We start from the raw sequence: 72,089 nt of genomic DNA on the forward strand, positions 1-72,089 counted from the left end.
GTCCTGCAGTGATAATCGGCTGCTGATAAAACAATGATTGTGTGGAAACTAAAGCATACAGCCTAATAAGTGACATATCCCTGGAATCAGGCTCTCTGCTCCTATATAATGCTGCTTTCAGATTAAATAGCAAAAGCCTGCTTCCAGATACTCTTTAATAATTTTCCATGAGGTGCATGTCAATACAGCCAGCGAGTGACAGATGTCGAAGAGTAGCAGCCATTACGCTAAAGCTATTACTGTGAATACTAATTATATATATATAGTGAGTATTCAAAGATATATATATATATATATACACGCACGCATGCTGTATATGTGGGTTTACATTTCTTTCACATACTTAATCAAATAGGCCTAAAGTGGAGGATGACATGACAGCTACCACCCGTAGTCTTTACTTGCTTTTCTCTTGCAGTGCTGGGGAGAGAAGCTACAAGGATTCTGATTTGTTTGAAGCTGTGCTGTATAAATTAATTTGTGCTGCTCATAAACAGCTGTATAATAAATGACTTGCTGATGATATAACTACATAATAAACAAGTGAAAATGAAAAACCTGAAGAGGAAAAGAGATCTGTTATGTTTATGGCACAAATATGACTTTCAGTAGTGAATGCTATATAAATGCCATGCGGCATTATTACATAAAATGTTATTATAACTTTATTTTTACAGTGTTATTTGTGCATTATAGCAAAACTGTACACATTCATCACGAAAGTTGTTCATCCTCCAAAATTTAGAATAATGGCAGCCAATGCAAGTATAACAAATAAAAGTGATATTTTAATAGAAAAGAACAGTTGGCATGTAACTAACAATTCAGATTAATAAAACAATTACCATAAAGAAAAGCTTATTATATTTATTGGCTCTTAGATAGCAGAGTCCTACAATTATAGTGCGGATAGGACCACCTGCTAAAAGCACCACTTATGTAGGAAACCAGTTATACCCCCCTTTGATTATTTGATGGAAATACATACTGAATATGTTAGTATTTTAAACATAATATTTACAAAAATATATAAAATATTTTTTTCCCTAAGATGGCGCTCCAACATGTTCTTTTACATCATGTAAAAATAAAGCTATGAACTATGGGGCAGGAGCAGATCTCAAGTTCTCTAACTTTTTGCCACGTTCCATAACACTTGCCGTTTCCCACAGCTTGCCAATGAAGAATTTGGTCCCTAAAACATAAAAAAAGCAAAAAATTGTCAGTGATGAAAAACACTAATGAACTGAGCTATCATTTCCCCTTTTTTTTTTCCTTAAAGGGGTTGTCTCATCTAAATCGATAAGTCTACAATCACTGTGTGGCTGTAGACCTCTGAATCCCCCAGCGCATGGACTTCTAAGCCTGGACCGGTATGGTATGTACGCGTTATACATACTCCTGGACAGGGCCCAGCTATAATGACACAGAGGGGATATACACAGCTCTGACGTCATTTTCTGTTGTCCAGCAGACGGCAGTGGTGAGAGGGGACGTGTCTACGACTTCTAAGAACTCTCTACATAGAAAAGTTCCAGACAGTCCACGACAGATGCCATAAAGTGTCATCCATCACCAAAAGAGCCCCATGAAAAAAATAACAGCAGCACTTACAGAATACAGTGACCTGGGGGTAGTGATCACCACCATGACAGGCGCTGCACTATTGTAATAGCATGGTGCGCCATTGTACACCATTTGTGTAGCATTACATATGTTCTTGTTTAGAAAATTTGAGTAGCATCAATTTGCAAAGCAACAGGGAAGTTGGCCATCTGGTATGGTCACCACCACGCTTGCGTCAACCGGAGGAGCAGATATGTGTGATGGCTGTCTCTGACCTAGGAGGTGACGGATAGATTTCTGTGGCCTCGTAGCTAGAGATGAGTGTGTGGGATCGGAATATCATGACTAGTGATGAGCGAGTATACTCGTTGCTTGGGATTTCCAGAGCACGCTCGGGTGTCCTCCGAGTATTTGTTAGTGTTTGGAGATTTAGTTTTCCTCGCCTCAGCTGAATGATTTACAGTTATTAGCCTTCTTGATTACATGTGGGGATTCCCTAGCAACCAGGCCACCCCCACATGTACTCAGCCTGGCTAGTAGCTGTAAATCATTCAGCTGAGGCAATGAAAACCAAATCTCCGAGCACTAAAAAATACTCGGAGATCACCTAAGCAACGAGTACACTCGCTCATCACTAATCATGACCTTTTAGCTTCAGTCGGTCGGCTACTGGTACATATCTATCCTGTCACAGAACTGATTCCCCGTACATCAAGTCAGCAGGCTCTTCTTTTTTTTTTTTTAACTCCAACATATAAGAATGGCCTCTCCGGGGACAAGCTTTACCTTTTTGTGTTCCAGGTACATTTGTTCAGCTGAGATGTACACAGAACTTATAAATTCTTACCTATTAGCGTCAGTGCCATCCCCATAGCAGCGATGGTTCCGGATATTCATTGCAGGTGGTTGGCAAGTCACACAGACAGTGTAGCCACCCCGGATGTACAGCATCCAGCGAGCATGTGGGCGATCCTCAGTCAAGCAGGCCGGAGAAAAGGATTCAATGCGGAACTCGACACAGTACCTGATGTGGAGATTAGAAGATGAGAATCTTCACCTAGGATTGTAGCCCTCCACCTTATTCATATATTAAAAGGTAGTGCAATGTGATCTGATAGAGTGCGCCATGAACCCTGTTATGACCCCAATGGCGAGGGTCTCAGAGGAACGTGGAAGTCTGCAAGATACAAAAATCCAGCTCATAGGGCAGTGGTAACTGGGTTGACCATATATCTACTCCTAACGCCAACACTAGAAGTAGCCGGGGGTCATACCTACGTTGATCCTAGATGACTCGCGCCAGCCGGAGAATCTAAATACCCCTAGTAGAGGAAAACAAAGACCTCTCTTGCCTCCAGAGAAAGGGACCCCAAAGCAGGATAGAAGCCCCCCACAAATAATAACGGTGAGGTAAGAGGAAATGACAAACACAGAAATGAACCAGGTTTAGCACAGAGAGGCCCGCTAACTAATAGCAGAATATAGAAAGGTAACTTATATGGTCAACAAAAAACCCTATCAAAAATCCACACTGGAAATTCAAGAACCCCCGAACCGTCTAACGGTCCGGGGGGAGAACACCAGCGCCCTAGAGCTTCCAGCAAAAGTCAGGATACAGATTAGGAACAAGCTGGACAAAAATACAAAACCAAAAACAAATAGCAAAAAGCAAAGTAAATGACTTAGCTGAATAACCGGACCAGGATCAGTAGACAAGAGCACAGCAGATTAGCTCTGATAACTACGTTGCCAGGCATAGAACTGAGTGTCCAGGGAGCTTATAAAGCAACGCCCCTAACTAACGACCCAGGTGCGGATAAAAGGAAAGACAGAAAAACCAGAGTCAAAAAACTAGTAACCACTAGAGGGAGCCAAAAAGCAAATTCACAACAGTACCCCCCCCTTAGTGAGGGGTCACCGAACCCTCACCACGACCACCAGGGCGATCAGGATGAGCGGCATGAAAGGCACGAACTAAATCGGCCGCATGAACATCAGAGGCGACCACCCAGGAATTATCCTCCTGACCATAGCCCTTCCACTTGACCAGGTACTGAAGTCTTCGCCTGGAGAGGCGAGAATCCAAGATCTTCTCCACCACGTACTCCAACTCGCCCTCAACCAACACCGGAGCAGGAGGCTCAGCAGAAGGAACTACAGGCACAACGTACCGCCGCAACAAGGACCTATGAAATACATTGTGAATAGCAAACGACACAGGAAGATCCAGACGAAAAGATACAGGATTAAGGATTTCCAATATCTTGTAAGGACCAATAAAACGAGGTTTAAATTTGGGAGAGGAGACCTTCATAGGAACAAAGCGGGAAGAAAGCCATACCAAATCCCCAACGCGTAGTCGGGGACCCACACCGCGGCGGCGGTTGGCAAAGCGCTGAGCCCTCTCCTGTGACAACTTCAAGTTGTCCACCACATGATTCCAGATCCGCTGCAACCTATCCACCACAGAATCCACCCCAGGACAGTCAGAAGACTCCACATGACCTGAAGAAAAGCGAGGATGGAAACCAGTGTTGCAGAAAAAAGGCGAAACCAAGGTGGCGGAACTAGCCCGATTATTAAGGGCAAACTCAGCCAACGGCAAGAATGTCACCCAATCGTCCTGATCAGCAGAGACAAAACACCTCAAATAAGCCTCCAAAGTCTGATTGGTTCGCTCCGTCTGTCCATTAGTCTGAGGATGGAAAGCAGAGGAAAACGACAAATCAATGCCCATCCTACTACAAAAGGATCGCCAGAACCTGGAAACGAACTGGGATCCTCTATCTGACACAATATTCTCAGGGATGCCGTGCAAACGAACCACGTTCTGGAAAAACACAGGAACCAGATCGGAAGAGGAAGGCAGCTTAGGCAAAGGAACCAAATGGACCATCTTGGAGAAGCGATCACATATCACCCAGATAACAGACATGCCCTGAGATAGCGGAAGATCAGAAATGAAATCCATGGAGATATGTGTCCAAGGTCTCTTCGGGACAGGCAAGGGCAAGAGCAACCCGCTGGCACGAGAACAGCAAGGCTTAGCTCTAGCACAAGTCCCACAGGACTGCACAAATGACCGCACATCCCTTGACAAAGAAGGCCACCAAAAGGACCTGGCCACCAGATCTCTGGTGCCAAAAATTCCCGGGTGACCTGCCAACACCGAGGAATGAACCTCGGAAATGACTCTGCTGGTCCACTTATCCGGAACAAACAGTCTGTCAGGTGGACAAGACTCAGGCCTATCAGCTTGAAATCTCTGCAACACACGTCGCAGATCCGGAGAAATAGCTGATAAGATAACTCCATCCTTAAGAATACCAACAGGATCAGCGACTCCAGGAGCATCAGGCACAAAGCTCCTAGAAAGAGCATCGGCCTTCACATTCTTTGAACCTGGTAAATACGAGACAACAAAATCAAAGCGGGAGAAAAACAATGACCAGCGGGCCTGTCTCGGATTAAGGCGTTTAGCAGACTCGAGATACATCAGATTTTTGTGATCAGTCAAGACCACCACACGATGCTTAGCACCCTCGAGCCAATGACGCCACTCCTCAAATGCCCACTTCATGGCCAACAACTCCCGATTGCCCACATCATAATTTCGCTCGGCAGGCGAAAACTTCCTAGAGAAAAAGGCACAAGGTTTCATAACAGAGCAACCAGGGCCTCTCTGCGACAAAACGGCCCCTGCTCCAATCTCCGAAGCATCCACCTCAACCTGAAAGGGAAGTGAGACATCGGGCTGGCACAAAACAGGCGCCGAAGTAAACCGGCGTTTCAACTCCTGGAAAGCCTCCACGGCAGCAGGAGCCCAGTTAGCTACATCGGAGCCCTTCTTGGTCATATCCGTCAAAGGTTTCACAACGCTAGAAAAATTAGCGATAAAACGACGGTAGAAGTTAGCGAAACCCAAGAACTTCTGAAGACTCTTAACTGACGAGGGCTGAGTCCAATCAAGAATAGCTCGGACCTTGACCGGGTCCATCTCCACAGCAGAAGGGGAAAAAATAAACCCCAAAAAGGGAACCTTCTGTACACCAAAGAGACACTTTGAGCCTTTGACAAACAAAGAATTTTCACGCAAAATTTTAAAGACCAACCTGACCTGCTCCACATGCGAGTCCCAATCATCAGAAAAAACCAAAATATCATCCAGATAAACGATCAAAAATTTATCCAGATACTTCCGGAAAATGTCATGCATAAAGGACTGAAAAACTGAAGGCGCATTGGAGAGCCCAAAAGGCATCACCAAGTACTCAAAATGACCTTCGGGCGTATTGAATGCGGTTTTCCATTCATCACCTTGCTTAATGCGCACAAGGTTGTACGCACCACGAAGGTCTATCTTGGTGAACCACTTGGCACCTTTAATTCGGGCAAACAAGTCAGACAACAGCGGCAGAGGATACTGAAATTTGACAGTGATCTTATTTAAAAGCCGATAATCAATACAAGGCCTCAAAGATCCGTCCTTTTTAGCCACAAAAAAGAATCCTGCACCAAGAGGGGAAGAAGACGGACGAATATGTCCTTTCTCCAAAGACTCCTTGATATACGAACGCATAGCGGTATGTTCAGGTACCGACAGATTAAAGAGTCTTCCCTTAGGAAATTTACTGCCTGGAATCAAATCTATAGCACAGTCACAGTCCCTATGAGGAGGCAATGCACTGGACCTGGACTCGCTAAAGACATCCTGATAATCAGACAAATACTCCGGAACTTCCGAAGGCGTAGAAGAAGCAATAGACACAGGCAGGATATCCCCATGAATACCACGACAGCCCCAACTAGAAACTGACATAGCCTTCCAGTCCAGGACGGGATTATGGGTCTGTAACCATGGCAGCCCTAAAACAACCAAATCATGCATTTTATGTAAAACAAGAAAACGTATCACCTCGCGGTGTTCAGGAGTCATGCACATGGTAACCTGTGTCCAATACTGCGGTTTATTTGCTGCCAATGGCGTAGCATCAATACCCCTAAGAGGAATAGGATTTTCTAATGGTTCAAGAGTAAAACCACAGCGCTTAGCAAATGACAGATCCATAAGACTCAGGGCAGCACCTGAATCTACAAACGCCATGACAGGATAAGACGACAGTGAGCAAATCAAAGTTACAGACAGAATAAATTTAGGTTGCAAATTTCCAGCGGTGACCGGACCAACAACCTTAGCTATACGTTTAGAGCATGCTGAGATAACATGTGTAGAATCACCACAGTAGTAGCACAAGCCATTCCGGCGTCTATGAATTTTCCGCTCATTTCTGGTCAGGATTCTATCACATTGCATTAAATCAGGTGTCTGTTCAGACAACACCATGAGGGAATTTGCGGTTTTTCTATCACATTGCACCGAATTAGGTGTCTGTTCAGACAACACCATGAGGGAATTTGCGGTCTTGCGCTCCCGCAATCGCCGGTCAATTTGAATAGCCAGTGCCATAGCATCATTCAGACCTGTGGGAATGGGAAAACCCACCATAACATCTTTAATGGCATCAGAAAGACCATTTCTAAAATTAGCGGCCAGTGCACAGTCGTTCCAATGTGTCAGCACGGACCATTTCCGAAATTTTTGGCAATACACTTCAGCCTCGTCCTGCCCCTGAGACATAGCCAGCAGGGCCTTTTCTGCCTGAATCTCAAGATTGGGTTCCTCATAAAGTAAACCGAGCGCCAGAAAAAACGCATCAATATCAGCCAATGCCGGATCTCCTGGCGCCAGCGAAAAAGCCCAATCTTGAGGGTCACCCCGTAAGAACGAAATAACAATTTTTACTTGCTGAGCGGAGTCTCCAGATGAACAGGGTCTCAGGGACAAAAACAATTTACAATTATTCTTGAAATTCCTAAACTTAAACCTGTCTCCGGAAAACAGTTCAGGAATCGGTATCTTAGGTTCTGACCCAGGACTTCTGATAACATAATCTTGTATGCCCTGCACACGAGTAGCCAGCTGGTCCACACTTGTAATCAAGGTCTGGACATTCATGTCTGCAGCAAGCATAAGCCACTCTGAGGTAAAGGGGATGAAGAAAAAAAAAAAAAAAAATGAGAGAGGAGAAAAAAAAAAACTCAGAATCTTCTTTCTTATAATCCCTCTTTTGCAATGCATTAAACATTTAATAAACGGCCTGGCAAACTGTTATGACCCCAATGGCGAGGGTCTCAGAGGAACGTGGAAGTCTGCAAGATACAAAAATCCAGCTCATAGGGCAGTGGTAACTGGGTTGACCATATATCTACTCCTAACGCCAACACTAGAAGTAGCCGGGGGTCATACCTACGTTGATCCTAGATGACTCGCGCCAGCCGGAGAATCTAAATACCCCTAGTAGAGGAAAACAAAGACCTCTCTTGCCTCCAGAGAAAGGGACCCCAAAGCAGGATAGAAGCCCCCCACAAATAATAACGGTGAGGTAAGAGGAAATGACAAACACAGAAATGAACCAGGTTTAGCACAGAGAGGCCCGCTAACTAATAGCAGAATATAGAAAGGTAACTTATATGGTCAACAAAAAACCCTATCAAAAATCCACACTGGAAATTCAAGAACCCCCGAACCGTCTAACGGTCCGGGGGGAGAACACCAGCGCCCTAGAGCTTCCAGCAAAAGTCAGGATACAGATTAGGAACAAGCTGGACAAAAATACAAAACCAAAAACAAATAGCAAAAAGCAAAGTAAATGACTTAGCTGAATAACCGGACCAGGATCAGTAGACAAGAGCACAGCAGATTAGCTCTGATAACTACGTTGCCAGGCATAGAACTGAGTGTCCAGGGAGCTTATAAAGCAACGCCCCTAACTAACGACCCAGGTGCGGATAAAAGGAAAGACAGAAAAACCAGAGTCAAAAAACTAGTAACCACTAGAGGGAGCCAAAAAGCAAATTCACAACAGAACCCCTTCCCGAATGGGCGATTTTCTTTTGCTATATTCTGAGAGCTGAAGCTGTGTGAGGGCTTGGTTTTTTGTGGCCCAAGCTGATGTTTTTATTGATATCACTACAGGGGTAGATATGATGTTTTGATCGCCTCTTACTACATTTTTTTTGTGTTGTTGCTGGGGCCAAAAAAAATTCTTTTAGATTCTTTAGTCATTTTGACGTTTACCGATCAAATTAATCTATTTTATGTTTGATAGATCAGATTTTTATGTACGCAGTGATACCAAATATGTTAATTTTTTATTTTCTTAATTTTTAATGAAGCAAAAGGGGATTTTTTTTTTCTTCATATTTTATAAAACTTATTTTTCATGAGTCCCCTTAGGGGACTTAAATCTCTGATCATCTGATAGCTTGTGCTATATACAGCAATACCACAGTACTGCTGTATTTTACTAAAATCACGGTCTACTATAAACACCAGCCACAGGCTATTTTTTATAGGAGTACCATCAGGACGGACACAAGGGTCTTCAGCAGACCCCTGGCCGTCATGACAACCCATTGACGCCCTGCGATTAAGTCATGGGCTTGTAGATGGGTGCATAGAATGACACAGAGGAATAACAAGGGGGTTCCATCATCCACTTAATTATGCAGAGTTAAACATGACTTTTAATGAGAAAAATTAAAATTATAAGAACAAAAACATGCCAAACTAAAATGGGCGAGAAGTGGAGGTAGACACGCGAGGAAAGAGGGTGGGAGATAAAAGGACACGGGTCTACGCGTTTCAAGCTGTAAAGCCCTTAGTCCTGACTCAAGCCTTATATGATAGAAACATTTATGCTGTTAATGGCTGATGCCTTTTGTATGGGTAGTTTCAACCACAGAGGTAACTGTAATATATGAGAATGAGGAGAATCTTATCTCATTTATTTATATACGTTGTGCTTTTTGTCGTAAAAGTGAATATATGAGAATATATAACATTAGATATCTCCATTCATCTGGTTTAATACTGTACCCAGAATCCTCTCTATGGGATCCCCAGTCTATGCTGATGACACACAGGTCTACCTCTCTGGACCAGATATCACCTCCCTACTAACTAAAATCCCACAATGTCTGTCCGCTATTTCATCCTTCTTCTCTGCTAGATTTCTAAAACTTAACATGGACAAAACAGAATTCATCATCTTTCCCCCATTTCACACGAATCTCCCATCAAACCTATCCATTAAAGTAAATGGCTGCTCACTCTTCCCAGTCCCACAAGCCCGCTGTCTCGGGGTAATCCTTGACTCTGATCTCTCCTTCAAACCACTTATCCAAGCCTCCCAGATCCGTACATTCCTCAACCAAGAATCTGCAAAAACCCTAGTCCATGCCCTCATCATCTCCCGTCTTGACTACTGCAACCTCCTGCTGTGTGGCCTCCCCTCTAACACTCTTGCGCCCAAGGCCGGACTGTCCATCTGGCAATTCTGGCAAACGCCAGAAATTCCCAAATTGCTGCCAAGGATGCAAGAAAGAAATTATAATGTTAAAAAAAAATGATAACATTTCTTGTGCTCATACAGACTAATTAATACATGTCACCATTTCACAAAACTAGTTGGTTACGGTACTTCATCTGTATTAAAAAACATACATCAAATAGCAATTTACACATATAAAATTGTTGTTTTAGTATGGTTATGTACAATGAACCAAATGAAACAGCTCCTATAATTCATTCAATATGCAGAATATAAATATATATATATATATATTTAATAAAAAATTATGAATAATGCCATATTATCCAAACAAATCTGTTATGATAGGCAATTCAGTATCACAATGGACATGGAGGTCAGAGCACATACAGTGATCTGACAATAACCCAAAATAATAGAACGAGCTCTGAGACGTGGGAACTCTGCAGACCGCAATCCCTGATCCTCTCCAAACACAACTAGAGGCAGCCGTGGATTGCGCCTAACGCTCCCTATGCAACTCGGCACAGCCTGAGAAACTAACTAGCCTGAAGATAGAAAAAACAAGCCTACCTTGCCTCAGAGAAATACCCCAAAGGAAAAGGCAGCCCCCCACATATAATGACTGTGAGTAAGATGAAAAGACAAACGTAGGGATGAAATAGATTCAGCAAAGTGAGGCCCGATATTCTAGACAGAACGAGGATAGGAAAGATAACTTTGCGGTGTACACAAAACTCTAAAGAAAACCACGCAAAGGGGCAAAAAGACCCTCCGTACCGAACTAACGGCACGGAGGTACACCCTTTGCGTCCCAGAGCTTCCAGCAAAACAAAATGGACAAGCTGGACAGAAAAAATAGCAACAAATAGCAAAGAAGCACTTAGCTATGCAGAACAGCAGGCCACAGGAATGATCCAGAGAAACACAAGTCCAACACTGGAACATTGACAGGAAGCATGAATCAAAGCATTAGGTGGGGTTAAGTAGAGAAGCACCTAACGACCTCACCAGATCACCTGAGGGAGGAAACTCAGAAGCAGCAGTACCAGTTTCCTCCACAAACGGAAGCTCCCAGAGAGAATCAGCCGAAGTACCACTTGTGACCACAGGAGGGAGCTCTGCCACAGAATTCACAACAGTACCCCCCCCCCCCTTGAGGAGGGGTCACCGAACCCTCACCAGAGCCCCCAGGCCGACCAGGATGAGCACATGAAAGGCATGAACAAGATCGGGAGCATGGACATCAGAGGCAAAAACCCAGGAATTATCCTCCTGAGCATAACCCTTCCATTTAACCAGATACTGGAGTTTCCGTCTTGAAACACGAGAATCCAAAATCTTCTCCACAATATACTCCAATTCCCCCTCCACCAAAACCGGGGCAGGAGGGTCAACAGATGGAACCATAGGTGCCACGTATCTCCGCAACAATGACCTATGGAAGACGTTATGTATGAAAAAAGAATCTGGGAGGGTCAGACGAAAAGACACAGGATTAATAACCTCAGAAATCCTATAAGGACCAATGAAACGAGGTTTAAACTTCGGAGAGGAAACCTTCATAGGAATATGACGAGAAGATAACCAAACCAGATCCCCAACACGAAGTCGGGGACCCACACGGCGTCTGCGATTAGCGAAACGTTGAGCCTTCTCCTGGGAAAAGGTCAAATTGTCCACTACATGAGTCCAAATCTGCTGCAACCTGTCCACCACAGTATCCACACCAGGACAGTCCGAAGACTCAACCTGTCCTGAAGAGAAACGAGGATGGAACCCAGAATTGCAGAAAAATGGCGAAACCAAGGTAGCCGAGCTGGCCCGATTATTAAGGGCGAACTCAGCCAAAGGCAAAAAGGACACCCAGTCATCCTGATCGGCAGAAACAAAGCATCTCAGATATGTTTCCAAGGTCTGATTGGTTCGTTCGGTCTGGCCATTAGTCTGAGGATGAAAAGCCGAGGAAAAAGACAAGTCAATGCCCATCCTACCACAAAAGGCTCGCCAAAACCTCGAAACAAACTGGGAACCTCTGTCAGAAACGATATTCTCTGGAATGCCATGCAAACGAACCACATGCTGGAAGAACAATGGCACCAAATCAGAGGAGGAAGGCAACTTGGACAAGAGTACCAGATGGACCATCTTAGAAAAGCGATCACAGACCACCCAAATGACTGACATCTTTTGAGAGACGGGAAGATCTGAAATAAAATCCATAGAGATATGTGTCCAAGGTCTCTTCGGGACCGGCAAGGGCAAAAGCAACCCACTGGCACGAGAACAGCAGGGCTTAGCCCGAGCACAAATCCCACAGGACTGCACAAAAGAACGCACATCCCGCGACAGAGATGGCCACCAAAAGGATCTAGCCACTAACTCTCTGGTACCAAAGATTCCAGGATGACCAGCCAACACCGAACAATGAACCTCAGAGATCACTTTATTTGTCCACCTATCCGGGACAAACAGTTTCTCCGCTGGACAACGATCAGGTTTATTAGCCTGAAATTTTTGCAGCACCCGCCGCAAATCAGGGGAGATGGCAGACACAATTACTCCTTCCTTGAGGATACCCGCCGGCTCAGATAAACCCGGAGAGTCGGGCACAAAACTCCTAGACAGAGCATCCGCCTTCACATTTTTAGAGCCCGGAAGGTACGAAATCACAAAGTCAAAACGGGCGAAAAACAGCGACCAACGAGCCTGTCTAGGATTCAAACGCTTAGCAGACTCGAGATAAGTCAAGTTCTTATGATCAGTCAATACCACCACGCGATGCTTAGCTCCTTCAAGCCAATGACGCCACTCCTCGAATGCCCACTTCATGGCCAGCAACTCTCGGTTGCCCACATCATAATTCCGCTCAGCAGGCGAAAACTTCCTGGAAAAAAAAGCGCATGGTTTCATCACTGAACAATCAGAACCTCTCTGCGACAAAACAGCCCCTGCTCCAATCTCAGAAGCATCAACCTCGACCTGAAACGGAAGAGAAACATCAGGTTGACACAACACAGGGGCAGAAGAAAAACGACGCTTCATAGTAACATAGTAACATAGTTAGTAAGGCCGAAAAAAGACATTTGTCCATCCAGTTCAGCCTATATTCCATCATAATAAATCCCCAGATCTACGTCCTTCTACAGAACCTAATAATTGTATGATACAATATTGTTCTGCTCCAGGAAGACATCCAGGCCTCTCTTGAACCCCTCGACTGAGTTCGCCATCACCACCTCCTCAGACAAGCAATTCCAGATTCTCACTGCCCTAACAGTAAAGAATCCTCTTCTAAGTTGGTGGAAAAACCTTCTCTCCTCCAGACGCAAAGAATGCCCCCTTGTGCCCGTCACCTTCCTTGGTATAAACAGATCCTCAGCAAGATATTTGTATTGTCCCCTTATATACTTATACATGGTTATTAGATCGCCCCTCAGTCGTCTTTTTTCTAGACTAAATAATCCTAATTTCGCTAATCTATCTGGGTATTGTAGTTCTCCCATCCCCTTTATTAATTTTGTTGCCCTCTTTTGTACTCTCTCTAGTTCCATTATATCCTTCCTGAGCACCGGTGCCCAAAACTGGACACAGAACTCCATGTGCGGTCTAACTAGGGATTTGTACAGAGGCAGTATAATGCTCTCATCATGTGTATCCAGACCTCTTTTAATGCACCCCATGATCCTGTTTGCCTTGGCAGCTGCTGCCTGGCACTGGCTGCTCCAGGTAAGTTTATTATTAACTAGGATCCCCAAGTCCTTCTCCCTGTCAGATTTACCCAGTGGTTTCCCGTTCAGTGTGTAATGGTGATATTGATTCCCTCTTCCCATGTGTATAACCTTACATTTATCATTGTTAAACCTCATCTGCCACCTTTCAGCCCAAGTTTCCAACTTATCCAGATCCATCTGTAGCAGAATACTATCTTCTCTTGTATTAACTGCTTTACATAGTTTTGTATCATCTGCAAATATCGATATTTGCTGCAACTCTTGAAAAGCTTCCACAGCAGCAGAAGACCAATTGACCAAATCAGCACCCTTCTTGGTCAAATCGGTCAATGGTTTGGCAATACTAGAAAAATTGCAGATGAAGCGACGATAAAAATTAGCAATGCCCAGGAACTTTTGCAGACTTTTCAGAGATGTCGGCTGAGTCCAATCATGGATGGCTTGGACCTTAACAGGATCCATCTCGATAGTAGAAGGGGAAAAGATGAACCCCAAAAATGAAACCTTCTGAACACCAAAGAGACACTTTGATCCCTTCACAAACAAAGAATTAGCACGCAGGACCTGAAAAACCGTTCTGACCTGTTTCACCTGAGACTCCCAATCATCCGAGAAGATCAAAATGTCATCCAAGTACACAATCAGGAATTTATCCAGGTACTCTCGGAAGATGTCATGCATAAAGGACTGAAACACTGATGGAGCATTGGCAAGTCCGAATGGCATCACTAGATACTCAAAATGACCCTCGGGCGTATTAAATGCAGTTTTCCATTCATCGCCTCGCCTGATTCGCACCAGATTATACGCACCACGAAGATCAATCTTGGTGAACCAACTAGCCCCCTTAATCCGAGCAAACAAATCAGATAACAAAGGCAAGGGGTACTGAAATTTAACAGTGATCTTATTAAGAAGGCGATAATCTATACAAGGTCTTAGCGAACCATCCTTTTTGGCTACAAAAAAGAACCCTGCTCCTAATGGCGATGATGACGGGCGAATATGCCCCTTCTCCAGGGATTCCTTCACATAACTGCGCATAGCGGTGTGCTCAGGCACGGATAAATTAAACAGTCGACCTTTTGGGAATTTACCACCAGGAATCAAATTGATAGCACAATCACAATCCCTATGCGGAGGTAGGGCATCGGACTTGGGCTCATCAAATACATCTCGGTAATCAGACAAGAACTCTGGGACCTCAGAAGAGGTGGATGACGAAATTGACAGAAATGGTACATCACCATGTACCCCCTGACAACCCCAGCTGGACACCGACATGGATTTCCAATCCAATACTGGATTATGGGCTTGTAGCCATGGCAACCCCAACACGACCACATCATGCAGATTATGCAACACCAGAAAGCGAATATCCTCCTGATGTGCAGGAGCCATGCACATGGTCAGCTGGGTCCAGTATTGAGGCTTATTCTTGGCCAACGGCGTAGCATCAATACCTCTCAATGGAATAGGACACTGCAAGGGCTCCAAGAAAAACCCACAACGCTTAGCATATTCCAAGTCCATCAAATTCAGAGCAGCGCCTGAATCCACAAACGCCATGACAGAATATGATGACAAAGAGCAGATCAAGGTAACGGACAGAAGAAATTTTGACTGTACCGTACCAATGGTGGCAGACCTAGCGAACCGCTTAGTGCGCTTAGGACAATCAGAGATAGCATGAGTGGAATCACCACAGTAGAAACACAGCCCATTCAGATGTCTGTGTTCTTGCCGTTCAACTCTGGTCAAAGTCCTATCGCACTGCATAGGCTCAGGTTTAAGCTCAGGTAATACCGCCAAATGGTGCACAGATTTACGCTCACGCAAGCGTCGACCGATCTGAATAGCCAAAGACATAGACTCATTCAAACCAGCAGGCATAGGAAATCCCACCATGACATCCTTAAGGGCTTCAGAGAGACCCTTTCTGAACATAGCTGCCAGCGCAGATTCATTCCATTGAGTGAGCACTGACCATTTTCTAAATTTCTGGCAATATACCTCTATCTCATCCTGACCCTGACAAAGAGCCAGCAAATTCTTTTCTGCCTGATCCACTGAATTAGGCTCATCGTACAGCAATCCGAGCGCCAGGAAAAACACATTGATATTACTTAATGCAGGATCTCCTGGCGCAAGAGAAAATGCCCAGTCCTGAGGGTCGCCGCGCAAAAAAGAAATAATAATCAAAACCTGTTGAACTGGATCACCAGAGGAACGAGGTTTCAAGGCCAGAAATAACTTACAATTATTTTTGAAACTCAGAAACTTAGTTCTATCTCCAAAAAACAAATCAGGAATAGGAATTCTTGGTTCTAACATAGATTTCTGATCAATAGTGTCTTGAATCTTTTGTACTCTTGCCGAGAGCTGATCCACAAATGAAGACAGACTTCTAATGTCCATCGCTACACCTGTGTACTGAACCACCCAAATGTCTAGGGGAAAAAAAAGACAAAACACAAAGCCAAGAAAAAAAAATGGTCTCAGAACTTCTTTTTTCCCTCTATTGAGAATCATTAGTACTTTTGGCTTCCTGCACTGTTATGATAGGCAATTCAGTATCACAATGGACATGGAGGTCAGAGCACATACAGTGATCTGACAATAACCCAAAATAATAGAACGAGCTCTGAGACGTGGGAACTCTGCAGACCGCAATCCCTGATCCTCTCCAAACACAACTAGAGGCAGCCGTGGATTGCGCCTAACGCTCCCTATGCAACTCGGCACAGCCTGAGAAACTAACTAGCCTGAAGATAGAAAAAACAAGCCTACCTTGCCTCAGAGAAATACCCCAAAGGAAAAGGCAGCCCCCCACATATAATGACTGTGAGTAAGATGAAAAGACAAACGTAGGGATGAAATAGATTCAGCAAAGTGAGGCCCGATATTCTAGACAGAACGAGGATAGGAAAGATAACTTTGCGGTCTACACAAAACCCTAAAGAAAACCACGCAAAGGGGCAAAAAGACCCTCCGTACCGAACTAACGGCACGGAGGTACACCCTTTGCGTCCCAGAGCTTCCAGCAAAACAAAATGGACAAGCTGGACAGAAAAAATAGCAACAAATAGCAAAGAAGAACTTAGCTATGCAGAGCAGCAGGCAACAGGAATGATCCAGAGAAACACAAGTCCAACACTGGAACATTGACAGGAAGCATGAATCAAAGCATTAGGTGGGGTTAAGTAGAGAAGCACCTAACGACCTCACCAGATCACCTGAGGGAGGAAACTCAGAAGCAGCAGTACCAGTTTCCTCTACAAACGGAAGCTCCCAGAGAGAATCAGCCGAAGTACCACTTGTGACCACAGGAGGGAGCTCTGCCACAGAATTCACAACACAAATCCTCACTGGAACATATTATCTTCCCAAAATATTAGTAGTAATAATAATATTAATAATAATAATAATAATAATAAAAACCGACAAGAATGTTCCCTTTCTAATAATACCAATATATTAAGATTAATGAAATACAAGCAATAAATTAATTTGTGCAAATCTCAGGAGGGGAAGTCAACCATACGAGACAAAATGGTTACTCCACCAGAATTTTTATAAATTCTCACAGCAAATCAATAAGGGTAATAATATTATCCCCCCAAAAAAAACATTAGCCCAAAGGATGCTGACACACCCACTCCCCCAAAGAGTTGTTGGTAAATAGGGAGGGTGTCATTACCAATGAGATAGACAACTCCCCAGAAACCTCAGATACGGAATTGGATCTATCATTTCTTATGGTACACGAATGCAGTCCTGGGGCCCTTGACAGTACCATTTTATCTGACGCATTGGACCCAGTAGACAACAGGAAGGAATCCCTGATGATCAGTGAAGGAAGTCAAATACTAATTCTTTGTCCGTTAGACCTAAAATAAATTCCAATAAGGTTACTCTTTTTTTCCCTGCTATCTACCGCCAATCCCAATCATCCTCGAAAAAGAATAAAACGTTATAGAGGCTGCAGGGGAGAGACTAGAAGCCAGGGGCGGATTATCAGAGGGTCAATATGGGCGGTAGCCCAGGGCCCAGTGGTCTGGGGGGGCCCTGGGCTACCGCACAGATTGACCCTCTGATAATCTGTGAATGCCGGCGGCCGCCGCCGGCATTTATGTGCCCCCCCCCGCCGTACCCGGTGGGCAGAGAGAGGGGGCCCGCATCGGGCCCCTTCTCATCTGCTCACCGGGCCCCTTCCGGCGCTGCGGCGGTTTCCAATTGACGTGCGGGCGCGCTCCCGCACGTCAATAGTTAACAACAGCCGCCAGCCAATTGGAGGCTGGCGGCTGATGTCGGCCGCAGGCGCACACGTCGCCGGCGTCTGACGTCATTGTCAGTCGCCGGCGAGTGTGCTCTGCTGCAGGGAGCTCGCCGCCTGGAGCGCGGACAGGTGAGGAGACTGCTTGTTTTTGGGTTTTTTTTTTGGTTTTTTTTTATAACGGTGGACGGACACACTGAGGGCAATGCTGGAGGACACTGGGGCAATGCTGGAGGACACTGGGGCAGATTGCTGGAGGACACTGGGGCAGATTGCTGGAGGACACTGGGGCAGATTGCTGGAGGACACTGGGGCAGATTGCTGGAGGACACTGGGGCAATGCTGGAGGACACTGGGACAGATGGCTGGAGGACACTGGGGCAGATGGCTGGAGGACACTGGGGCAGATAGCTGGAGGACACTGGGGCAGATGGCTGGAGGACACTGGGGCAGATGGCTGGAGGACACTGGAGCAGATTGCTGGAGGACACTGGAGCAGATTGCTGGAGGACACTGGGGTAGATTGCTGGAGGACACTGGGGCAGATTGCTGGAGGACACTGGGGCAGATGGCTGGAGGACACTGGGGCAGATGGCTGGAGGACACGGGCAGATGGCTGGAGGACACTGGGGCAGATTGCTGGAGGACACTGGAGCAATGCTGGAGGACACTGGGGCAATGCTGGAGGATACTGGGGCAATGCTGGAGGACACTGGGGCAGATGGCTGGAGGACACTGGGGCAGCTGGCTGGAGGACACTGGGGCAGATGGCTGGAGGACACTGGGGCAGATGGCTGGAGGACACTGGGGCAGATGGCTGGAGGACACTGGGGCAGATTGCTGGAGACACTGGGGCAATGCTGGAGACACTGGGGCAATGCTGGAGACACTGGGGGAAATGCTGGACATACTGGGGCAGATTGCTGGACACACGGTTGGTAATATTCTGGACACACTGGGGGCAATGCTGGACGCACTGGGGCAGATTGCTGGACACACTGTCTGGAGGCAATATGCTGGACACACTGGGGCACTATGCTGGACATACTGGGGCAGATTGCTGGACACACTGGGGGTAATATGCTGGACTCACTGGGGCAGATTGCTGGACACACTGGGGCAGATTGCTGGACACACTGTTTGGGGGTAATGCTGGACACACTGGGGGCAATATGCTGGAGACACTGGGGCAGATTGCTGGACACTGGGGCAATATGCTGGACATACTGGGGCAGATTGCTGGACACACTGGGGGCAGGACTGGAGGCATGGGCAGAATGTAGACACGGGGCATGATTGGAGACACGGGGCAGAATGAAAGACATGGGGCAGGATTGGATCATGGGGCAGGATGGATACGATGGAGACATATGGGGCAGGATGTGGAGATCATATGGGGTAGAATGGATACTCATGAGGGCAGGATGCGAGAACATATGGCTGGAGCCAGGAAGGAGACACACGGGGCCAGGATGTGGAATATTATTACCATAGGGGCTAATTAAGGGATATTATTACTGCAGTGATGTATTTATTTTATTTTTTGAGGATACTGTTTTAAATGGGGGTCGGTCCTGTTACTGTGCAGAGTGACACTATATCGCCTTTTTTTCTTCATGTGGTGTAATGTAGAAGTTGTGAAAAATTAAGTAATGTGTTCTACAAGCGGAACTCGAGATAACTGTGTTATTTCCTGCAGAAACGAGTCCTGGCTGGAAGAAATGATGGCGGTCTGTGCTGGATGAAAGATGAAGGACTTCACCTAGAGACGTCACTGGTGAGTCAGTGTTACCTATACACTGACACTATACACTGTATACTATATAGAGGTCCTGTGTATAATGTCACCAGTGATCTCTGTATTACCTCTACACAGACACTGCATACTAAGTACAGATCTCCTGTGAATACTGGCACTTATGGTGATAGTATTGTGTTGTTGTTTTTTACTGATCAGTATTGTAGTATTCAGTCACTATGTGGTGGTAATATGTGGTCTGGAAATGGTGTTGTGGTATTTGTCCCTTGTATGTGATATTTGGTCACCAAGTGGTGGTAATATGTGGTCTTGACATGGTGCGGTGGTATTTGTTCCTTGTATGTGATATTATTCGATCACTGTGGTTGTAATTTGTGGTCTGGTCATGTTGCGGTGGTATTTGTTCCTTGTATGTGATATTATTGGTCAAAATATACCTAAATTGTATTGCAGATTCTACCAAATATTTAATAGGTTACAGTAGAGTAGGGCCCGGCCATTTTTCTGGAATATTCTGGTTCGGGTATATCATGACCCCCGTCACATGACCCCCGTCACATGACCCCCGTCACATGACCCCCGTCACATGACCCGGGGAGGGGGGGGGCCCACAGTGTCTGAACAGCCCGGGGCCCTGGCTACCCTTAATCCACCCCTGCTAGAAGCAGATAAAAATCTCAGAGAAAATCACCCCTTGAACAAACAGAAAAAAACAGGAGTTAAGTATTTTTCATTGATTTGATCATCTCTTAAACCCAGATGAGATAAAACTACTCAACAAAGGCTTATCCTTTTGTCCCAATGTCAAGACAGACCAAGTCAATTTCTTCTTGGATCTTAATAATTTCATTAGGAAACGGACTCTCGATAGACATTTTGTACTAAAAGAAAAAAACAATAAGGTTCGCAATGCTGATATTCCAATCTGTCCACCCTCTGATCTTGGACCTACTCCCTGACATGTGGACGTTCAATCTAAATCCCAGTTTTACCAAGATCCGTCACCACTGTACTATAAAGATTATCTTAGTCCGCTCAATGGGGCTAATGAATCCAATCTTTTTAACAAGAAAGGTAATTTTTTTTTATTAAGTATTATCAATTACTGTTTTTATTTTCTCCCCAAAATTCACAAAAGTCTTACTAACCCTACTGGTCAGCTGTTGTGAATTCTGCTCCTGGGCTCCCTCCGGTGGTTATGAGTGGTAGTGCTGCTGTCTTTGGATCGCAGCATTTATCAGGTGTATCCACTTTTTATTATTTGGGCTGGGCTATTTAGTCCTGCTTTATCCTTTAGTCAGTGCCAGTTGTCCATTGTTTTTGGAGGATTCACATCCATACCTGGTCTCTCCTGTTTTGCTGTTCATTTCAACAAAGATAAGTTCTGGCTTTGTTTTTGCTGTCCACCTGCTGTGGACCTTATAGTTCTGTGCATTTTCATGTTTTGTCTTGTCCAGCTTTGTCTGTGAAGGATTTTTTTGCAGCCAAGCTGTGTCTCTGGAGATGCAGATATACCCTCCATGTCTTTAGTCAGATGTGGAGATTTGTATTTTCTGTGGTGGATATATTCTAGTGTTTTAATACTGACCGCATAGTACTCTGTCCTATTCTTTCTTTTTAGCTAGAATGGCCTCCTATTCTAAATCCTGATTTCATGTCTGCGTATGTTATTTCCCTCTCCTCTCACAGTCAATATTTGTGGGGGGCTGTCTATCCTTTGGGGATTTTCTCTGAGGCAAGATCATTTTCCCGTTTCTGTCTTTAGGGGAAGTTAGTTCTTAGGCTGTGTCGAGGGGTCTAGGGAGTGTTAGGTACTCCCCACGGCTACTTCTAGTTGCGGTGCTAAGTTCAGGGTTTGCGGCCAGTACAGGTACCACCTTCTCCAGAGTACGTCTCATGCTGCTCCTAGGCCACCAGATCATAACAGTCAGCCTACAGTATAATATGAGGGATCCACTCCATAACAGCCAACTTATCTCATGATATTGATTTATTTTTGCAACCTTATGTTAAGTTACCCTCTCACATTCCAAATTATTCTCATCTTATCACTAAATCAAAATGATTGGAACTACCACAAAACTATTCATTTTTCATAATGGAGGTTAAACACATTGGTATATCTAGGGGGGCAGCCAGGCCATGTGCCCCTGGCGCAGCTGGCAGGGGGCGCAGTCAGGCAGCCTAATGCAGCGGTCCACAGTGTCTCCCCGGTAGCTGCATTCTGCTGCCACTCGGACTGAAAGTCGGCTGTTCTCTGTGCCGATTGTCAAGCTGACAGCCGGCATAGAGAAGCTGCAGCGCGCCGGCTCTATCCTGCTTCCTGCCCACGCTTCCTCTCACACAAACAGCAGTGCCACTGGATAATGTAATCATTCAGTGGCCGGCTGTGCCAGAGCGATGAAGTTGCCGACAGTGATACTGCAGCAGAGCGGTGAGTGTGAATGTTAGTGTGTGTGTGTATAGAGCTGCGGGGAAATGTGCAGAGAGGTGAATGGTGCTGTGTGTGTCTGTGTGTAAGAGGAGGAGAGGGCAATGATGGGGCAGATGGGGAGAAGGCAATGATGGGGTGAGGAAATGATGGATGTGGTGGAAAGGTCAATGATGAGGATGATGGGGAGAAGGCAATGATGGAGGTGGGGGAGAAGGCAATGATGGTGGTAATGGAAAAGACAATGATGGGTGTAGTGGGGAAGGAGGCAATGAATGAGGGTGGTAGAGGAGAAGGCTGTGATAGAGGTGGTGGAAAGGGCAACAATTGGGGTGATGGAGAGGGCAATGATGGAGTGGTAGGAGAGAATTCTACGATGGTGGTGGTGGAAAGGACAATAATGGTGGTAGTGGAAACGGTAAACCAGGATGAATCATTGCCTGGCAACAAAGATAATTTTTTGTTGGATGGCATCAGATTTTTTGTTGAGCACAACATTTTTTTCATTTGAGGGTATGGCCTACCGGCAGGTGGGCGGCTACGCGGGTACACGATTCGCGCCCTGTGATGCCAACTTATTTATGAAGTCTGTTCATATTGCTCACTCCTCTCTGCTGGTGTGTAACATCTTCTTTAATAGAAGGTTTATAGACTACCATACCTATTTTTCATATGGGCTGGGACTCCTGAAGGCGCGATCCTTTGTTCACCAATTGAATAAAAATTCTTGGGGATTGGAATTTTATTTTTCCTTTTCCACAACAAGAGGTCAGTTTCTGGACTTGGCAATTTACAAAGTTGAGCAGGGTGCTATTCACACTTCGACCTTCGTCAAAAATGTCTATGTGAACAGCTACCTGGAGTTTTCAAGTGCGTACTATCCCAAGTGGATCACAAATATTCTATATGGCCAATATAGGCGGATCAGAAAAAATTGTTCCACAGATAAGGAGATAAGGAGACAAGCAGATACTAAAAAGGAGATTTAGGGACAGAAAATACCCAATAAAAATATGAAAAGATGCTTTTGAACGCACACAAAAAAACGGAACCAGACAGAGTACCTAAACATGGCAAGGATCTCCGTTTAAAGATAAGGAACATATTCTAGAAAAAGAGTTATTGAACAAAAAAAATAGTTTAAAGCTTTATAACAACATATAATCAGTCTCACAGTAACATCAGGGGTACGTTATCCAAACACTGGAACTTTAACAAATGACCCTGTTCTTTCAGGAAATATAATGAAAAAACTAACATAGTTTTTTCGTAATAACATGAATCTGAAGAATCCATGTTGCCCCTGGCAACATCAGATCAGATTCCCCATTGACTTCCCCTCCCCCATACAAGGACCCTCTAATAGAGGTTCCTATCAATGCAGGGCAATTAAATGTTTGAGCTGCAATATGATGAAACAAGGTTGTATAACATTTTCGTCTATGGTCACAGGGGAAGTCTTCCCTATAAATCATTTCTTAAACTGTTATGCCAACTATGTCATCTACCTGTTGCAATGTGACTGCAATCTTCAATACGTTGGCCACACAACGCCAGCAGTCCGCAACAGAATGAATAGTCACATATGACATACGGAATGGTGTTATTACACATAGTTTATCCAAACATTTCCTCACTTATTACAAAAAAGACCCCAAGTGTCTAAAACTCACCCTTTTAGAACAAATAACTCAAAACACATCCAATAGACTCCAGAAACTCGTCAACTGGGAGTCATATTGGATATTCAGACTATAAACCTTGATGCCTGAGGGCTGAAATTAATTCATAGATAATACGCTTCTACGTTGTGGTGACAATTTGTTTGGATACTATTGTAATATTGATGAAAATGTATTTAATTTAATTTTTTTAACAGTTCAAATAAAAATAATTTGTTTTTGTTTTGTTTTGCATATTGAATGAATTATAGGAAGTGTTTCATTTGGTAAATTGCTGTTGGATTTATGTTTTTAAATGCAGATGAAGTAATTAAATAATTTTGTGAGGACAACCAGTCAGTGAGATTGTGAGGTCACCGGGAATGGTATGAATGGTGACATGTATTAATCAGTCTGTATGAGCCTGATGAGGGGGCTGGACCGGCTCCGTAACGCAATAAATGTTAAACATTATAATCTCTTCCTTCCATCCTTGGCAGCACTTTAGGAAGCCCAATTTTGGTCTCTTTTTCCTATATTCTCTATCCGGATCTCACATGGAGGTTCAGATGGCGCAGCTGCGGCTGTGGATGATCATTTTTGCAATTTCCAGGGTTGTGCCTGCTGCTTCAATAAGATAACCGATCCAGGTGAGTAGAAGGCAATCGCCCTCTTTCAGAAATAGCTGTCGATCTTCTCAAGGAGTGCTTTCCATTTGTGTTTTTTATATCTTATTTTATATCTTATTTCCATGTACTATTACTACTTAATTACTGCAGGGTATTTGTTCATTGTGTCATCTGTTAAATGGCCACAGTGTGAATGTGCATCTTCACAATAAAGTTATATCAACACTAGATGGTGGCCCGATTCTAACGCATCGGGTATTCTAGAATATGCATGTCAACGTAGTATATTGCACAGCCCACATAGTATATTGCCCAGCCACGTAGTATATTGCCCAGCCACGTAGTATATTGCCCAGCCACGTAGTATATTGCCCAGTCACATAGTATATTGCCCAGTCACATAGTATATTGCCCAGTCACGTAGTATACCTCACAAGCCACGTAGTATATTGCCCAGCCACGTAGTATATTGCCCAGTCACGTAGTATACAGCACATACACGTAGTATATTGCCCAGTCACGTAGTATATTGCCCAGCCACGTAGTATATTGCCCAGTCACGTAGTATATTGCCCAGTCACGTAGTATATTGCCCAGTCACGTAGTATACCTCACAAGCCACGTAGTATATTGCCCAGCCACGTAGTATATTGCCCAGTCACGTAGTATACAGCACAGACACGTAGTATATTGCCCAGTCACGTAGTATATTGCCCAGTTATGTAGTATATTGCCCAGCCACATAGTATATTGCCCAGTCATGTAGTATACCGCACAGACACATAGTATATTGCCCAGTTACGTAGTATATTGCCCAGCCACATAGTATATTGCCCAGCCACATAGTATATTGCCCAGCCACATAGTGTACAGCACAGAGCCACGTAGTATACAGCACAGACACGTAGTATACTGCCCAGTCACGTAGTATATTGGCCAGTCACGTAGTATGCACCATATACCTGTTAAAAAAAAGAATTAAAATAAAAAATAGTTACATACTCACCATCCGGAGCCTCCGGGTCGGTAGTTGGTCTATTCTGGGATTTTTAAAAGTTGGTCACACAGGGTTAATAGCAGCGTTAACCGAGTGCCTTACACCGCGGTCAACGCTGCCATTAACCCTGTGTGAGCGCTGACCGGAGGGGAGTATGCGGACGCCGGGCACTGACTGCGGGGAGTAAGGAGCGGCCATTTTCTTCCGGACTGTGCCCGTCGCTGATTGGTCGTGACTTGGATTTCCATGACAGACAGAGGCCGCGACCAATGAATATCCGTGACAGACAGAAGGACAGACAGACAGACGGAAGTGACCCTTAGACAATTATATAGTAGATTTCTTTCATTTAGTTCGTTTTGCCTTTTCTAGAATACGTGAATATATTGGAGCATATAACACTGGATTTCTCCATTGATCGGGTTATTTCCGTACCCAGGATCCTCTGTATGGGATGCCCAGTCTGTCGGCACTGCGCGCCTCCTTCTCTCTTTGTTGTACTCGGATGTAGTAATAAATGCCGGGACTATGGGAAAACATAAGTACAATGTTATTCACATTTACTGTTTTTCGGAAGATTTCTAATCTCTCTCTTATTACTGTGTGGGAAAGGATAGAGAATGGAAAAGCAAGGTCTTATCTCTGTTCTCAGATAAGGGGTTAGTGCGCAGCCTCCTGGTGTTACCAATCTAAGCACTGGCCAGCGAACAGACAAGGCCGGGAAAGTGAACTGTCACAGGAAATACATGATGGCTAGCAATCACAAGAATATTACAATAATGAAATAATCTGTATAATAAAGAGCAATACATTGAGTACCGGGTATTATTAGGATAATAGTTGCCTTATTTTGCTTTCAGAACCTAAATAAAATCCTTCATATTTTTTTACCATGCAAGTGGCCACATTCAATGCCCTGATTTGTGAAATATTCCAGACATCCAGCCTTCTCCTCTAGGTTTGGGCAGGGCTCTCCTCCATTTTCGGGCTCCTGTAACACTTGACGCCGGCGCACCCTATATGTTGGGCTGCACTGGATCGCACAGCCACTCCAATGGCTCCATTCACTAACGACACATGAACGAGCTGGAAAAACACAAGCACAGATGTTTAGTTAAGTGTAATTAAGTCATTCTTTGTGCTTCCTTTATTTTCTGCTTTCGGTATTGTTTCTACATTATAACAGCAAGATGATACTACCTCCACATTGTTATCAAACCCCACATATGACATCTTTTTTTCTATTATGGCAAAGCTTACCTATTAATGATTATATGTTATTTTAATTGATAAAACACTATCTAACATCTATCACTATCTAACAAGCAGGCAGTCTCTGCATGTATTGTGGCTGTCTAACCTCCGCGAGACATGCAGCCACGGGGACACAAACATATTATTCGAGCACGCGGTAGACACTTGGATAGCACACGAGCATAGACACTCATCACTAATGTGCACCAGAGCGGCTGTGTGTTCATCACGTGACCTGTCACATGATTTCCCCAAAATATGTCACATGTCACGTGAAACATTGGGTGTTGGGGGGCCTATGCACCCTAAACTGCCCGGGACCCTGGCTATCCTTAATCTGCCCCTGTTGTACTGTATATTAAGTTTATAGTTCTATAAGTAGTATAGTAGTATAAGTTCTCCCAATAGGAATGAATGGACCCCGTAAAAAATATATTGCATCCATATTTGTTAAAAATAATACGGGAGAAATAATACAACAGAGATCTTATGGACAAAACACAGAACTGATATGGAATTCTGAGCTAGTTATGGACAAACTACAAGGTATTATTTATATCTACATATACAAGTGAACTGAACACAGTAAATAGAGCTACAAGCTGTTTTCTGCCCATATTCCTGATCATTTTTAGGATGCACTTTGCCATCAAGTGGTTGGGTTGCTGGCATCTTGTTACCCACCACCGCCTTATTTTGAGTGCTTTGCACTTTGTGGATTTACTATGGAGCAAATTGTTCTCATCTCATCAGGCTGAAATTCTTCTAACAGCTTCCAAAGAAACTTTATCTAATCCTTTGCCAAGATTTTTATGTTTGTCATTTTCTAGAACTGTCAAAACCAAACAGTGAGGAGTTGTGTTATTATGAGCCATTGTTAGTAATACAGGAGATGTACAGAGAGTCAATGTACACTTCCTATAGACGATGTCACATTTCTCTGCCCTGGTGATAATACAATAGTGTAAGCTGAATCTACTTTGGTTTAATAGATAAATGTTTAACACTGTAGGATAGCAGATGAAGCTACAATAAATACAGAAATCCTCGATCGGATAAATTATCGAAGCAGAGGGGAGTTTCAATATTCCTACTGTGCCCCCACAGGGCAAATTAAGAATTACATGTGTCAGGTCCTCCCAGACACTCTTTCTAGAGTGAACACACCGTGTCATACTAGTACAGATACTGGTTAGGGGCAAGTACCAATCGGGAAGCAGAATGGGGAAACAATCTGGGTCAAATGCATATGGCCGATCACAAACCAGCTTTACAAATTAGCATGAATCAATAAACTTAGTTTCTCAGACAAGGTGTGCCACTGCTGTGCAGAGTTCATTAATCAGAAATATTCAGCCATAGTGTCACGGGTTTACCGTGACAGAGAGAAGCCAGAAGAATGCAGTGTCTGATTTCTCCTATCCCTGCACTAATTAGAAGCACTTCATCTTCTTGTTAAACAGTGTAAATTTCTTTTGGCAGTGCAGGGGGTGATCTGCTCTGTTGCGTGCTCCTGGAGCGTTTAGGCTCTCAGCTGTGCACTATTAGTCACTCTCATCTCCTATATAAACTGGGTCTTGGCTAGCACTCATTGTCAGAGTTAGCTTATACTGCATGGCTGGTGGTTGTTGTTGGTTATTATAGGAGAAGGCGTTTTGTGGATTTATCTGTGACTGCTGCTTGGTTTGAAGTGTGCGATAATTCCCTTTCTTATCCTACTTCGGCTTAAACCCATCCACTCCCCGGGGCATATGGGTTTCATCCTCAGTTCAGCTCATTTAATAGGAATCGTTCTTCTGGAATACCTGAAGAAGAACAATTTTCATCATCAATTACATCTGTGTGGCAAGGGGTTAAGGATAATTTGAGGAAGATGGGGTCCAAATATAAAAGTGTGGCTGATCACAAACGTTTGGTGGGTCCAGATCTGTGTGTTGGTGACATAGTGCAGTTTACATCGAGGAACATTAAGTTGAAGGTTCCCTCTTGGAAACTGGGTTTCAGGTTCATTGGTCCTTATAAGATTGTTAGTCTCGTAGGTGTATTACGGTTTACTACTACTCCCCTCTTCCCTAGGTGGGGGAAGGGTAAAGACTGATGGTGGATTCTGGAGCTAAGGCAAGGTATGTAGCCCCGGCATCTTCACCATCAGAAGTAATCAGGGCAACAGGAGGAGCTAGGGCACCCCTACTGTTAGGGACAGAGAAGGATCTCCTGGTCACGGGGCACCTGGCAACTGAGTTGTGACAAATAGCCTTGGAACAAACCTACAGCCATATGTCTTATAGTGTTTGGCATCTGTGTTCACCTTTTTAGAGAATGAGGTGGCAAAACCGGGAGCGACGACAGTCGCACAGGTAGGCACTGTAGCCATCGAGCTTGTATATCGCTCTCTGCTTTGGTTAACCAATGTACAGTAGGTCCTCAATAAAGTCTTTTCCTGTATTACTGTGCAGCTGCGGCTGATTCTCACAATAGCTTGCTTAGACTGAATGGATTTGTATTCACTCTTCACAACACAACACAGTGTGCAGCCTGAAACTACAACAGATTTCCCTTTACTGACAGCAAACAGATTCTTGAAAATTATGAGAAATTGACATGCAAATTGTTTTAGCAAGTTAAATAACATTTCCAATTTACTCAGTGATTACGTCTTATTAATCTAAATCCAGAAACCCCTTCATGAAGCACAAAACAACTACGGTATATCATCCATGTAAAAAATGAACTTCCCTCTTGAGCATAATTAGTGGTTGCACTGATCTCAGTGTGATAATTACAAGCAAGCACATTTAATTGCATTTCAGTCTTTCATTTGGCTGCTGAATCCCCACTATATACTGAGCCTAATCCATGAGATAGAACACTTGGCACTTCAGGACTTTCAAAGGTTAAAATGTTTGTAAAGGATTCAATGTAAGAAATTATAAATGGAAGTTACGCCATAAAGTCATACCGGGGGAACCAAAACTGGACTCACATTTACATGCTAAAGAGGACCTGTCACCAGGCCAAACGTGACCAGTGTTTGCTCTTATTTTATTCCCGTTGCTCCTTTCCAAATATTTTTTTAAATCTTCTATATGGGTCCAGAGATATGGACCTTTTTATATGGGGCTAATTACAGGTCCTTCTCAAAAAATTAGCATATAGTGTTAAATTTCATTATTTACCATAATGTAATGATTACAATTAAACTTTCATATATTATAGATTCATTATCCACCAACTGAAATTTGTCAGGTCTTTTATTGTTTTAATACTGATGATTTTGGCATACAACTCCTGATAACCCAAAAAACCTGTCTCAATAAATTAGCATATCAAGAAAAGGTTCTCTAAACGACCTATTACCCTAATCTTCTGAATCAACTAATTAACTCTAAACACATGCAAAAGATACCTGAGGCTTTTATAAACTCCCTGCCTGGTTCATTACTCAAAACCCCCATCATGGGTAAGACTAGCGACCTGACAGATGTCAAGAAGGCCATCATTGAAACCCTCAAGTAAGAGGGTAAGACCCAGAAAGAAATTTCTCAACAAATAGGCTGTTCCCAGAGTGCTGTATCAAGGCACCTCAATGGTAAGTCTGTTGGAAGGAAACAATGTGGCAGAAAACGCTGTACAACGAGAAGAGGAGACCGGACCCTGAGGAAGATTGTGGAGAAGGACCGATTCCAGACCTTGGGGAACCTGAGGAAGCAGTGGACTGAGTCTGGTGTGGAAACATCCAGAGCCACCGTGCACAGGCGTGTGCAGGAAATGGGCTACAGGTGCCGCATTCCCCAGGTAAAGCCACTTTTGAACCATAAACAGCGGCAGAGGCGCCTGACCTGGGCTACAGAGAAGCAGCACTGGACTGTTGCTAAGTGGTCCCAAGTACTTTTTTCTGATGAAAGCAAATTTTGCATGTCATTCGGAAATCAAGGTGCCAGAGTCTGGAGGAAGACTGGGGAGAAGGAAATGCCAAAATGCCTGAAGTCCAGTGTCAAGTACCCACAGTCAGTGATGGTGTGGGGTGCCATGTCAGCTGCTGGTGTTGGTCCACTGTGTTTCATCAAGGGCAGGGTCAATGCAGCTAGCTATCAGGAGATTTTGGAGCACTTCATGCTTCCATCGGCTGAAATGCTTTATGGAGATGAAGATTTCATTTTTCAGCACGACCTGGCACCTGCTCACAGTGCCAAAACCACTGGTAAATGGTTTACTGACCATGGTATTACTGTGCTCAATTGGCCTGCCAACTCTCCTGACCTGAACCCCAGAGAGAATCTGTGGGATATTGTGAAGAGAAAGTTGAGAGACGCAAGACCCAACACTCTGGATGAGCTTAAGGCCGCTATTGAAGCATCCTGGGCCTCCATAACATCTCAGCAGTGTCACAGGCTGATTGCCTCCATGCCACGCCGCATTGAAGCAGTCATTTCTGCCAAAGGATTCCCGACCAAGTATTGAGTGCATAACTGAACATTATTATTTGATGGTTTTTTTTGTTTGTTATTAAAAAACACTTTTATTTGATTGGATGGGTGAAATATGCTAATTTATTGAGACGGGTTTTTTGGGTTATCAGGAGTTGTATGCCAAAATCATCAGTATTAAAACAATAAAAGACCTGACAAATTTCAGTTGGTGGATAATGAATCTATAATATATGAAAGTTTAATTGTAATCATTACATTATGGTAAATAATGAAATTTAACACTATATGCTAATTTTTTGAGAAGGACCTGTATTATGGTCCACTACTTGTAAAAAAAGCAGGGATCCAACAATTCTATCCTTTACATTAATGTTCGTTGAAACAGCAATAATGAAAATATCTAGACTAGATTCAGCAGCTGATTAACCGTCTCGATGGTGCTCACCAGGCAATAGTCCACATAGTAATGTAAGGAGAAAATGGGGCCCTCACCATCAGGTGTTAGAATGAGCTTTATTTTGCGGTTCCAAACAAAGATTGTGGAGACCATATGGCTGATAGCGGCTTTACGTGACTAGAGAAACCGCTGTTGGCCACATTGTCTCCACAATCTCTGGAACTGCAAATATAGCTTATGTTAAAGAGCAGTGGCGAGTGCCCCATTTTTTCGTTACTTTGCTCATTTTCAAGGTCTTTACCAAGTGGGCATTGCTCACAGGGTAATTATACTGAGCAGCCTAAAGACATGCCCCCAAAGAACCCTGTTAGCCATGCCCCATAGATAAAGACCATAGAAATTAACACTAAATCAATAGGTCTAAAGCTCTGGGACCGTAAGGATGATTTAAACCAAGCAAAAAACGGATTATTTAGAGGAACAGCGAGATAAAATTAGAGCAAAAACTGCCAACTTTTGTTCTGGCGACAGGACCCCTTTAAACTAATTATCTGGGTCGGAGATCCCAGTTTCATATAAACTATTAGGGCACTCTTCTTTAATTTGGCAAAACACTTTATTCAGCACCTACATTAGTTAGCCGAAGCACAGGGCGATTTAGCGCTTTATGGATATGTGCACTCTTTTTTTAAATGCTTTTTCAGAATTTCCAAGCAGAATCCACCTAAAATGAGGTTATGCACATATATATAGTCTTGCACCTATGCAGGATTTGCCTCTTCATAAGTCTTAATAGCAGATACTTATTACAGAAGCTCTCCACTAGTCTCTTATCCCGTAATATCACACCGGATCTGTTGTAATTGGAGTATTGACTGATGGGCCGCCAACAAGGTGTTCAGTGCTGGGTGAAGATCGGGCATTTGGTAGCCCGTTAATTACACCTCTCTTGACCTAATTACAGTAGACTGAGAGTGATGGTGATGGGATTAGACACATCTCGGTGACTAGTGGAGGTGATCTGCATAGATATACAATGATATTAAAATGTGAATTTTGTTACATAGGTTTTTAGAATATGGACCTGCTAGGAGCCACATATGGTACAGGTGCTAAAGTGGAAAATCCCTCGTTCACTTTAAGGGGAATCTTTCAGCAGGCTTTAGTTATTTAGTCTGAGAGAAGCATAATGCAGGAGAGCCTGATGCCAATGATGTGTTACTTGCTCAACATCTTACTGTAGTTTCAATACAATCAGTGTTTTATCAGCAGGAGATTATAACTAGAAGCCTATGTGTTGTTTGCCAGGCAGTCCAGCGAATCTGTGTAACCCCACCCCCATTACTGATTGGCAGTTGCTGACTATGCGCAGTGTATACAGGAAGCAGCCAATCAGGGGTGTGGGCGGTGTTATACACAGCCCAGCTTTCTGATCATTGGCATATCAACAACAGAGAAAAATTGGATTACTTGGGCTGAAAGGTGGCAGATGAGGTTTAACAATGATAAATGTAAGGTTATACACATGGGAAGAAGGAATCAATATCACCATTACACACTGAATGGGAAACCACTGTGTAAATCTGACAGGGAGAAGGACTTGGGGATCCTAGTTAATGATAAACTTACCTGGAGCAGCCAGTGCCAGGCAGCAGCTGCCAAGGCAAACAGGATCATGGGGTGCATTAAAAGAGGTCTGGATACACATGATGAGAGCATTATACTGCCTCTGTACAAATCCCTAGTTAGACCGCACATGGAGTACTGTGTCCAGTTTTGGTCACCGGTGCTCAGGAAGGATATAATGGAACTAGAGAGAGTACAAAGGAGGGCAACAAAATTAATAAAGGGGATGGGAGAACTACAATACCCAGATAGATTAGCGAAATTAGGATTATTTAGTCTAGAAAAAAGACGACTGAGGGGCGATCTAATAACCATGTATAAGTATATAAGGGGACAATACAAATATCTTGCTGAGGATCTGTTTATACCAAGGAAGGTGACGGGCACAAGGGGGCATTCTTTGCGTCTGGAGGAGAGAAGGTTTTTCCACCAACATAGAAGAGGATTCTTTACTGTTAGGGCAGTGAGAATCTGGAATTGCTTGCCTGAGGAGGTGGTGATGGCGAACTCAGTCGAGGGGTTCAAGAGAGGCCTGGATGTCTTCCTGGAGCAGAACAATATTGTATCATACAATTAGGTTCTGTAGAAGGACGTAGATCTGGGGATTTATTATGATGGAATATAGGCTGAACTGGATGGACAAATGTCTTTTTTCGGCCTTACTAACTATGTTACGATGTTACTATGTTACTATTATATACAAGCTACTCAAAGCAGCCCAGTAAGTGATACATGACTAGAATCAGGTTCTCTGTCCCTACATAATGCTGCTCTCAGATTCTAAACATGTACATCACTGTGAAGATTCATTCATCTGCCCCATATGAAGCGACACAGCTACAGAGCCGGCTGCATACACATATTTCTTAACCGTGACGTACATACATGGCAGTGTGGGTGAAGGGGTTAGAGAGGCTGTGTGACCTACAGGGCTATGTGATTAGTGGCTACTGTTAGTTAGGGCAGACTCCCTTTAATGTAGTGAGAAAATGCTTATACAATACTAGATTGTGGCCCGATTCTAATGCATCGGGTATTCTAGAATATGCATGTCCCCGTAGTATATGGACAATGATGATTCCAGAATTTGCGGCAGACTGTGCCCGTCGCTGATTGGTCGAGGCAACCTTTATGACATCATCGTCGCCATGGCAACAATTATGACATCATCGTCGCTGTGCCCGTTGCTGATTGGTCGAGGCCTGGCGGCCTCGACCAATCAGAGAGCCGGGATTTCCAGGACAGACAGACAGACAGACAGACAGACAGACAGACAGACGGAAAAACCCTTAGGCAATTATATATATAGATAGCTGTTAAAGAATAAGCCCATTAGTTTACTTCTTGGGAGAATCTGTTCAACATGTGTTGCCATATACTGGCTTATTTTGTGCTGCTGCATGCATGAAGCATAAATGTGCATTTACTTTTTAGTCACCCTAGGGGACTTTAACCTGCGATAATTTAGCTCCCATAGTCACCATCTTGGTACCCCTCTGAAGTTAAGCTTTAAGAACGGAGACCATAATTTATACCATAATTTATACTATATGCCACAGTACCACAACATACAGTGGGCACGGAAAGTATTCAGGGCCCTTTAAATTTTTCACTCTTTGTTTCATTGCAGCCATTTGGTAAATTCAAAAAAGTTCATTTTTTTCTCATTAATGTACATTCTGAACCCCATCTTGACTTAAAAAAAACAGAAATGTAGTAATTTTTGCAAATTTATTTAAAAAGAAAAACTGAAATATCACATGGTCATAAGTATTCAGGCCCGTTGCTTAGTATTGAGTAGAAGCAGCCTTTTGAGCTACTACAGCCATGAGTCTTCTTGGGAATAATGCAACAAGTTTTTCACACCTGGATTTGGGGATACTCTAAAATTCTTCCTTGCAGATCCTCTCCAGTTCTGTCAGGTTGGATGGTGAACGTTGGAGGTCAGAAAAATATTTAGAATTGAGTCCTCAGTGGTTGATACCTTTTAATGGCTAACTGAAAAGATGGTAACAAATTGCAAGCTTTCGAGACTACACGTTGGAGGACAGCCATTTTCAGGTCTCTCCAGAGATGCTCAATTGGGTTTAGGTCAGGGCTCTAGGTGGACCGGTCAAGAATGGTCACAGAGTTGTTCTGAAGCCACTCCTTTGTTATTTTAGTTGTGTGTTTAGGGTCATTATCTTGTTGGAAAGTGAATCTTCAGCCAAGTCTGAGGTCCAGAGCACTCTGGGAGAGGTTTTCATCCAGGATATCTCTGTACTTGGCTGCATTCATGTTTCCTTCAATGACAACCAGTCGTCCTGTCCCTGCAGATGAAAAACACCCCATAGCATGATGCTGCCACCACCATGTTTCACTGTTGGGATTGTATTGGGCAGGTGATTATTATTATTATTTATTCATCTAGCACCATTGATTCCATGGTGCTGTATATGAGAAGGGGTTACATACAAATTACAGATATCAGACTGATACAGAGGGGTGAGGACCCTGCCCTTTGCGAGCTTACATTGTGCAGGAAGGTGGGGAAAGAGACAATAGGTTGAGGATTGCAGCAGCTCCTTTGTTGATGAGGCAGTAGCTCCGACAGTGGTGAGGAGGCAGTGGGGTCAGTGCAGGCTGTAGGCTTTCCTGAAGAGGTGGGTTTTCAGGTTCCGTCTGAAGGATCCGAATGTGGTTGATAGTCAGACGTGTTGGGGCAAAGAATTCCAGAGGATGGGGGATATTCTGGAGAAGTCTTGGAGGTGGTTGGGTGAGGAGCGAATAAGTGTGGAGGAGAGAAGGAGGTCTTAGGAGGACCAGAGATTACATGAGGGAAGATATCGGGAGATTAGTTCAAAGATATATGGAGGAGACAGGTTATGGATGGCTTTGTAGGTCAGTATTAGTAATTTGAACTAGAAACACTGAGGGAATGGGATCCAGTGAAGATATTTGCAGAGGATGGAAGCAGAGGAGTAGCGAGGAAAGAGATGAATTAGTCGGGCAGCAGAGTTAAGGATGGACTGGAGAGGTGCAAGGTGTTAGCAGGGAGGCCGCATTCATGTTTCCTTCAATGACAACCAGTCGTCCTGTCCCTGCAGATGAAAAACACCCCATAGCATGATGCTGCCACCACCATGTTTCACTGTTGGGATTGTATTGGGCAGGTGATTATTATTATATTATTATTACTCACGGGGGGAGCGCGGCTGATCACGACCGGGTGTCAGCTGACAAAAAACTATTTTTTTGCAATAAAAAGCATCTTTTAGTGTGTGACAGCTGCCAAACATAAAAACCCGCTATAAAAACCCGCTATAAATAGTAAATCAACCCCCCCGTTATCACTGCCTTAGTTAGGGAAAAATAATAAAATTTAAAAAAAATGTATTTATTTCCATTTTCCCATTAGGGTTAGGGTTGGGGCTAAAGTTAGGGTTGGGATTAAAAACATCAGGTTTCAGACAACCCAGAAAAGGCGACTCCTTTAATAAGTCTTAATTAAACCATACTTATGTCAATCCCCATTCCAGTGATGCCATTGTCCCCTGTAAGAGAATTGAAATAATAAACAGCCTTATACCTCACCTGTCCACTGAGGAGATAATCGATTTGTCCTGCGACAGGTCTAGCTCAGCTATATCTATATGGCAGGCTGCATTGTGGCATGACGCGACTGTACAGTCTGTCATCCAGCAGAGACACTGAGCAGCATCTGCTACCAATCCTCAGTGTCTCGCGGTGAACTGTAACCTGTCTGACGTCACCGCGAGCATGAGAATGTTCTCACGCTCGCGGTGCCGTCAGACAGGTCCTGTGAGTTCACAGCCAATGAACTCCCTTCACCTAACTGATGTCAACGCAAGCGCTGTTAGAAATTTTTCCACCACGCTCATGCTGACGTCAGTTAGGTGAAGATTGAATAAAGGAGTCTGTGTCCTACTATTCTGGATTGAAATCTGAACTTTTTTTCACTGTGTTGGGTCCAAGCCCTTGTCCTGTTAGTTATGGGATTTAACATCCTGGCCTAACCCCTTCATGATCAGGCATTTTTTTTATTTTTTGTGCTTCTGTTTTGTTCTCCTCTACTTTCTAGAGCCATAGCTTTTAGATTTTTCCGTCAATGTATGCAAATAAGGGCTTGATGCAGTTTTCAATGGCCAGTCATTTAACCATACGTACTGGAAAATGGAAACAAAAATTGTAAGTGTGGTGAAATGGGAAAAAACACCACTATTCTGTCATTGTTTTTTGGGTTTTGTTTTTACCACTTCCATTGTCCAGCAAAAATCAAATGGGAATACAATTTCTCGGGTTAATTCAAGTATGGTGATACCATACATACTGTATTTTTGGAATATAAGACGCATAGAACCATAAGACGCACCCCAAATATTGGGGTGGAAAATAGGAGAAAAAAGCTTTTTATAAGATGGGGGTCCATCTTATTGTCCGAATTTAAGGTATCTTACCTGAGGGACTGCGGTGGTAGAGCGGGGTCACAAGAGGCATGGTCCGATGCTGCGGGTCTGGTGTTGGCGCTAAGGCAGAGCATGGAGCAGGGTCCCTTCCTCAGGATACCAGCGGCAGAAATGTGGCGCACCGCAGCCCTGTGCCCATGGTGAGCAGAGCCAAGTGCATCACCAGTTTCTCAGCGGCCATCTCCCTGAGGTCACGCATTCGCAGATTGAGATCTCGGCTTCAGGAAAATGGCTGCTGAGATCTCAATCTGCGCACGCGTGGCCTCCAGCGGCCCACGGCTTCAGAATGATGGCCACAGGGAAACCAACGATGTTCTCCACACCGCCCACCACCAATACCGAGCCTCAGCATCGCCACACCTCTGCCTCTGTCGGTTCCCTGAGGAAGGGACACTGCTACACCACTGCCGCAACTCCCCGGTAAGCATGCGTTTGGACTATAAGACGCACCCTCCATTTTCATCCCAAATGTTTTTGGGAAAAAGTATGTCTTATAGTCCGAAATATACGGTATATTGTTTTTATTTTTTTTTTTTACTTAAGTATTGAAAAAAAACATTGCCTTGTGTTGCCATTTTCTGAGACGCATATCTTTTTATTTTTCTGTCGATAGAACTATCTTGGCTTGATGTTATTATCGTGACAATCCCAACATTTCTCTTGATTCCATTTTAGGCTACATACACAATGTTTTGATCGCTTTTCATTCTATTTTTAAGGGTGATTTGGCAGTAACCCCCAAAAAGCAATGTTTAGATTTTGTCTATTTATGTATGTTTTCATAGATCAGAATCTCATGGATGTGACATTAATAAATATGCTTATGTTGTTTTATTTTGTTCTTTATTATTAAAAGCGGGTGATTTGAAATTTTTACATATTTTCTTTTAGATTTTTTTAAAACTTTTTTTTTTAGTAAAACGCTTGCATTTGTCTTCGGAGGGTAGAGCGAATTGAGGACATTGCAGGCTGCAGCATCTCATATCAGGAGTGAAGACGCAGTACCAGATCGTCAAGACTCTTATCTTTTATGTAGCTCAGTAAGTCAGAAAAGTGCACGCATTGCACAGCAGTACACTGGCGACAGAAGATAAAAGAGGTGGCGTAATGGTGTTGGCAGTGGGTGACTTTGGGCAGTCCACACAGGACAGTGGAGAAGAGCCCCAAATATGGCTCTGTCCCACTGTATCTAGGATGACTGGGACCTATAAGTGTCTATAGGGCATGCTCACCTGCTTTACATTTTGTGTAGTGCTTTCTTTTTGGCTACCTTTTAGATAAGCTCTCTTAGGAGAAAGCTGTAGTCTGTGACTACAGCTGAGCTACAGTGCCTAGAGGGAGTCTGCAGTAGTCTGAGACTCACCTCCTGCTCGGTTAGGTTTAGGCCCCAGCTTGTTCCCTCTTTTGCAGCTCTGATTAGATACTTTGTATAAACCCAAGTCTATCACAGGCTTCCCAGCAGAAAGTGTTTCCATCACAGCCCAATTACCACATTTATGCTGTGGCAAATAAGGCTCAGTATGGGGGAACCTGGATTTTCACTTTAAGCCCTCATTCACACATCAGTATTTTTGCATCAGTATTTGTAAGCCAAGACCAGGGGTGGAACTTGCAGAAAAAAACTAGAATTGAAAGACTTCTATGTTTTGGAGACAGCCCCCTGGTTTTGGCATACAAAATACCGATGACACACTGATAAAGCCTTTAGTAATGGTTTGACAGTTCCAGCACCTGTAATGCTCAAGGCAAACGCTGTCTAAACAGGGTACTAATATGGTAGCAAGCTGAGATAGCAGCTTAGGTTTTGCAAAGGTAGAAATATTTACCCACCAATGTCCATATCATAAAGCTGGCACTTCCTAATACATACTCACTACCTTCGGTCTAACATAACAGACAGCCGAAACTAAGAGATCCAGGATAAGATTAAAATAAGGCTTTATTACGGAACAAAAATTATATCCAGTGCCATAGTGCATAAGCACCTTAACAAGAAATGGGAGGCCAAGTAGTATATATTGCTAAAAGCATATGATGCAAGGTAGTAAATGCAGAGTCACACATTAATCCGGTATTAATCCACTTCAGCTGCCGAAGCATGCATATATAGCGTAACCATTACAGACATGTGCAAAACCAGAAAACAGTGCAATATCTACCTGCGGCTGACCCAGTGTCCCACCTCACCCCAACGCGAGTTTCGCAGCAGGCTTCTTCCAGGAAACTCCTAACAAATACTTGTCATTTTTCACGTATGTATTGCAGGTCCATGATGATTTGGTCATTTAGTGCACACCAATAGGGATGAATAAAGTAAACTTTTTATGAACTATTTGTTGCCAGTATTATTCGTACATACCAACAATTACACATTCATCAAACTCTTCTCATTCATTTCATAAACCAGGCATGTTTTCCTTATTATGGGTCTGAGGAGCGAGTGAAAAATGTGAAATCAAGAATAGGATCAATTAGTCATTTCCTAAAGTACTAGAGCCAAGCTTTATCCACCCAGATGAGGATATTAAAAGGAATTTCTGAATTGTTCCTTGTCTTCCTGAATTGGTTTTGAAAAAATGACAGCCTGGAGCAAAGACAGGAAAAAATTCTAAATGCAACTTCTTGGGAGAGTTAATAGAGGCTCTGAGTCTAAGGTTGTTTTTGAACTACAAGTCTCAGCATTTTTTAGACTATTCTTCAATAATCACAGGTCATCTTAGGCTGTGTTCACACGCTGCGGATTTTGCTGCGGACCTGCAGCGGATTTGGCCGCTGTGGATCCGCAGCAGTTTTCCCAAAGTTTACAGTACAATGTAAACCTATGGAAAAAAAAAAACGCTGTGCACATGCTGCGGAAAAAGCCGCGCGGAAATGCTGCGGATTATTTTCCGCAGCATGTCAATTGTTTGTGCGGATTCCGCAGCGGGTTTCAATCAGCACCAATAGGAAAGTGCTGGTGAAAACCCGCAGAAGAATCCGCAGAACAAACTGCAAGAAAATCCGCAGTGAAAACCGGAGTGGTTTTGCACTGCGGATTTTCCAAATCCGCTGCGGAAAAATCCGCAAGAAAATCTGCAGCGTGGGCACATACCCTTATCATATCTTACTAAGATTAGGGCTGGTCAGAATTTTAATGTGAAGACAATTAGGCTGAATTGCCTTTTAATCATCCTCAAATTTTAAAAGGTTTTCTCATCTATGTAAGATGGTAGAACTCATTTACCAGATGTGAGATGGGAAGAAAAACTCTTGAAAGAGCAATTAAAGTATTTATAAAAAAACTTCTCAAAACTCATGTTCTCACCTAGTATAAATGCTGTGTTTTTTCTGCTGAGCTTTTTTGTGCTGAAAATCTGCTCCATTTATCTGTGCAAGGCTGTGTATGCTTTTATGGGGAGCCTATAAAAGTGCAGAATCCCAACTTTTCTCTACTAACAAAAATGCGTTGAATAAAGCAGCTTGAAATCTGTACCAAAAATGCATAATAAAAGAAAAACACGACAAAAAAGCAATAATCAGAAAAATTGATATTGTGTATTTGCGGTGCATAAAAAGCAGCAGAATAAAAAAATCAAAACGCTGTGTGTGAACAATCCCTTAAATGCTGTTCTCACATGTACAGTATGGTTAAGTTCACACTGGGCGTTTTGGCTGTGTTTTTTTTAATACTTTTTTTATGCTAATTTTCAGCTGCTTTTTACAGTACCAGCTATGTCTATGAGACTTCAGAAATCTCATACACATTTTGCTTTTTTTTTGTCATCAGTATTTTGTAATTTGCATGGTTTTTTGGACGTAGAGCATGTCACTTCTTTCAGAGTTTTTCACCCATTGAATTAAATGCAAAAGAAACGCATAAAAAAGCACCGAAAACGCACCAAACATGCAGCAAAACCTTCTTTCTTGCCAAGCACTCAGGTTTTGCTGCAGAAAAAAAAACCACAGCAAAAACGTCCAGTGTGAACTTAGCCTATCTGTTTTGTATACATGCAGGAAAACTCTCTTAGGCTACGTTCACATTTGCGTTGTTGGGCGCAGCGTCATCGACGGATACCGATGCATGCATCATGCGCCGGTATGCGTTGTAATGCGTTTTACGCCGCATGCGTCATTTTGACGCACAAGACAGGGTGCAGACGACGCTACTTGTAGCGTTTTTCCTGCGCCGAATTTCCTGATCTTTACTATCTTATGACAACGCATGCGTCACAAAACGCTGCGTTGTGTTTATGCGTTGTGGGTTGCGTCGCCGACGCTGCGCCCAACAACGCAAATGTGAACGTAGCCTTACATATGGCACAAATGTATGCACCTGTATGATACCCATTCATTCACCTTATAATAAAAATGAGCCTTGCAGGATGCATGCTTTTAAAGGCAGTGAAAATATATGTTATGTGCCGTACGCCAGCCCACTGTCCCCTATAGTCACTATCAGCGCCTACATTAGGAGCATTGTTGGCGTAGACCATGACCAGAGGGAATAACAGCTTAGCCACAGCGACATGTGCTTACCGGGACAGGCCTGCGTATAGTCGTGGCAGCAGTCCTTGGTTGATGTGCACACTTGATCACAGAAGCAAGTCCCATATTCCCTGTCCATCCTCCAGCCCTTGCTGACACATGTCAGATCTCTGCCTTTGCAGCACTTTCTCGCCTCCATACAGCCACCTTCGGCCATGCCACCGAGTCCCAGCAATCCCATCAAACACACCCAAGTGCAGTATCTTCTCCTGTGCTGATCCATTACTGCGCTGTAATGTGTTCAGCAGGTAAAGCGAGGCCACTTCGGATTTAGATGATGGACCCTGATGACATGGTGGCTGCACGTCTCCGGGCGTCCGGGAAAGATGCTGTACGTGTCACGCACACTCTGTGGACCGTCACTGGTTAAATAAGTTTGGATATATGACCATGTGGCAATGTGACGAATTCTACAGATTATCCAAATATGAGCAGAATAAATGTGCAAACTGGGGAGAGCGGATTCGGATCTCCAGAGCACTGCTGGCAGGTGAAGAAGTGTCCCCACACAGTGACAGCCAGCAGTGAGGGTTGTGTGGAGAGCTGTGTCCCTCCCAGGCTTCTCACTGGGTGGAATGTGAGTTTCGCCTCCTCCCCGAGCAGAGTGGAGGATGATATGTGTACAAGTATGCAATCACTAGTGGTAGGCGATGTACATGGAGCCTGCACCCACTAGTCCTACTGTCCATTAATAAAGAACCTTCCTCATCTGTGAGCCATAACCTATCGCAAGCAATAATTCAAAAACAAATTTTGCAGATGCAGCTGCTTTCTTACTGTGTTGATTTCTAAACAATGCAATACTGTGATCTTTCCTAAGGATGGGCAACCTCTGACCCACAGCTGTTCTAATACGTGGACGAACCCTTTCATACGCCAACAGAAATCCTCTTTTAAAGGGAAACTATTGGACTTATATATTTTGTAAATTGTTTATTCAGATGGAGTGGAAATTCCATATTTTAGTCCTGTTTCAGTCTGATTTAAAGTTTTCCAAGTTAATCAAATTTTCTTTTTGTAGCATGTCAAATCTTAACAGTGTGTAGCATGGTCATAGGTATCCGATATGGCTATGGTTGCCAGTTTGGGTAGTCTTCATGTGACCGCGAATAAGCGATTTACTTGCGGTCTTGTGCCAACTGGATTCTTCTCCTAATTCTCTCTCTTTTTTTTTAGAGATTCTTTCAAAAGGTACATAGTGCTCAATGTCCAGAGAGTGAATAGAAGGATCTGGTGATCACATAACCGTTGGGGGTCTGCCAAGCATAGCACAACTGCTGGGTCCACGCAGACCCTGGTCAGTTCTGCCTGTGACTTCTGACATTACAGGGAGCTGTTTTTCTGAGTATCTCTGTCTCCTATAGATGCAGCCATTAAATCAGAAGTAATAAGTAAAGGAATAGAATATGCTCCCTAGTATAGATGAGTGGGTCACTTCTCGCAACGTCGGGCCACAGATTAGGTCAGTGCTCTCTGGCCGTGGACAGGAGCTGCTTGAATTTCCTTAGCCTAAGGAATCCCAGGCTTGGCTTATGATTTTGCCGGACTGGTCATTAAAGAAATAAGTTAGCACTGATATTCCATTTATTGTTGCTGCCCATTGTGTCTTGTATTAAGACTGCTCGATGCGCTGCAAAATGTTGTTGCTGTTGACATCAAGTGGCCACTGTGATCAAATGATGTGTTGTGCTGAATGCGAGAGGATGGTGCCACAGAGCATCAGTGAGGAACAATGAGAAATGTAACCCTTTCACAATCTTGAGGTTTTTGCGTTTTTGTTTTTTTGCTCCATTTCATCCCAGAGCTATAACTTATACTTTGATCAATATGGCCATGTGAGGGCTTGTTTTTTGCTGAACGATTTGTACTTTTGATCGACATCATTGGTTTTGCCATATAGTGTACTGGAAAATTGGAAGAAAATTCAAATGCAGTGAAATTGCAAAAAAAGTGCAATTCCACAAATGTTTTTTTTTTTTTTACTATGTTCACTAAATGCTAAAACTAACCTGCCATTATGATTCTACAGGTCATTATAAGTTTGCAGACACCAAAAATGTATAGATCCGAAGTTAGGGGAAAAAAATGGTGCCATTTTCTAAGACCCATAGAGTCTCCATTTTTTGGGCTCTATGGATGGGTGAGGACTTATTTTTTGCGCACTGAGCAGGTGATTTTAATGACACCATTTTGGTGCAGATACGATCTTTTGATGGCCATTATTGCATTTAACTGCAATGTTGCAGAGACCAAAAAAACGTAATTTTGGAGTTTAGATTTTTTTTCTCATTACACTGTTTACCAATCAGATTAATTATTTTTATTTTTTTTATAGAGTGGGTGATTCTGAACATGGTGATATACGAAATATGAGTGGCAAAGACAACCACAGGGTCCTCCTTGCAAACCCTGGGTTTTCATACCAACCCATCGGTGCCCAGCGCTCATGTGACAACTAGGGCACCGATGGGCGGGTCTTGTGACGCACTTCCGAAACGGCCTTGTTAAATGCAGCTGTCAGAGATTGACAGTAGCTCTTAACATCTTAACAGCTGTGGGTGCATCATGATTCCACCTGCAGCTGTTAGCGGCACATTTCAGCTGATGAAATCAACTGTCATGTGCCGGAAAACATGTGGGTTCATCACTGGAGTCCACATGAAGTGGACGGCATGGTGGCGCAGTGGTTAGCACTGCAGCCTTGCAGCGCTGGAGTCCTGGGTTCAAACCCCACCAAGGACAACATCTGCAAAGAGTTTGTATGTTCTCTCCGTGTTTGCGTGGGTTTCCTCCGGTTTCCTCCCACATTCCAAAGACATTCTGATAGGAAATTTAGATTGTGAGCCCCATCGGGAACAGTGATGATAATGTGTGCCAACTGTAAAGCGCTGCGGAATATGTTAGCGCTATATAAAAAATTTAAATAAAGATTATTATTAAGTGCAGGTGCCTGAACTATGACGTATGTATACGTCATAGGTCGTAAAGGGGTTAAAAAGTAAGTACATTTAAAAGTTTGGTATCTTATGACTACTTAGTCTCCTCAGACCTATTTATACTTCCAAATAGCCCACTTTCATAAAAGTGAAAAAAAAATCATCAAATTTTCATCCAGAAATCTGAGGCCATTTTGGCAGAGTTTGCGCCGAGCATCAGTATACTGCGATCTGATTGTCTCACATGAGAGAATCGCAGCACAGGTGTGGTGAAGATAGAGAACTTAATTTCTCCATCTTCTTCATTGTTTGAGTTCGTGAATGACATCCAAGTGCCATCCAATGTTTCAGAATCACCCATACATTTGTATGGGTGTGCCTGATCCAAATTCCGGAGCCACTCGCACCATTTAGTCTAGAAAAAAGACGACTGAGGGGCGATCTAATAACCATGTATAAGTATATAAGGGAACAATACAAATATCTCTCCGAGGATCTGTTTACACCAAGGAAGGGGACATCACAAGGGGGCATTCTCTGCGTCTGGAGGAGAGAAGGTTTTTCCACCAACATAAAAGGGAATTCTTTACTGTTAGGGCAGTGAGAATCTGGAATACCTTGCCTGAGGTGGTGGTGATGGCGGACTCAGTTGAGGGGTTCACGAACCACCTGGATGTCTTCCTGGAGCAGAACAATATTGTATCTTACAGTTATTAGGTTCTTTAGACGGTCGTAGATCTGGGGATTTATTCTGACGGAATATAGGATGAACTGGATGGACAAATGTCTTTTTTCAGCCTTACTAACTATGTTACTATGTGGGGATACGCAATGTCATTCACAACCGATGATGCTTGTGACATAACTTTCAATGTATCTTGCATTTTCACTGGAGTTTGCCTATAATACAAACAGATCAACGGATGTCTACTAAAGAAGGCCAGACCCTTTTCTTAGAAGGAATTTTTGAATATGTGATCTTAAGAGCGATTGTTCATCTTTGCCCACCAATAAACCTAATCATACTTTGTACATTGAATATCTGCAAACCTTCCAGATGTGGCATTTCAGTTGTAAGTCTTGACCCTCGACATATAGCATCAGCATTACTTGTAAAGCCTTGCAGAAATACGTCTGTGTCTCTCCTTCAGCTTTTTCCTCCATTGTATCATTTAACAAAGGTGTCTTAGATAAATAGTTGTACAAGACTTGGAGAGGGGCTGTAAGTACTTGGCGCACTCAAGTTTAAGAGTTCTATGTATGGTAATTGGCAGAAATCTTAGCATTTAGTTCCTATTTTTGTGGTCCGCTGCATTCTTTAGCTAAACAAAAGGGCTTTCTTCACTGGTACTAAGGAATATAAAGCCATATATACATATCGTTCATTTACCATAAGTGTAAATAGATGTTGAAAAATATTTTTATTATATTGAGACCTGTTTGTAATAGTTGTCCTAGTCGTACAGTTTTGTTATATGGCTGATATAACAGAGGGCAATCATCCATGGGATTACACATGACCTACATTTCTGTATGGAATACAGGCATTGAGGCTCTATAATGAGCAAGAACCAAACACAAAATGAAAGAAAAAAAGTCCTTCCTTTATTTTATAAAATGAAAGCAGGCAATAGGTACAGGGTATAATGGATTTCTGATAAAGAAGCAATTGGGGGACAGGTTAGGTTGCTGACAGAAAAGGACTTGGGTGGGCATAAGTAAAATATGAAAAATACCTACCGTATATACTCGAGTATAAGCCGACCCGAGTATAAGCCGACCCCCCTAATTTTGCCACAAAAAACTGGGAAAACTTAATGACTCGAGTATAAGCCTAGGTTGGAAAATGGAGCAGCTACCGGTGAATGTCAAAAGTAAAAATAGATACCAATAAAAGTAAAATTAATTGAGACATCAGTAGGTTGTGTTTTTGAATATCCATATTGAATCAGGAGCCCCATATAATGCTCCATAAAGTTTATGATGGCCCCATAAGATGCTCCATATTAAAATATGTCCCATATAGTCCTGCATAAAGGTTAATAATGGCCCCATAAGATGCTCCATAAAGATATTTACCCCATATAATGCTGCACAAACCTTGATTATTGCCCCATAAGATGCTCCATAAAGATATTTGTGCCATATAGTGCTGCACAAGCGTTATAGCCCCACAAGATGCTCCATACAGACACTTGCCCCATATAGTGTTGCACAAACATTATGGCCCCATACAGACACTTGTCCCATATAATGTTGCACAAATGTTATGGCCCCATATAGTGCTGCACAAGCGTTATGGCCCCATATAGTGCTGCACAAACGTTATGGCCCCATATAGTGCTGCACAAACGTTATGGCCCCATATAATGCTGCACAAACGTTATGGCCCCATATAGTGCTGCACAAACGTTATGGCCTCATACAGACACTTGCCCCATATAGTGCTGCACAAACGTTATGGCCCCATAAGATGCTCCATACAGACACTTGCCCCATTTGCTGTTGCTGTGATAAAAAAAAATCACATACTCGCCTCTCCGTCGCTCAGGCCCCCGGCACTTTCAATATTCACCTGCTCCACATTCCCGGTGCCGCTCCATCTTCAGCATCTTCCGCAGTGACGTTCAGGCAGAGGGGGGGGGCACTAACCACGTCATCGCGCCCTCTTACCTGAGCGTCACTGCTGAAGACGGAGCGGCGGCTGGAATGAAGAGCAGGTGAATATCGCGCAGCGCTGCTCTCCCCATTATACTCACCTACTCCTGGCGCGGTCCCTGCAGGTCCCAGGCTTCCCCGGCGCCGCCAGCTTCTTCCTGTACTGAGCGGTCACCGTTACTGCTCATTACAGTAATGACTATGCGGCTCCACCCCTATGGGAGGTAGAGCCGCATATTCATTACTGTAATGAACGGTACCATGTGACCGCTCACTACAGGAAGAAGCTGCTGGCGAAGACAGGGACCTGCAGGGACCACGCCAGGAGTAGGTGAGTATAATTAGACAGCCCCCGCTCCCCTCCCCTGCCGACCCCTGGGTATGACTTGAGTATAAGCTGAGAGGGGGACTTTCAGCCCATTTTTTCTCAGCTTATACTCGAGTATATACGGTATGTAACCCTTAAAATATTAACTTGCAAGTGTGGAGAAGGATTGATTTGGGGGCCTTCAATTCATTTAGGAATAGAGATGAGCGAATATTTCAATGTTTGGTTCGGATTACAATCGTTGAATTTGCAATATTTGCTGATTAATTTGTCGAATATTTGCTGAGCATAACCATTCATATCAATGTGAGGCAAAAACAAACGTATGCACAACACCTTATAACGGCCCCAAATGCTACCAAAACATATCAAATGAGGGACAGACACCAGGAAAATTGCCTCATTTACAGCTGGGACAGCATTTACAGCTTTCAATTGAACGTCACAGTAAGACTAGGTGGGTGAGGGATCAGTGTAGGCCTCCTATACTGGGAGCCCTGATACCACATGCAACAACTCTACCTGATTTCATGCTGAGCCACACTTAGGTGGCACAAATATTAGTTTTGTAGACTACCATTGTCAGAAAAATTTAAGGATAGTAACACGTAGTTGTGTCCAAGGAAGTGGAAGCCTGACGGTCTCAAAGGCCTACTGCTACAGGCAACACGCATGATGTAGATCCAACCAGGAGTGTTCACATTTCCAAAAATTATTGGCAGACAATACCAAAGTGGCATCAATTTCACCACAGTATAGATATTATAATAGGGACAGAAAGGTTTTCCACTACACCCAATCCAGCAGATGGACACCCAACCAGAAGTGTTCACATTTAAACAAATGAAGGTCTTACACAACAGAAGTGGCATCAATTTCACCACAGTAGAAATAAAAAAAAGCAGAAAACCCAGGAATGGAAATCAAACAAATATACCACATAAATATAAAATAGTAAAAAGATTAAAGCTTTGCAAAGCATATTATGGTATAAAATGCCTTTATTTAATTTCTGGCAGAAATGACACTATATAATGTGCTTTAAATTTAAAAATGCATATATACTAAAAATATATAATATAATAGCAAAAATAGCTGGACGAACACAGAAAAAGAAAAAATATATAAATTCATACAAAAAAATCAGCAGCAAAAATTGATGCTAAAACTATGGTGGGCACAATGATCCACCAAGAAATACATGTTAAAAAATATATGTACTATATATATATATATATATATATATATATATATATATATATATACACATATATATATGGACATGTGCAGAAAAACACCATACGTGCAAAGGTGCAAAAAAGTGTACAAGTGCAATGCAAAAAATAAATAATAAAAGATCTAATATAAAATAGGTACCGGTGTAATAAACATTTGTTCAAACAAAGAAGCACTCAGTTGTAATTGATATAGTGTAAGTATATATACCTATAGGCCACATATAGGTGACCCCTGATGAAGGATTTATCCAAAGCTCGCGTCGGGGCGCATTGTACTTGAAGGGGCGGACGTCTAAGGTATACATTATTGATTTATTTCATACTTAAATCTATGGTGCGCACTACATGCTTTGGCTTTAATCTTTTTACTATTTTATATTTATGTGGTATATTTGTTTGATTTCCATTCCTGGGTTTTCTGCTTTTTTTTAGTTTTCCAAATGGTCTGCCATTCACTTTTTTGTAGCGGTCCTTCTTACTTTTATTGATTTTATTCCCCCTTTGGGCATATAATGTGTGTGTGTGTATATATATATATATATATATATATATATATATATATATATACAGTGGGGCAAAAAAGTATTTAGTCAGTCAGCAATAGTGCAAGTTCCACCACTTAAAAAGATGAGAGGCGTCTGTAATTTACATCATAGGTAGACCTCAACTATGGGAGACAAACTGAGAAAAAAAAAATCCAGAAAATCACATTGTCTGTTTTTTTAACATTTTATTTGCATATTATGGTGGAAAATAAGTATTTGGTCAGAAACAAAATTTCATCTCAATACTTTGTAATATATCCTTTGTTGGCAATGACAGAGGTCAAACGTTTTCTGTAAGTCTTCACAAGGTTGCCACACACTGTTGTTGGTATGTTGGCCCATTCCTCCATGCAGATCTCCTCTAGAGCAGTGATGTTTTTGGCTTTTCGCTTGGCAACACGGACTTTCAACTCCCTCCAAAGGTTTTCTATAGGGTTGAGATCTGGAGACTGGCTAGGCCACTCCAGGACCTTGAAATGCTTCTTACGAAGCCACTCCTTTGTTGCCCTGGTGGTGTGCTTTGGATCATTGTCATGTTGAAAGACCCAGGCACGTTCCATCTTCAATGCCCTTGCTGATGGAAGGAGGTTTGCACTCAAAATCTCACGATACATGGCCCCATTCATTCTTTCATGTACCCGGATCAGTCGTCCTGGCCCCTTTACAGAGAAACAGCCCCAAAGCATGATGTTTCCACCACCATGCTTTACAGTAGGTATGGTGTTTGATGGATGCAACTCAGTATTCTTTTTTCTTCAAACACGACAAGTTGTGTTTCTACCAAACAGTTCCAGTTTGGTTTCATCAGACCATAGGACATTCTCCCAAAACTCCTCTGGATCATCCAAATGCTCTCTAGCAAACTTCAGACGGGCCCGGACATGTACTGGCTTAAGCAGTGGGACACGTCTGGCACTGCAGGATCTGAGTCCATGGTGGCGTAGTGTGTTACTTATGGTAGGCCTTGTTACATTGGTCCCAGCTCTCTGCAGTTCATTCACTAGGTCCCCCCGCGTGGCTCTGGGATTTTTGCTCACCGTTCTTGTGATCATTCTGACCCCACGGGGTGGGATTTTGCGTGGAGCCCCAGATCGAGGGAGATTATCAGTGGTCTTGTATGTCTTCCATTTTCTAATTATTGCTCCCACTGTTGATTTCTTCACTCCAAGCTGGTTGGCTATTGCAGATTCAGTCTTCCCAGCCTGGTGCAGGGCTACAATTTTGTTTCTGGTGTCCTTTGACACCTCTTTGGTCTTCACCATAGTGGAGTTTGGAGTCAGACTGTTTGAGGGTGTGCACAGGTGTCTTTTTATACTGATAACAAGTTTAAACAGGTGCCATTACTACAGGTAATGAGTGGAGGAAAGAGGAGACTCTTAAAGAAGAAGTTACAGGTCTGTGAGAGCCAGAAATCTTGATTGTTTGTTTCTGACCAAATAATTATTTTCCACCATTATATGCAAATAAATTGTTAAAAAAACAGACAATGTGATTTTCTGGATTTTTTTTTCTCAGTTTGTCTCCCATAGTTGAGGTCTACCTATGATGTAAATTACAGAAGCCTCTCATCTTTTTAAGTGGTGGAACTTGCACTATTGCTGACTGACTAAATACTTTTTTGCCCCACTGTATATATATATATATACATAAAGCAGATGGACGCCCAACCAGGAGTGTTCACATTTCCAAAAATTACAAAAGTGGCATCAATTTCACCACAGTAGAAATAGTATAATAGGGATCAACAGGTTTTCCACTACACCCAATCCAGGAGATGGACACCCAACCAGGAGTGTTCACATTTAAACAAATGAGTGCCTTACACCACAGAAGTGGCATTAATTTCACCACAGTAGAAATAGTATAATAGGGACCGACAGGTCTTACACTACACTCAATCCAGCAGATGGACACCCAACCAGGAGTATTCACATTTCCAAAAATTACTGGCAGACACCACAAAAGTGGCATCAATTTCACCACAGTAGAAATTGTATAATAGGGACTGACAGGTCTTACACTATGCCCAATCCAGCAGATGGACACCCAACCAGGAGTGTTCAATTTAATAAAGTAAGGGCCTTACACCACAGAAGTGGCATCAATTTCACCACAGTCCAAATAGTATAATAGGGACCAACAGGTCTTCCACTACACCCAATCCAGCAGATGGACACCCAACAAATGAGGGCCTTAGACTACAGAAGTGAAATAATTGTCACCAGAATAGAAATAGTATAGTTAGGACCAGGGGCGTAGCTAGAGCTTTTGCTGCCCGGGGCTGTTCCCGAGTTTGGCGCCCCTTCCCGGCTCAATACACACAAAGGTTACCAAAAATAGTCAGGACAACACGCATGATCGGGACTGCAAAAAAAAAAACAAGTTCTGCTTACCTGACCGCGCTCCTGCTCTCTCCACACAGCTGAAGCGTGCACTCGCCGGCGACTGACAATGACGTCAGCATTGCCCCAGTGTCTCCAGCAGTCATCTGCCCAAGTGTGTCCTCCAGCATTGACCCCAGTGTGTCCAGCAATCTGCCCCAGTGTCTCCAGCATTGCCCCAGTGTCTCCAGCAATCCTCTGCCCCAGTGTGTCCTCCAGCATTGACCCCAGTGTGTCCAGCAATCTGCCCCAGTGTCTCCAGCATTGTCCCAGTGTCTCCAGCAATCATCTGCCCCAGTGTGTCCTCCAGCATTGCCCCCAGTGTGTCCAGCAATCTGCCCCAGTGTCTCCAGCATTGCCCCAGTGTCTCCAGCATTGCCCCAGTGTCTCCAGCAATCTGCCCCAGTGTCTCCAGCATTGCCCCCGGTCAGTGTGTCCAGCAATCTGCCCCAGTGTCTCCAGCATTGCCCCAGTGTGTCCAGCATTGCCCCAGTGTGTCCTCCAGCTTTGCCCCCAGTGTATCCAGCAATCTGCCCCAGTGTCTCCAGCATTGCCCCAGTGTCTCCAGCATTGCCCCAGTGTGTCCACCGTTAGCTTATCAAAAAAAACAAAACAAAAAAAACAAAAACAAAACAAACAGAGTCTCCTCACCTGACCAGCGCTCCATGCGGCGAGCTCCCTCCAGCAGTGCACACTCGCCGGCGACGTGTGCGCTGCAGCCGACTTCAGCTGCCAGCCTCCAAATGGCTGGCGGCTGTTGTTAATAGCGTTAAACAGCTGCAGCGACGGCCGCGGTTTTAGAGGGCCCGGGGCGAAAGAGTCTCAGTGGGCCCCCCCTTTAACACATAGCACGATTCATGATGCAGATACAGCAGAGAAATATAGCATAGCCACATAGCATATAACACAGCCCACGTAGCATATAACACAGCCCACGTAGCATATAGCACAGCCACGTAGTGTATAACACAGCCCACGCAGTATATAACACAGCCCACATAGCGATAATGTGTGCAACCTGTAAAGCGCTGCGGAATATGTTAGCGCTATATAAAAATAAAGATTATTAAATAAAGATTATTATTATAGCGTATAGCACAGCCTCGTAGTATATTGCACAGCCCACATAGCATATAACACAGCCACGTAGTATATAACACAGCCATGTAGTATATTGCACAGCCCACGTAGCATATTGCCCAGCCACGTAGTATATTGGCCAGCCACGTAGTATATTGGGCAGCCACGTAGTATATTGGCCAGCCACATAGTATATTGCCTAGCCATGTAGTATATTGCCCAGTGATGGAGTATATGGCCCAGCAACATTGTATATTGCCCAGCCACGTAGTATATTGCCCAGCCACGTAGTATATTGCCCAGGCACATAGTATATTGCCCAGCAACGTAGTATATTGCCCAGCCACGTAGTATATTGCCCAGCCACGTAGTATATTGCCCAGCCACGTAGTATATTGCCCAGCCATGTAGTATATTGCCCAGCAACGTCGTATATTGCCCAGCCACGTAGTATATTGCCCAGCCTCGTAGTATATTGCCCAGTCACGTAGTATATTGCCCATCCACGTAGTATATTGCCCAGCCACGTAGTATATTGCCCAGCCACGTAGTATATTGCCCAGTGATGGAGTATACAGCACAGAGTCATGTAGTATACAGACTTAAAATAAAAAATAAACATATACTCACCCTCCGATGAAGTTCTGGCCCTGTACCGCACGAGGCAGCTTCCAGTCCCAGGGCTGGTATGAGCGCAGGACCTGTGATGACGTTGCGGTCACATGACCGTGACGTCATGGCAGGTCCTTCTCACATACCATCCTTGGCACTGGAAGCTGCCGCTTGCATGGAGCGGTCACCGGAGCGTTGCGAGGAGCAGGAAAGGCGACGGAGGGTGAGTATAGCAGATTTTTTGTTTTTTTATTATTTTTAACATGACATATTTTTACTATTGATGCTGCATAGGCAGCATCAATAGTAAATAGTTGGGGACACACAGGGTTAATAGCAGCAGTAACAGAGTGCGCTACACCGCGGCCTTTTACCGCTGCTATTAACCCTGTGTGAGTGGTGACTGGAGGGGATTAAGGAGCGGGCACTGATTGTGGGGAGGAAGGATCGGGCGCCGGGCACTGACTGCAGCGGAGGGACTAATCGGACTGTGCCCGTCGTTGATTGGTCGCGGCAGCCATGACAGGCAGCTGCCGAGACCAATCAGCGACGACAGACAGAGGCCGCGACCAATGAATATCCGTGACAGAAAGAAAGACAGAAAGACGGAAGTGTGACCCTTAGACAATTATATATATATATATATATATATATATATATATATATATATATACTTCTCACCTGTGTCTTGCCTCTCTGGTGTGTTTTCTGTCTCTCTTCTTACATCTTTTCTCTCTCCCGCTCTGATTTTCATATTTCCTTAATCTTTTCTGCCTTCTTCTCCCTGCTTGTCTGTGGCTCCACCCCTGACATTTAGCCCCGCCCCTCCATGGCTCTTCACAGTGTGAGAGCTGTGACGCTGCTGGAGGGGAGGGATCTGATGCTTCTGCTGCTGACTGCAGGTGCGGGGGTGAGTCACAGCGTGTGTGACTGTGTGCCCCTGCTACACTGCAGCCTGCAACTCTCTGCACGGCTGCGTGCACTGCCAGCGCTCTGCTCCAGTCCTCACTATGCAGGGAGGAAGGAGCAGAGAATGAGTGCGCGCAGCCGCGCTGATATCCGCCCCCCGCATTGTGCCACCCAGGGCGGCCCGACCCCCTTACCCCCCCCGCACCCTCCTTCCTGCGCCACTGGTTAGGACCAACACGTCTTCCACTACAGCTAACCCAGGTGATGTAGACCAACCATAACTGTTCACATTTCCACAAATTTGTATTAACATCATCAACAGCTGCAGCAGCCACAGTAGGCACAGAAGCCACAATAAAGATATCACAGAGTGCAGTTACGTGACATTAATGCATCACACTAAAAAATCCAATATCACCTAGTCTGTACAGTCTACGATTTGGGTGCAAAAGTCCTTGGAGATCCATGACTTTTTCAGCTTGATGAAAGTTAGGCGTTCTACACTTTCACGGAACAGCCAGCTGCGCTTATCCGTCAGGACACCACCAGCATCACTAAAGACATGTTCTGAGACAAATCTGTCTGCCAGGCACGATAAAACCTCCAAGGAGTGTGTGGTGAGCTCAGACCACACATCCGTTTTGGAAGATCAAAATGTGAAAGGGTCCAAACCCTCCCTGATGGTACTCATATTCAGTTCTAGATACTCCTGCACCATCCACTCCATTCGTTCATCACGTGTAAGTCTTGGACTCTGTTGTGTTGGTGCATGAGCTGGTCTAATAAAAGAGTCAAAGGACTCACAGAAATTGCTTCTTCCACTTACACCGCTGCTGCTGCTGCTAATGTATTGGCGTTGACGAATTGATGTGCCGAAGGTTGGACGTCTAGAGCTGCGATGTGAACTGTGTGCTTCACTGCTGTCTTGGGGAAAAGAAGAAGTCACTCATATGTCAGGCTCTACAATGAGGATCACCTCCCCCCAGGGGTTAACATCTGATGATGAAAGTCAGGTTGCTGTTCGGACCCTACTTCATCCTGCCCCAGAACCAAGCTAAAAATATTTGGGGCATTGGTGCAGATTTCCTCCTCTTGACTCTGTGAAGCTTTTGAATACACTTCTGATGACCATTTCCTGGACTGTACTGGATGTGATGTTGAGGTGGAGGAAGAGGAGGAGAGGCCACCTTAAGCTGCGCTTGCCATCCACTTGAGCACCTGCTCTTTCTGGGCCTCATCAACAAGGCATACTGCTGTGCGTCTGCCAAAGAAAGGTAGTGGAGTAGCTCATCCAGTAACAAAAGTTGTCAGTTGTCTTTGCATAGACGTTGGTTCACTAGTGCTTTCACAAACATTACCACCTACTAACAGTGCCATCGTCAGGAGCAGCCTCTCCGTGCTGTTACAGTGTCAAAATGGTGCTAAAACAAGATGCCCGCTTTTTATATGGAGAGGGCAGGGCCGGCGTTAGGGACAGGCAGACCAGGCAGCTGCCTGGGGCCCCCGCTCTCCCAGGGGCCCCCAGCTAGCGGCAAGTCACGCAGCCGCTATGGGGCCCCAGTGAGGCAGGGGGGCCCGCCTGCCGCCAGCACCGACTCCACCGCCGCATTGAACTATACCGGCGTCTGCCGGTACAGTTCAAAGCAATGATGGAGGAGAGAGCGTCACCTGACGCTCCCTCTGCCATCATTCCCCGCTCTGCCTCTAACACTGCGGGTGCGCATCATCGCGCACTCACCGTGCCAGGCAGTGCAGCGGCAGCCGCCGACACAGGAGCAGGGAGCAGCGTGGGCACGAGGAGAGGTGAGGAGCTTGTGTTTTTTTTACTGCACTGTGGGGCCATTCTCGGGAGGGGAGGGAAGGGGGGATGTGGGCTGTACTGTATACTACTGTGTGGGCTGTGCTGTATACTACTGTGTGGGCTGTGCTGTATACTACTGTGTGGGCTGTGCTTATACTACTGTGTGGGTTTGCTGTATACTACTGTGTGGACAGTGCTGTTTACTACTGTGTGGGCAGTGCTGTATACTACTGTATGAGCAGTGCTGTATACTACTGTGTGGGCTGTTCTGTATACTACTGTGTGGGCAGGGCTGTATACTACTTTGTGGGCTGTGCTGTATACTATTGTGTGGGCAGTGCTGTATACTACTGTGTGGCCTGTTCTATATACTACTATGAGGCCTGTGCTATATACTACTGTGTGGGCTGTGCTATATACTATGTGGCTGTGCTATATACTACTATGTAGGCTGTGCTATATACTACTATGTGGGCTGTGCTATATACTATGGGGGTATATTATATTCTATGGGGAGGCTTTGTTATATACTATGTGGCTGTGTTATATATTTGAGGGGGTACATTATACATTATATTCTATGGAGGAGGCTGTGTTATATACTATGGGGGGCTGCTGTTATGACCTGGTGGTCAGGACAATAATGGACCTGGTGGTTAAGAGCACACGGAATGACCTGATAGATTCTGATAATAAGGACGAGCTCTGGGACGTGGGAACTCTGCTGACCGCAATCCCTAATCCTATCAAACACACTAGAAATAGCCGTGGATTGCGCCTAACGCAACTCGGCACAGCCTAAGGAACTAGCTAGCCCTGAAGATAGAAAAATAAAGCCTACCTTGCCTCAGAGAAATTCCCCAAAGGAAAAGGCAGCACCCCACATATAATGACTGTGAGTAAAGATGAAAATACAAACACAGAGATGAAATAGATTTAGCAAAGTGAGGCCCGACTTACTGAACAGACCGAGGATAGGAAAGGTTACTTTGCGGTCAGCACAAAAACCTACAAAAAGACCACGCAGAGGGCGCAAAAAAGACCCTCCGCACCGACTCACGGTGCGGAGGCGCTCCCTCTGCGTCCCAGAACTTCCAGCAAGCAAGACAACAATAAGAATAGCGAGCTGGACAGAAAAATAGCAAACCCAAGAAATACAAGCTGGAACTTAGCTTTTGCTGGGAAGACAAGTCACAAGAACGATCCAGGAGTGAACTAGACCAATACTGGAACATTGACAGGTGGCATGGAGCAAAGATCTAAGTGGCGTTAAATAGAGCAGCCAGCTAACGAATTAACCTCGTCACCTGAGGAAGGAAACTCAGAAACACCCACCAGAGGAAGTCCATGGACAGAACCAGCCGAAGTACCATTCATGACCACAGGAGGGAGCCCGACAACAGAATTCACAACAGGCTGCATTATATTCTGTGGGGAGCTTTATTAGATTTTATGAGGGATGATTTCATCATACTATTTGATGGGGCTACATTATGTTCTATGGGGAGGTGGGCTGTATTATATCCTGTTCTGGGCTACATTATATTCTATGGGGGCTATATTATATTTATATTCTATGAGGGGTGATTGCATCATACTCTATGAGGAGGCTACATTATACTATATGGGGGGCTGCATTATATTCTATGGGGAGGTTACATTATACTCTGTGGGAGGGTTACATTATGCTCTGTGGGGGATTACATTATACTCTGTGGGGTGGCTGCATTATACTCTGTGGGGTGGTGGCTGCATTATACTATATGTGGGCTGAATTATACTGTATCGAGAACTATGGGGAATACATTATACTATAAGTGAATTGTACTACATGGATGACTATGGCGGTGCACTATATGGAGCACTGTGAGGAGTGTATTATGCTATATGGAGGACTGAGGAGTATATTTTAATATATGGAGGACTATGCATTATACTATATGGAGGACTATGGGAAGTGTATAATACTATATGGAGGACTATGAGGAGTGTATTATACTACATGGAGGACTATGGGGTACATTATATTATATGGAGGACTATGGGGTGTGCATTTCACAATATGGAGGACTGTGGTGCACATTATAATATATGGAGGAGTATGGGGTGTATTATACTAAACAAGCAAAATGCTGCATATTCATTGGGTGATTGGATTGTTTACGCCGGAAAAAAAATCATTGTTCTCAGCAGGAGATCGCCGGTGTAATCTGTAGATGTGCTGCTGATAACATGATATTGTATGGTAATCTGTTAGTGATTTATTAGTGATCGTTCTGTCCCATCATTCTTTCATTCTTTCTCAGATGTGGAAAGAGGCCGGGAAACAAGCGTCCAACGACTTCAGTATTGTCGATCATACTCGTTTAGCAGCCTGAAATCAGCGCATGTAAATACAACCAAAATGCTTCTGTGTGATGTGCAATATGTTGGCATTTGGGGCCCCATTTTAAACTTTGCCTAGGGCCCCACTTTGCCTAAAACCGGCCCTGGGAGAGGGACATGAGATTTCAGCAGCCACTGACACAAGCCGTTGTGTCAGGACATTGTGGGTGTTTCCTGTGCGCTGATTGGCTAACCACAATGTGTACACATAAAGTTAGGGAAAAAATTACTGTTTACAAGAATGTCATGCCTCTGAGCTCTGCAAACCCCCTCTCCTCATCAAACACATGCCCCACACCCATGATACACCACCATTATCGTTGCTAAAGTGCTGAAAATGTCATGATCCAGTTCTGAGATTATGTTCAGCTCTCTTGTCTCTAGACTGGTCATGTGGGAGTTAATCCTCTCTGCCCCACCCTGGAGCTGGCTGAGCTATTTAAGTCCTCTGCAGCCTGTGGGCCAGTGTCAGCTATAGTTCATCCTGCACTGTTTGAGCTCCTGACCTGGATCCCTGTTCTAGTGTTCCTCTTTGCCTCTGACTGCCTGCACCCGTTTGTTACTTGTTCTGACCTTTGGCCTGTACCCCGACTCCGTCTTACGTCTCACGTTTTGGTTACCACGTTCCCGGTAGGTTCTTGCTTGTCCCCGACGATTCTCTGCTCACCCCTTCTGTACCGCTGCTATCTCCGTGTATGACCTTGGCTTGTTTCATGTCCCTTTCATTACCTGTGACACCTGTGTTGTTGTTCAGTGTTGCTGTGCTGTGTGTGCAGCCTCCTTTCCTTAATCAGCACCCCCTGGTGGAGGTTGCTCTATACTGCACTGCAGCAGCACATTATAGAAAATACTTTTGTGGCAATGCAAATATTTTACTGTACTTTTTACCGAATGTTACCGATTTTTTCCGATTTTACAAAATTTTGCTCTTGTTTCCGATCATGAATCCAATGTGCCATATTCATGCCAAATTTATGTTGGCGATCAATTTCCGAACAAATTCGCTCATCACTAGTAGGCACTGGTGAAATGTTTCAACTCACTAACATTAATCCTGTTCTTAAAATTCTTGTCCAAAATTAGGAAAGCATGGCTGTTTTCTTCCACGGGTTGGCCAAAACGTTGTTGTTGCCTATCGCTGTCTTTGCTTATCGCTACATCACTTCTAAAAATTGAATAAACTTTTCACTAGAAACAAATATTTTCCAGAGTACGTGTGCAGTGATTATATAATTCTATGATTGATGGGACCACAGGCTCCGTTGACTAGCACCATCACGTCCATATTAATCGAGTGCTAGCCTTCTGTATTCTCTTTGCACTGAGCAAAGGCCTGACTGGAGGGCTGCAGTGATAGTTGACTTTGTGAAACTTTCTCCCATCTTCCTACTGCATCTCTGGAGCTCAGCCACAGTGATCTTGGGATTCTTCTTTACACCTCTCACCAAGGCTCTTCTCCCACAATTGCTCAGTTTGGCTGGACAGCCAGGTCTAGGAGGACTTCTGGTGTTCCCAAACTTCTGTTTAAGGATTATGGAGGCCATTGTGCTATTAGGAATCTTGAGTACTGCAGAAATGCTGTTGTAACCTTGGCCAGATCTGTGCCTTGCCACAATTCTGTCTCTGAGCTCCTTGGCCAGTTCCTTTGACCTCATGATTCTCATTTGGTCTGACATGCACTGTGAGCTGTGAGGTCTTATATAGACAGGTGTTCGCCTTTCCAAATCAAGTCCTATCAGTTTAATAAAACACAACTGGAGGAGTAGAACCATCTCAAAGAGGATCACAAGGAAATGGACAGCATGTGACTTAAATATGAGTGTCTGAGCAAATGGTCTGAATACTTATGACCATGTGATATTTCAGTTTTTCTTTATTACATTTGCAAAAAATGTCTACATTTCTGTTTTTTTCAGTCAAGATGGGGGGTTTTTCAGTCAAGATGTTTTTTTCAGTCAAGATTTTTTTTAATGAAAAAAAAAATGAAATTTTTTGAATTTAACAAATGGCTGCAATAAAACAAAGATTGAAAAATTTAAAGGAGTCTGAATACTTTCCGTACCCACTGTAGGTAGAGATCTGTTAGTGAAAGGGACTTGTCACGGAGAAGCCACCAAGGATTTGTCTTAGACTAGTCATCTGAGACACATAGTATGTTCTCTCTGAAATGCCTCAGAGTAAAAAATAGTGGATGCTTTCCTGAAATGGAAAGTACTTGCAAGCAGCATAATACAAAGAATAGCAGGTTTACCCAGAATCCTTTGCAGTAGGCAGAGCTATGCAAATCATCTCTTTACACCCCAGTCTAATTCACAGCGCTTGGAACCGCCAAGCGTGCAATGCTGCGGATTAGTTTCTAAATTTACACAGCCAACCAATTCTTACCTGTGGACACGTGTTTCGGGCTTTAGGCCCTCATCAGCACAGGGCTGGAATTGGTTGGCTGTATGGAGTGGGGCTCGGTGAGCAAGCGATACATATATGCTAGCCACCTTAGGGAGAGACCCAAGTTAGGCTAAATGTAGCGGGACGAAAGAGACCGAAAGCCCCACTCCATACAGCCAACCAATTCCAGCCCTGTGCTGATGAGGGCCTAAAGCCCGAAACACGTGTCCACAGGTAGGAATTGGTTGGATGTGTAAATTTAGAAACTAATCCGCAGCATTGCACGCTTGGCGGTTCCAAGCGCTGTGGATTAGACTGGGGTGGAAAGAGATGATTTGCATAGCTCTGCCTACTGCAAAGAATTCTGGGTAAACCTGCTATTCTTTGTATTATGCTGCTTGCAAGTACTTTCCGTTTCAGAAAAGCATCCACTATGTATTTCCTTTAAGTAGAGGGCTTTTCGGTCTCTTTCGTCCCGCTACATTTAGCCCAACTTGGGTCTCTCCCTAAGGTGGCTAGCATATATGTATCAGAGTAAAAAATACACTGCTGAAATAGCAGGAGTCTCATTCGTGCTCCTATTGTTCGGGCACCATGAATCTCCTATCAGATTCCTTTAAAAAAAAAAAAGTAATAGCTTTTGTGTAATGTGACATCCAGGGGCTGGCTGGCACTTTTCAGCCTGGGGGGCAATCACAAGGCAGTGGCCCTCGAGTTACGGTGGCCCTCCTTTTCCCTGCTTACCTCTGGCCATTGCATTAAAGCAGCAGAAATAACAGGCTTTAAAAACAGGCTGGTACAGAGATATGGGAGCAGAACCGAGCTTACTACAGAGATATGGGAGCAGAACCGAGCTTACTTCAGAGACATGGGAGCAGAACAGAGCTTCCTACAGAGATATAGGAGCAGAACCGAGCTTACTGCAGAGATATGGGAGCAGAACGGAGCTTACTACAGACATATGGGCGCAGAACCGAGCTTACTACAGACATATGGGCGCAGAACCGAGCTTACTACAGAGCAGTATAATATAGTAAAATATATAGATGAATTAGAAATGGCGACACACACAAACGTCATCTGCATTAGTAATACATGCACCATTACATAATTAGTTGTAGGCTGGGTTCACAAGAGTGAAGTTTACATTCTGTATACACACCACAACCCCCAGCCCCGCGGAGGGTATCCCTCCTGTAAACCCAGCTTGATGGGGACAACCCCTTATAAATGGAAGTGTGCTCCTCTACACCATGCAATCACTGCCAATCCTCCAACCGTAAGTGGTGAATTTCCAGAGCTGGGAAATGGGAGCTCAATATTAGAACACGTCAACTTTGGTTCCCGTCCTGCCTCAAGGAAGTATGGTAGACAGGTGTGATAAGACTATTAGAAAAACTACTGCCACACACACGGCAGTACATACTGGCAGAAGTGTGAGGGCATTAGTGCCTGGGTATGGACATGTCAGAGGCTAGAGAGAAGAAAGCTTGGTCCCTCTTAGCTTCTGGCAATGTTTTACCTCAGCTCACATTTGGGCCATACCATTGTAAAACAGGTAGACACATTTACCCACTGACCCTACTATTCATAAGGAACTGCTGTCTACCCCTTAGTTGCCCACTGTATATAGTCAGTGTGGGAATGTGGGCTACAGAACAACACAGGGCGATGACACTGCTACCTGAACCCTTCAGCTGCCCCACAATATGCAGGGAGTAAAGGAACCGTCACACTCAGCGACGCTGCAGCGATATAAACAACGAGCCGACCTAAACTAGATCGCTGGAGCGTCGCTGTTTAGGTCGCTGTAGAGACGTCAAACACAGCAACTCCAGAACGATGCAGGAGCGATCCAGTGACGTTACGGCGACTCACTTATCGTTCTCACTGGTTGTTCGCTCCATGTAAAACAGCCGGAGTGTACCGATCCGACACACATCTAGGGGCCCTATGCTCATTGCTGGAGTCGTTGCTTTTGATGTCAAACATGATGAATCACGCCGACCTGGTGACGAAATAAAGTTCTGGCCTTCTAGCTCCGACCAGCGATGGCACAGCGGGATCCAGATCGCTGCTGCGTGTCAAACACAACGAGATCGCTATCCAGGACGCTGCAACGTCACAGATTGTTGTCGTTCTCGTTGCAAAGTTGATGAGTGTGACGGTACCTTTAAACCAGTACAAAGTATGCAGAGCTGTCCAGGGCCGTACTGGGACAAAAAAGGAGCAATGCCACACAAACCCCACCAGCCCATACTATAACACTCCCCCCACACCCAATCAGTGGATTTTCCTATACTGTGTTGTGCCCTTCAACGCTCCTCTTAAAGGCGTTATTTGAAGAGCCATGTGTGAATGCCGTCACAGTGCGCACGATTGACCGCTTCTTTAGAGCGCCGGTTCTCAGGATCATGGGGGTCCCAGCGGTCGGACCCCAGCAACTACATAGTTCTCGCTCGGGAAAGGGGATTACTTGGTATAATCCATTTAAATGTGTTTTCCAATATATATATTTTTTATTTTCCCATAGTATTCCTGAAAATATTAAACCAATATTAACCCTCCCAAAGACCAATGTCACCTATCCAAGAACAGGACAGGAACAGGATTGGCAGGAGGAGTGGTACTGTGCATTGTATATATACAGGACAGGAGGAGTGGTACTGTGCAGGGTATGTATACAGGGCAGGAGAAGTGGTACTGTGCATTGTATATATACAGGACAGGAGGAGTAGTACTGTGCAGGGTATGTATACAGGGCAGGAGAAGTGGTACTGTGCATTGTATATATACAGGACAGGAGGAGTGGTACTGTGCAGTGTATATATACAGGACAGGAGGAGTGGTACTGTGCAGTGTATATATACAGGACAGGAGGAGTGGTACTGTGCAGTGTATATATACAGGACAGGAGGAGTGGTACTGTGCAGTGTATATATACAGGACAGGAGGAGCGGTACTGTGCAGGGTATGTATACAGGACAGGAGGAGCGGTACTGTGCAGTGTATATATACAGGACAGGAGGAGCGGTGCTGTGCAGTGTATATATACAGGAGAAGCGGTACTGTGCAGTGTATATATACAGGACAGGAGGAGTGGTACTGTGCAGTGTATATATACAGGACAGGAGGAGCGGTACTGTGCAGGGTATGTATACAGGACAGGAGGCGTGGTACTGTGCAGTGTATATATACAGGACAGGAGGAGTGGTACTGTGCAGTGTATATATACAGGACAGGAGGAGTGGTACTGTGCAGAGTATATATACAGGACAGGAGGAGTGGTACTGTGCAGTGTATATATACAGGGCAGGAGGAGTGGTACTGTGCAGGGTATGTATACAGGACAGGAGCGGTACTGTGCAGTGTATATATACAGGACAGGAGGAGTGGTACTGTGCAGTGTATATATACAGGGCAGGAGGAGTGGAACTGTGCAGTGTATATATACAGGAGGAGTGGTACTGTGCAGTGTATATATACAGGACAGGAGGAGCGGTACTGTGCAGTGTATATATACAGGAGGAGTGGTACTGTGCAGTGTATATATACAGGACAGGAGGAGTGGTACTGTGCAGTGTATATATACAGGACAGGAGGAGTGGTACTGTGCAGGGTATGTATACAGGACAGGAGGAGTGGTACTGTGCATTGTATATATACAGGACAGGAGGAGTGGTACTGTGCAGTGTATATATACAGAACAGGAGGAGTGGTACTGTGCAGTGTATATATACAGGACAGGAGGAGTGGTACTGTGCAGTGTATATATACAGGACAGGAGGAGCGGTACTGTGCAGGGTATGTATACAGGACAGGAGGAGTGGTACTGTGCAGTGTATATATACAGGACAGGAGGAGTGGTACTGTGCAGTGTATATATACAGGACAGGAGGAGTGGGACTGTGCAGTGTATATATACAGGACAGGAGGAGTGGTACTGTGCAGTGTATATATACAGGACAGGAGGAGTGGTACTGGCGGTGTACATACACAGATACTTAGATTTACACCACGCAGGCCCTGATAAATTAATAAAGCCTATACTCACCTCCTGTGCCAGCGCCGTTCCCACAGAGGCTGTTATGTGGTGTTATGACACGTGATGCCCGGAACCAATCAGTGCTGGTGTCACTGTCTCAATCTTCGCACAATCTGAACATGAAGAGGACGTCTGGGATCAAGCAGCTCATCCTGCACGTCCTCTTCATGTTCAGTTTGTCTGAAGGCGAAGACAGTGACACCAGCACTGATTGGTTCCGGGCAACACGTGTCATAACACCACATAACAGCCTCTGTGGGAATGGCGCTGGCACAGGAGGTGAGTATAGGCTTTATCAATTTATCGCGGCCGAACATTCAGTTTAAGACGAGGTTGTCCTAGTGGGAGACAATCCCTTTAAGCAGTGGACTCTTTATTAGCCCATATTCTCGGCCATATTCTCGGAGTCCACCGCAAACCCACACAGGGAACCGTGGAATTACCGGGGCTCTGGCCTTTCACAAAATGGCAGCGCCGGACACCCACGCAGCACTGCTGGGCACCGGAGACACCCGCAGCACCGGCCAGCAACCGCCAGGCACCCAGAGACACCCGGCAGCAGCACCGGACATGCACCAGCACAAGACCCCCTACACCATCACGCCGCACATCAGTGCCCCCCTCATCCTGGCCTGCAGCATCACCCCACTCCTGCCTCCTCCAGCAACGACCCTGAGACCCGCCTTCACTGCACCCACAACCCCCGGTAAGCATATATATATACACACACATACATAGTCACACATACATACACGCACACACCTGTGCTGATGAGGGCCTAAAGCCCGAAACACGTGTCCACAGGTAGGAATTGGTTGGCTGTGTAAATTTAGAAACTAATCCGCAGCATTGCACGCTTGGCGGTTCCAAGCGCTGTGGATTAGACTGGGGTGGAAAGAGATGATTTGCATAGCTCCGCCTACTGCAAAGGATTCTGGGTAAACCTGCTATTCTTTGTATTATGCTGCTTGCAAGTACTTTCCGTTTCAGGAAAGCATCCACTATGTATTTCCTTTAAGTAGAGGGCTTTTCGGTCTCTTTCGTCCCGCTACATTTAGCCCAACTTGGGTCTCTCCCTAAGGTGGCTAGCATGTGTATATATACAAACACATACATACATAGACACGCATACATACATGCACACACACACACATATATATATATATATATATATATATATACACACATACATAAGCACACATAGACACACATACATACATGCACACGCACACACACACACACTCACACATTATATAGGTGGAACTGCGACTGCAGTACGTACATTATATAGGTGATACCACTGTGTGTGTAATATACTGTGACTGCTATGTATAGCCCATATAGGCTAGGTGCTGTGTGTGTGTGTAGGTATATATATATATATATATATACACACACACACACTGTGGCTGACCTACATGGGCTATACATAGCGGTCGCAGTACATTACACACAATGGTTTATAGAAAAGATGTAGCGGCGCTAGTGAAAATGCACAAAAAAGCAGCAAGTAAATCCCTTACCACATAGGGGGAAAAAAGTACGATGTAATTGCATTCTTATTACACACAATGGTATCACCTATATAATGTATGTACCGCAGTTTCACCTATATAATGTATATAGACTGCTGTACATACATTATATAGGTGATACTGCTACTGCGGTATATAATCGCAGTATCACTTATATATTGTATATACAACAGTGTATATATACAGTAGACAGGTCAAACTTCAAATGCTGCATATACATAAAAAAGTTTTCATCTTGGTTCTCACCTGAGATAGTGGAGGATGAGGAGGGTCCACTGTCCAGCCGGCATCGGAGGTGCTGAGGATGTGGGGCGGATGCCGGCCGGGGATTGGTGAGGAGAGCACTGTTCTCTGACGCTGGTTCTGGCCAGCGTCAGACACAGTGAGGCTCGGGCGTCTGTGCACACAGTGGCGGACTTTTCAAACCTTTGCACAGGCCCTGGTGCGTGCGCTCTCCTGTTTGCCTTCACTGACAAAGGCTGCAGCCGTGTACGCAAGCACGAACGAGGGCCGTGCTCATGTGGGCCGCCACGGCCTTGGTCAGAGCGTTCACCAAGAGAGCACGCACCAGGGCCTGTGGAGAGGATTTTAAAGGGGCCGGCGGCCCATTTTGTAGCTCAGCGGCCCATTTTGTAGCTCAGCATGCTTAGGGGCCCCTTAGCACTCCGGGCCCCGCTGCAACCTCTGTAGTTACGCCCCTGATAGTGGTATACCATAGGCACAGATATGCAATATTATATACACTGGATGGATCAATCCTGCACCTGGCCCAGGACATACATGCACTGTATATATACAGGGCCATGTATATAGCATGTGATGTCCAGTCACCAGGTTCAGGTGTGATCACTCCAGTGCTGGATTCTGTAGACAGTCTGTGCTCACTCTCGGTATAGGGAGATTTATTGCAGGAGACTGAACTTTCCTGCAGTCTGGTGACCCTGGAGCCGATGACCTGGCACTGACAGGGTGACAGTTCAGACCCCTGCAATAAATCTGTGAGCATCAGCAGAGCGGCCACTGATACTATAGAGCCCGGACCTGGACTTATCGGGAGATGAGCAGCAGCGTTCACCTCCTCACTGCACACAGAGCTGAAGATACTACTGTACTCACTGATGTCTGGGCCATGATCCACATGCAGATCTCCAGCAGTTACACATGCAGCAGTGTCCCCTCTGCATGTAACTGCTCAGCAGCCGGCCGCACACAGGGAGCAGGGGGCGTGTCGGCTCCACTGTGAGGCAGCTGCCAGGACATAGAGAACACAGCACCGGCCACCAGCAGCCCGAATCAGCTGCTGGGTGACCAGCCCGGGGGGCACATGCCCCTTTGCCACCCGGCCCAGCCCGCGCCTGGTGACATCTCTCTGGCTCGAAACCTCAATCTGCACATGAAGAGCTATTGATTACAATAATATAAGAATTGGCAATATTTTTGGTAAATCACTTAAAACCTAAAATGTAGAGTTCTGAAGAACTGGTATTGTGTTAAGCATCACGAAAACAATGTGTAGCATGGTGTCTGGTGAAGGACAGAGCATCCGAGGGCAGTGACAGAATGTAGCACACAGCAATTCTCCACTCCTACACTCCACTAGTTTGATGTTTGGCTGAAGCATCTGCCATCTGCATGTGGTCGGGATGATTGCGTTGAGAGTCTATTAATAATAAGTGATGGGTTCCCTGGAATGTGTTTAAACAGTTAATGGGCTGTAAGTGCTAAAGCTGGATTATTTAAAGTGAATCTGACAAGAGGGCCCAAATCTCCCTGCAGCTCCTCCATTCCACTGTCAGCTGACATGTCAAATTCATCATGCTGGGCATCATTTTTCTATGGTTGTGCACTCTACTAAAAGAAGATGTCTGATGAGAAATATACAAGAATGTATTTGTAGGGGGTATGGTAAAATATGTTATTGCCTTTGCCTTTGCCTCTCGTCCCGGTGCCATATGTTATCAGTGTTTGCATATAAGTTTACGTGTGATGTTATTGCTACATGATTTAAGTGTATTACCACCTCTTATATAATGGTACTGCTACACAATCAAGGGTATTAACATGTCTTGTTCCACTAAATGTATATATTGTATTTGGTGTGCCTGTTATATAGGGACAATGTAGTACTAAGTTTGGCCACTAGATGGGGCATTTTAATACACCTAGGGTAGCGTGGTTGTAGTTTATTGTACTTAACACCAGTAGGAGGGGTCAAGTGCAGCTAAGGGAAGGAGTGTTTCCTGTATCTAGTCAGAAGGGCCCGAGCGTCCACACGGGCTCTAGGCCCAGGACATTAACAGCTACCACACAATGTTATTCGACTTAAAGGAGAGAGCCCAGCCATCCACAGCTTCAGGCCAGAAAAGCGGAGGCCAGCACAGCATTTAGAAAGAAGACAGTACGCGGGTACAGTTAGCCCTAGAATGTGGCAGCTTATAGCTTGGGCAGATGTACTCAGTACCGGGGCGAAACGGTGGCTGGGGCAGATCCCAGAAGCAGTGAGCTGGGAGCAGGACTGCGCTGGGACTTCACAGAGCACAATACTGAAGGACAGGTCACTCGCCAGGTGGCAACGAGCTTCGGAGGTGGAAATTCTTTTGTCTGAAGCAAAGCAGTCTGAGAAAGGCCTAACCGTGGCAGAGCTGAATTGGGAGGACACTGAGGACCCATGTGGCACAGTCCGACCCGGGTATGTGTTATGGAAATGGAAGGAAGGTGCAGGGAGAGAGGGGAAAATCTGTAATGCTGATTTTGATGTAATTGCTATGAAGAGTGCTGTGTAAAGCTTGCAGTAAAGTTGTTGATTTGAAAGCTGAAAAGGACTGTGTCGCAATCTTTGTTGCATCTACTGATGGGAACCTGCAGCGAAGCAGAGGTGACCCTGACGGCACAGAGAATGGAGCCACAGGTACACAAAGTGATGGACAATGTTTTCATGTATTGGGAGACCAGGGCACTGATGTACCAGAGTGTTTGGCCATGACTACGGCCCTGGTCCAGTGTTGTGAATTCTGTGGTCAGGCTCCCTCCTGTGGTCATGAGTGGTACTTCGGCTGGTTCTGTCCATGAGCTTCCTTTGGTGGATGTGAGTGGGGCTGCGGCTTCTGAGTTTCCTTCCTCAGGTGACGAGGTTAAGTCGTTAGGTGCTGTTCTATTTAACTCCACCTAGTTCTTGTTCCTGGCCTCCAGTCAATGTTCCAGTATTGGTCTTGCTCTCTCCTGGATCGTTCTTGTGGCCTGTCTGCCCTGCATAAGCTAAGTTCTGCTTGTGTTACTTTTGTTTGCTATTTTTTCTGTCCAGCTTGCTATATTGGTTTGTTTTGCTTGCTGGAAGCTCTGGGACGCAGAGGGAGCACCTCCGTACCGTTAGTCGGTGCGGAGGGTCTTTTTGCGCCCTCTGCGTGGTTGTTTGTAGGTTTTTGTGCTGACCGCAAAGCTATCTTTCCTATCCTCGGTCTATTCAGTAAAGGTACCGTCACACATAGCGACGCTCCAGCGATACCGACAACGATCCGGATCGCTGCAGCGTCGCTGTTTGGTCGCTGGAGAGCTGTCACACAGACAGCTCTCCAGCGACCAACGATCCCGAGGTCCCCGGTAACCAGGGTAAACATCGGGTAACTAAGCGCAGGGCCGCGCTTAGTAACCCGATGTTTACCCTGGTTACCATCCTAAAAAGTAAAAAAACAAACGCTACATACTTACCTTCCGCTGTCTGTCCTCGGCGCTCTGCTTCTCTGGTCTGGCTGTGAGCGCCGGGCAGCCAGAAAGCAGAGCGGTGACGTCACCGCTCTGCTTTCCGGCTGACCGACGCTCACAGCCAGAGCAGGAGGAGTGCAGAGCACAGCGCTGGAGGACAGAGAGCGGTAGGTAAGTATGTAGTGTTTGTTTTTTTACTCTTAGGATGGTAACCAGGGTAAACATCGAGTTACTAAGCGCGGCCCTGCGCTTAGTTACCCGATGTTTACCCTGGTTACCAGCAAAGACATCGCTGAATCGGTGTCACACATGCCGATTCAGCGATGTCTACGGGGAGTCCAGCGACGAAATAAAGTTCTGGACTTTCTTCCCCGACCAGCGATCTCCCAGCAGGGGCCTGATCGCTGCTGCCTATCACACTGGACGATATCGCTAGCGAGGACGCTGCAACGTCACGGATCGCTAGCGATATCGTCTAGTGTGACAGTACCTTAAGTCGGGCCTCACTTTGCTAAAATCTATTTAATCTCTGTGCTTGTATTTTCATCTTTACTCACAGTCATTATATGTGGGGGGCAGCCTTTTCCTTTGGGGAATTTCTCTGAGGCAAGGTAGGCTTAATTTTCTATCTTCAGGCTAGCTAGTTTCTCAGGCTGTGCCCGAGGTGCCTAGGTCTGGTCAGGAGCGCTCCACGGCTACCTTTAGTGTGGTGTGATAGGATTAGGGATTGCGGTCAGCAGAGTTCCCACGTCTCAGAGCTCATCCTATGTTATTAGTAACTATCAGGTCATTTTCAGTGCTCTTAACCACCAGGTCCATTGTGGTTCTAAATCACCAGTTCATAACAGTACTGGAGGCCCAAAGTACTAATGCTTCTCAATAGAGGGAAAAGAGAAGTTCTGAGACCATTTTTTTTTCTTTGCACTGTGTTTTGTCTTTCTTTTCCCCTAGACATTTGGGTGGTTCAGGACACAGGTGTAGTGAAGGACATTAAAGGCCTGTCTTCTTGTGTGGATCATCTCACTGCAAGAGTACAAAATATTCAAGACTTTGTGGTTCAGAATTCTATGTTAGAACCTAGAATTCCTATTCCTGATTTGTTTTCTGGAGATAGAGCTAAGTTTCTGAGTTTTAAAAATAATTGTAAACTATTTCTGGCTTTGAAACCCCGCTCCTCTGGTGACCCAGTTCAACAAGTTAAGATCATTATTTCTTTATTACGTGGCGACCCTCAAGACTGGGCATTTTCCCTTGCGCCAGGAGATCCTGCATTATGTGATATTGATGCGTTTTTTCTGGCGCTCGGATTGCTGTATGATGAACCTAATTCAGTGGATCAGGCAGAAAAAAATTTGCTGGCTCTGTGTCAGGGTCACGATGAGGTAGAGATATATTGTCAGAAGTTTAGG

General features: G+C 44.5%; 1 protein-coding gene across 1 annotated transcript; it reads right to left on the bottom strand.

The window, feature by feature from the left end:
* Positions 1-768: 768 nt before the first annotated feature.
* SBSPON (somatomedin B and thrombospondin type 1 domain containing) lies at positions 769-42,659 on the bottom strand. The gene is made up of 5 exons (XM_069731480.1): positions 42,135-42,659; positions 26,338-26,532; positions 25,882-25,972; positions 2,414-2,590; positions 769-1,195 (listed from the first exon to the last, which is right to left on the bottom strand). Exons 1-5 carry the CDS (start codon positions 42,364-42,366, stop codon positions 1,078-1,080), a joined length of 813 nt encoding a protein of 270 aa, XP_069587581.1. The 5' UTR covers positions 42,367-42,659; the 3' UTR covers positions 769-1,077.
* Positions 42,660-72,089: the final 29,430 nt, after the last annotated feature.

The sequence above is a fragment of the Ranitomeya imitator genome, chromosome 6 (assembly GCF_032444005.1).
Source record: "Ranitomeya imitator isolate aRanImi1 chromosome 6, aRanImi1.pri, whole genome shotgun sequence".
Taxonomy (NCBI): Eukaryota; Metazoa; Chordata; class Amphibia; order Anura; family Dendrobatidae; genus Ranitomeya; species Ranitomeya imitator.

Bases quoted from the DNA above. Each gene is read 5' to 3' on its own strand.
- SBSPON (XM_069731480.1), bottom strand. From the start codon at position 42,366: ATGGATCAGCACAGGAGAAGATACTGCACTTGGGTGTGTTTGATGGGA. The intron at 26,533-42,134 runs GTAAGCACATGT...GTGTTTTTCCAG, and splicing joins CTATACGCAGGCCTGTCCCG to CTCGTTCATGTGTCGTTAGT. The intron at 25,973-26,337 runs GTAAAAAAATAT...GTTTTCCCATAG, and splicing joins TGAATGTGGCCACTTGCATG to TCCCGGCATTTATTACTACA.